The sequence below is a fragment of the Bufo bufo genome, chromosome 4, assembly GCF_905171765.1.
Source record: "Bufo bufo chromosome 4, aBufBuf1.1, whole genome shotgun sequence".
Lineage (NCBI taxonomy): Eukaryota > Metazoa > Chordata > Amphibia > Anura > Bufonidae > Bufo > Bufo bufo.
The window spans coordinates 135,815,059-135,887,147 of NC_053392.1; the positions used below are offsets into that span (position 1 = coordinate 135,815,059).

At 44.1% G+C, this 72,089-nt stretch overlaps 1 protein-coding gene and 1 long non-coding RNA gene across 2 annotated transcripts; one reads left to right on the forward strand and one right to left on the reverse strand.

Annotated features, from left to right (window-relative positions):
- Positions 1-18,950: 18,950 nt before the first annotated feature.
- Positions 18,951-39,389, reverse strand: LOC120997736. Its single transcript, XR_005778215.1, has 4 exons — positions 39,379-39,389; positions 29,527-29,539; positions 29,296-29,301; positions 18,951-19,073 (listed from the first exon to the last, which is right to left on the reverse strand). It is a non-coding gene; the product is annotated as an uncharacterized LOC120997736 (long non-coding RNA).
- Positions 39,390-48,489: 9,100 nt separating this feature from the next.
- On the forward strand, positions 48,490-51,998 carry SCG2 (secretogranin II). The gene is made up of 2 exons (XM_040427991.1): positions 48,490-48,502; positions 50,155-51,998. The coding sequence occupies exon 2, from the start codon at positions 50,160-50,162 to the stop codon at positions 51,996-51,998; it is 1,839 nt and encodes a 612-aa protein (XP_040283925.1). The 5' UTR covers positions 48,490-48,502; positions 50,155-50,159.
- The last annotated feature ends 20,091 nt before the right edge of the window (positions 51,999-72,089 follow it).

The following is a 72,089-nucleotide window of genomic DNA, read 5'->3' on the forward strand; positions in this document are numbered from 1 at the left end:
CAACTAAAACTTAGACTTTTACCTGCAGGTCCAGGGCACTGCCATGGGCACCAGGTTCGCCCCCAGTTACGCCAACCTATTTATGGCGCAGTCGGAACAAGAAACCATCGCGCCAAGACTGGGGACGGACCTGGTGCTATGGCAACGCTATATAGACGACGTTCTGTTCGTATGGCGAGACAGAGAAGAAAAACTACACTCCTTCTTGAAAGAGATAAATTCTAACAAATACAATCTAAAATTTACACCCATCATTAGCACATCCAAAATAGAATTCTTGGATCTACAAATATCCATAGACGAAGATAAACTCATTTGCACAACCTACCAAAAACCAACAGCCAAAAATAGCTTCATACAATTTGACAGTTGCCACTTACCTTCCTGGTTAACATACATACCACAAGGACAGTTCCGGAGAGTAAAAAGAAACTGCACACTGGACACACAATTTGAGGAAGAAGCACAAAAAATGAGAAAACAATTTGTAGACAAGAAATACCCAATCCCACTCATCGACTCATCACTAAACCAAGTTCGACATATGGACAGAAAAGATTTCTTCATTAAAAACAATGAAAAAAAACACAGAAAGACACCTCCTTTAGAATCATTCTTCCCTACAATTCACAATATAAGAGAATCAAACAAATCATCAATAACCACTGGCATCACATAAAACAAGATAAAATCATAGGACCTACTATCCCAACTACCCCACAAATAACATTTACGAAGGCCCTAAACCTAGGCCTAAAAGTAGCCCCATCTATTAAACAGACTTCAAAGAAAAACCCATCCATTCAAGAATGGACAAACATGACGGGCTTCTATAGGTGTGAAAAATGCAACAATTGCAAGGTAACATCATTCCCTAAAAAAACCACACATGTCACATCTAAGAGAAATTCACACAAACAGGAGATCAAAGAATTTTTAACGTGCGGTTCAACCGACGTTATATATGCCCTGGAATGTCCATGTCAGAAGATTTACATAGGCCGTACGAAAAGGACTCTGAAAAAAAGGATATCTGAACATATCTCAAATATAATAAAGGGACTTGAAACACTCACATTATCAAACCGCTTCAAAACTGTGCACAACAAAGACCCCACAGGACTGAAATTCACAGCATTAGAAAGAGTAACAAAAGACTGGAGGGGCGGGAATCACATACATAGAATGTCCAGACTAGAATCTAGAAGGATCTTTGAATTCGACTCAATTGCACCAAACTGGTTAAACGCAGAGATGGAGATCTTTGGCTTCCTCTGAGACGTTACATTCGCCTACCAAGAATACGTACACATTACAGCAATAAGAACGAACACAGTCACCCAAGAATCTCTAATCACACCACAACTAAATTAGGAACAAATAGGCACAATCACTATCTAGTATACAAAAATATAGAAACATAGAAACATAGAATGTGTCGGCAGATAAGAACCATTTGGCCCATCTAGTCTGCCCAATATACTGAATACTATGGATAGCCCCCGGCCCTATCTTATATGAAGGATGGCCTTATGCCTATCCCATGCATGCTTAAACCCCTTCACTGTATTTGCAGCTACCACTTCTGCAGGAAGGCTATTCCATGCATCCACTACTCTCTCAGTAAAGTAATACTTCCTTATATTACTTTTAAACCTTTGCCCCTCTAATTTAAAACGGTGTCCTCTTGTGGTAGTTTTTCTTCTTTTAAATATGCTCTCTTCCTTTACCGAGTTGATTCCCTTTATGTATTTAAAAGTTTCTATCATATCCCCTCTGTCTCTTCTTTCTTCCAAGCTATACATATTAAGGTCCTTTAACCTTTCCTGGTAAGTTTTATCCTGCAATCCATGTACTAGTTTAGTAGCTCTTCTCTGAACTCTCTCTAGAGTATCTATATCCTTCTGGAGATATGGCCTCCAGTACTGCGCACAATACTCCAAGTGAGGTCTCACCAGTGTTCTGTACAGCGGCATAAGCACTTCACTCTTTCTACTGCTTATACCTCTCCCTATACATCCAAGCATTCTGCTGGCATTTCGTGCTGCTCTATTACATTGTCTTCCCACCTTTAATCCCTTTCCTCAGATACTGAGGTCAGGACTGTGTCAAATATTCTATATTCTGACCTTGGGTTTTTACGCCCCAGGTGCATTATCTTGCACTTATCCACATTAAATTTCAGGAACATCAACCCTGTTACATATCTTTGTGTCATCAGCAAAAAGACAAACCTTACCAGCGAGGCCTTTTGCAATATCACTTATGAAGATATTAAACAAAATCGGTCCCAGTACAGATCCCTGTGGAACCCCACTGGTAACATTACCTTGTTTTGAATGTTCTCCATTGACTACAACCCTCTGTTGTCTGTCACTCAGCCACTGCCTAATCCACTCAACAATATGGGAGTCCATGCTCAATGACTGCAGTTTATTGATAAGTCTTCTATGTGGGACAGTGTCAAAAGCCTTACTAAAATCTAGATATGCGATGTCTACTGCACCTCCACCGTCTATTATTTTATTCACCCAGTCAAAAAAGTCTATAAGATTTGTTTGACATGATCTCCCTGAAGTAAACCCATGTTGTTTTTCATCTTGCAATCCATGGGATTTTAGATGTTCCACAATCCTATCCTTTAATAGGGTTTCCATTAATTTGCCTACTATTGATGTCAGACTCACTGGTCTATAGTTGCTCGATTCCTCCCTACTACCTTTCTTGTGAATGGGCACGACATTTGCCAATTTCCAATCTTCCGGGACGACTCCTGTTACTAATGATTGGTTAAATAAATCTGATAACGGTTTTGACAGCTCACCACTAAGCTCTTTTAATAATTTTGGGTGTATCTCATCAGGCCCCTGTGACTTATCTGTCTTCACCTTAGACAGCAAACTTAGAACATCTTCCTCTGTAAAGATACATGCATCAAACGATTTAATAGTCATTCTTTCTAGTGGAGGTCCTTCTCCTTTTTCTTTTGTAAAAACTGAACAGAAGTATTCATTAAGGCAGTCGGCTAGCCCTTTATTCTCTTCTACATACCTTCCGTCCTTTCTTTTTAATTTAGTTATTCCTTGTTTTAATTTCCTTTTTTCATTTATATATCTGAAGAATGTCTTATCCCCTTTTTTCATAGACTGAGCTAGTTTTTCTTCTGCCTGCGCTTTAGAAGTTCTTATAACTTGCTTGGCCTCTCTCTGCCTAATCTTGTAGATTTCCTTATCTTCATTGCTCTGGGTTTTTTTATAATTACAAAATGCTAGCTTTTTATTTTTAATGATTTGGGCCACTTCTGCTGAGTACCACATTGGTCTCCTCCTTTTTTTGCTTTTACTGACAAGTCTAATGCAATTTTCTGTTGCCTTCAATAATGCACCTTTTAAGTAGTCCCATTTCTCCTGGACTCCATGTAATCCGTTCCAGTCTGATAAGGACTCATTTATGACTAATTTCATTTTTGAAAAGTCTGTTTTTCTAAAATCTAAAACTTTTGTTTTTGTGTGGTGGGACTCTTTCACAGTTCTTATATTAAACCACACTGACTGGTGATCACTAGATCCCAAGGTTTCGCCTACAATGACATCATATACCGAATCCCCGTTTGTGAATACCAAATCCAAAATGGCCTCCCTCCGGGTTGGCTCCTCAACCACTTGTTGTAGAGATAACCCCAGTAGGGAATTTAGAATATCTGTACTCCTGGTAGAACTTGCTATTTTGGTTTTCCAGTTTATATCTGGAAGATTGAAATCTCCCATAATGATAACTTCTCCTTTCATTGTCATTTTAGCTATTTCTTCAACTAGTAGATCATCTAGTTCTTTAACTTGACCAGGTGGTCTATATATCACACCTACACGAGTTACTGCATGGTTAGTGTTACGGCCCCTTTGGCATCGAATAAATAACAAGAGGAGAGCTTCTGACGGGTGCAGTAGTTTTATTCTTTTGGAACAAAGGTGCGCAGCAGGGTTGAATATTATTTTCTTTATCTCCTTGAGCACCGTAAACATGAATATCGTAAGCACCATAGCACCATAGCACCGTGAAAACTGTAAATGACATACAACACACTTATTTACAGTTGTCACCAAAAAGGGGGTTACAGGGTTAATTACAGTTGTCTGCACACACATCTAATTACATTGAACATTCAAAGAAACATGGTTACATGCAAAGTGCCTTGGATTATACAGTATAGCGTATTTAAAACCAAACAGCATGAACAGGGTTTATCTCTAGAACATATACACCTTTATAACAATGCACACTTTTCTGCATACCTCGATCCACTTGCCAAGGGGGGTACAAACTTTAAGCTTTGGGAGATTTTCTGCAGACATCTTCCATGAAATCCTATGCAGACAGCTAACATGTGGCATCTGAGATACAGGAAAAGGCTTTCTTTCTAAGACAGGAAGAAGGAGTGGTCTTGTAATCCTGCTGATCAAAACATTCTCCAGGGAACCAAAGGGAGGCAGAAAGGTTCCACCCAGCAGTAAGTGCTGAACAAGATCCACAATGATAAGCGGACAGTTACACTCCCACCAAATTATGTTATGATGAACATAACCTAAAAGTCATACATAATTTACGGAACATAACCTTGGCCGCTATAAAACATGGTACATCATACACAATTTAGCTTATAGGTACCTCTGTAACTGGCTACTGTCTTGTGTGGTGGTATGCTAGTGTATCACTAAAACTGAACTTATTTGCTTTCTATGAGGACTACTAGCTTTTGAATAGGACGTTCAATAATCGAAGGTTTTGATACATAGTCCTTCTTATCTTGCAATCTTCTGTCACCTACTAACACCTTGACTCGACGAACTAGATCATCCTTTTCTATTGTAGTTTCAATTACACGTCCTAGTTGCCACTGGCATCTGGGAGACATATCATCTTTGATTATGACAATGTCATTTACTTTGAGGTTACGTTGAGGTGTGTGCCATTTCTGTCTTGTGGAAACACTCATGAGGTATTCTCTTTTCCACCGACTCCAGAATTGTTCTGCTAAATATTGCACTCTACGCCACCGTTTAGCTGCATATACGTCTTCCTTTACGAATTTCCCAGGTGGAGGTAATGCAACCTTGGATTTCATCAGGATGAGGTGGTTTGGAGTTAGAGGTTCTGGCGCCTTGGGGTCATTGATTCCATCGACAGTTAAAGGACGACTGTTAACGATGGCCATGGCTTCATAAAATAGCGTTCTAAGAGAAGCATCGTCTAGTCTACTTGAACATTGGACTGTTGTAGCATTTAGCACATTACGAATGGTTCTAATTTGACGTTCCCAGACTCCACCTGCATGACTTGCGGAAGGAGCATTGAAGATAAACTCACACTGTTTATCAGCTAGGAAAGTTTCTAGTGCCTTTGTGTCACATTGCTTCAGGGCTTCTTTAAGTTCGTTCTTTGCTCCTGTGAAGTTTGTGCCTTGGTCACAGTGAAGTTGGCAAACGGCTCCTCTTAAACTGATGAAACACCTTAAGGCATTGATGAAGGAATCTGTAGATAAATCTTCAAGCATTTCGATGTGGACTGCACGTGAGGAGAAGCATGTGAAGATTAGACCATACCTCTTGTATTCCTTTCGACCTTGTTTGGTGATAAAGGGACCAAAACAGTCCATACCACAGTATGTAAAGGGAGCTGAAACTTCTATGCGTTCTTCGGGGAGCTCTGACATACGCTGCTCCTCTGTGGGACGTCGGAGCTTTCGACACTGTACACATTTATGTATTAACTTGGCGACTGACTTGCTTCCACCAAGCACCCAAAATCCATTTGCTCTGAGTTCTGTTAGAGTTTGGCTGCGGCCCTGGTGATGAATGGCTGCATGATAGTGGGACAGGATTAACTGGGTAATGTGCCCTTCTTTTGGGAGGATGACTGGGTGCTTTGTTTCTTGACTAAGAGTTGATCTTGACAGCCTTCCACCAACACGAAGAAGTCCTTGAACCAGAATGGGGTCAAGGCAGCTAAGAGGGCTTGAACTTGGGTGACTATCTCCTCTTTGAAGGAGTTTTAGCTCTTGGGGGAAAACTTGCTGTTGAACTAGACCTATCACTACCTCCCTGGCCTCCTTACGTTCCTCCACAGACACAAGATTGCTGCAGTGATACGTCTTCATTTTTATTCTCCTGATTCTTGCAATCACCTTAATGAGCATTGACCAACTGGAGAACCTGCTCAGACGATTTAGAGTATCAGTTTGTTCATTGGCTTGTGATGCAAGGGTTGTAACAGGTTTGACTTCAGGGTCGCCTACAATTAGTTCTGCTGAAGAGCTTGAAGATGCGTGCACTTCAGATCTCCAAAGGAAACTAGGCCCAGATAACCAACTTGAGGTGGAGATATCCGCTACATGTAGACCCCTGGATGCATGGTCGGCTGGGTTTTGTGTCGTATCCACATAATGCCACTGGGTTGGATCTGTAATCTCTCTTATGAGTTGAACACGATTGGCTACAAACACGTGAAACCTTCTTGCTTCGTTATTGATATAGGCTAAGACTACTTGGGAGTCTGTCCAGAAGAACTCTTTGTCAGCTTCTATTTCAAGTTCTGCCTTCAACATGACACTCAACCTTGCTGCAGTGACGGCAGCTGAGAGTTCAAGCCTTGGGATGCTCACAATCTTCGTTGGTGCAACTCTTGCCTTGGCCATTACGAAGCTGCAATGGACTTGATCTCTGCCATTTTTGTACCTAAGGTACGAACAGGCACCATATCCTATGTTGCTGGCATCGGAAAAGTGGTGTAGTTCCACTTTCATTCTGTTACCAAAGTCTGGGGGATGGTAACATCTGGGTATCTTGATTTCCCTTAAAGCTTGCAGACTACTCTTCCAAGCCTCCCACCGTGGACATAAGCTCTCAGGAAGTGCTTCATCCCAACTGATGCCTCTGCGGCAAAGCTCTTGGAGAATGCACTTGCCACTCAGTATGAAGGGGGCTATGAAGCCTAGAGGATCATAAAGGGAGGCTACGACTGACAGGATACCACGACGAGTTGAGGGTTGATGCTTTATGTCAGCACTGAAACTGAAGGTGTCGTTTTCAATTGACCACTGAATGCCAAGTACTTGTCCTTCTGTTGTTGAGTCTGGGCTAAGTTTGACAGGTACACTAGTTGTTGCTCTTTCTGACGGAGCAATACAGGACAGGACGTCCCTTTTATTAGAGTTGAACTTATGCAGTCGTAGGCCGGCATTTTTACATAATCCTTGAGTTTCGAGGATTAGATTCGAAGCTTCGCTGACTGTTGGAACGCTAGTTAGGCCGTCGTCGACATAAAAATTCTTCTCGATGAAGGCTGATGCTGAGGGATGTTCTGACTTGTGTTGTCGTGCAAGATACTTAAGGCCGAAATTGGCACATCCTGGAGAGGAGCTGGCACCGAAAATGTGAACTGCCATTCTGTATTCTTTCGGTTCTGTTTCCAACTGACCGTTCTCCCACCAAAGGAACCTTAAGTAATTGCGCATTTCTGAGGGGATATAGAACTGATGGAACATCTTTTCAATGTCGCATATCACAGCAACTGCTTCCTTCCTGAAGCGACAGAGGACTCCCACTAGAGAGTTTATCAGGTCGGGACCTGTCAGCAAGGTATCGTTTAGGGAGATGCCTTTGAACTTTGCTGAACAATCAAAGACAACTCTTAACTTGTCTGGCTTCTTGGGGTGATAAACCCCGTGATGTGGGATGTACCACACTGTCTCTTCCTCTGATAATGAAGGGGCTGGTTCTGCATCACCTTTTCTGATTGTTTCTTCCATGAATGCAGTGTAGTGTTCATGGTACTGTCTATTTCCCTTTAATCTTTTCTTTAGATGATGAAGTCGAATAAGGGCCAGCCTCTTATTGTTTGGTAGTGCCAGTTGACTGTTGTCTTTGAAGGGTAACGGCATCTCGTTGTGTCCATCTTTCCTTTTCATTATAGTTTCCGAGAGAAACTGCACGAAGCGAACATCATCTTGAGACACGTACTTATCTTCATAATTTCTTTCAATGAAGTCCATTTCTAAAGCCTTTAACACATCAGCGACCGGCGGCATTGGCATTTCTTTCACTGCGACTCTGTGTACGAAGCTCTGGCTACCCTGTCTATCAAGATGTGGATTTGCTGATCCTACAATGCTCCAGCCGAGCATAGTTTTTTGAGCGAAGGGTTCATTTTCGGAGCCGATAACAACCTCCAAGGGAGCCAGTGCTGATGGGCAGTCATAACCGATCAGTAGTCCTACTTCGCAATCTTGAAGTGGCTGTAACTTGTTTGCCAAGTGTTTGAGGTGTGACCACTGGAGTGCAGTCTCCTTAGTGGGGATGTGAGACTTATCTACTGGAATGAAATCTCTTGTATAGGCTTGACGGAGTTGGACTTGAACTTCGGAGTTGAAGCCACGCACTTGCAGACCGTGAGCAATTTGGCTTGAAATAACTGTGTCAACCGCTGTCATTGTGCTGAGCCTTAGCTGTAATGGCTTGGTGCTCACACTTAACTTCGATACCAGGTCTGCCAGAATAAAGGTTGAATCACTCTGTGTGTCAAGTAAGGCATAAGTGAGGATTTCCCTCTGAGGCTCCGTAGTAGCTGACAACAGAACTGGAACAATGCAGGATGTGGCAGACGTATGTCTTGTCAAAGTATGGGACATAACTTTGGGAACGTTGTCGTTTGCCTTATTTCTCATGCCTACTGAATCATCGTTTGATGCCTTGACAGGCTCAGTGTCTCTCTGTATGTGCAAACAGGTTGGATGACGTCGACTGCATATGCTACACGTGTGTCTTCCTTTGCAGTCTTTTGTAGTGTGGCCCTTTCTTAAGCAACCAAAACAGAGATGGTTTTCGTGAATAAAAGCCTTCTTTTCATCGATGGTTTTTACCGCAAAAGTCGGACATTTAGCGACACCGTGTGTTTCGTCTTTGCAGGCTAGGCAAGGTGGTTTCGGTCTTGAAGCTGAGATATTTGGAACGTTGAAGGTAGAGGGCTTCATTTGAGTGCTTGTGTTGAGCGCCTTGGCTCTCTTGGGAATTCTCTCATCTGTAGTCTTGGTACTGAGGAGAAAAGGAGAGGCAATGGGGTTGCATGCAATCTTAGCTTCCCTTTGCAGGAACTCTGTGAAACGAGCAAAGGTTGGGTATTCTTGGGACTTGTCCAGCTCGTCCACGGCGATGCGACTCCATCTGCGCACGATCCATTCAGGCAGTTTCTTGAGAAGCTTGTGGTTTTCTTCACAATCATTTAAAATAGCTAGGCCTTTAACATGAGGAATGGCCTCCACACAACCTTGAAGGAAATCTGCAAACTCTCTTAATGCTACAGGGTCATTTGCTGATATCTTTGGCCATTTAGCCAACCTTTCTCTGAAGGCTCTTTGCACTATGAATGGACCTCCATACCTGTCCTGTAGGATTCCCCAAGCACCTAGATAGGCATCTTCTGAATTTCGGTAGAAGAACCCTTCCACTGCCTTACGAGCTTCACCACCGAGATACCTCTTCAAGTACAGCATTTTTTCGCACACAGGGAGTGGTTTCTGATCAATCAGCGCCATAAAGGATATCTTCCAATCTATGAACTTCAAAGGATCACCTGTGAATACAGTTGGTTCAGGTATAGGGAGACGGTTGGAGATAAGCAGACTTGCAAGTCCTGGGGTTAGACTAACTTCTTCATTTGGTCTTGACACCCCAAGTGGTGTATTTGAAGGTTGAAATGGCACAGCCTTTGGATTCAATGAGTTTCGTGGTTCATTATTTTGGCAGAGGTATTGCACATTGTGGTCTGTCTCCTGTTCGTAAATTTCAAGACTATCATAAGCGTTGTAGGCTTTCACTCTTGCTGCAGCTACCTTGACTTCATTTTCTGCTTGTAGCTGTTGTAGTCTTGTCTTTTCCTCATCCAACTTCAGTTTAATTTCTGCCTCTAGTTTGTTCAGCTTAGCTTGCTCCTCGCGCATCTGTTGCGTCGCCTTTGCCTGTTCTATTTTGGCTGCAAGATCTGCTTCTGCGTCAGCGCGTTTGCTAGATCTGGAAGTAGCTCTTGAGCTTGCGTTGGAGTCTGGTAATGACTCTGAGAGGACAGTATCTGTTTCTGAGTTTCCAAAGACTGACTCATGCTCTTCTTTATTAAGCACCATCCTCACCCTTTCCTTCTCAAGTTGATCGTTAAAGATTTCATCTACATTCTCTAGCCGCTTGCTGATGAGGTTGCAGATTTCAGCCGTTAACGCGGTGCATGCATCCATTTTCTTAACAACGTACGGGGTAGTGGAATTATTTCGGCACATGGACTCATACTGTTGGTGCACTAACGCTTCTTTGGCTTTAATCTCTTTCAATCTTGTATTAAGGTCTTCAGTTGAGCAGAAACCTTTTAACTTTGTCCTACATTCCTTTGCTAGCTCCTTCCAAGAGTTGCACACCTTGTTGAATGCCTTTTCATTTTTCTTAACTGTTTCTTCGTGCATTTCTTTGCCCTTTGCTGTTAGGCTTTGCTCTCTAGAGCTGGATCGTACCTGTTGTGACTCTGTGGGTTTGTCTGTTTCTTCAGCAGGTGACAACATTTTGTTCTAGTGTGCCTTTGCCTTTCAAGTGTGAGTGTGCCTGAAACCTAACTTGAATGAGTGTTGGCTCAAACTTGCTACTAAGGGCTACGACAGATAACAGGTGTTCACACTTGTAACTAAAGATTAGCAAACAATGCATACAGTACTACAAAATGTTTTAAACGAATATACTGCTGACACTTTCTAACCAGACAATTAACCCTTTCTGTAAATAACTGCAGTTTAGTGGATTAGGAACTTGGAAGATAGCGTTGCTTTAAATCTGACACTAGGCCTCTAAACACGAATATAATAACTTGATCACTGGTTTAGCAAAATATTAACTATTTGGCTCGCATAGTAGTTAAGGGCGGCTTCCGGATCACATATAAAGAGCCCGCTATATTTAAAAGTCCACGTGACACGTTTACTTTTTTAGCCAAGTCTCTGTTGCCAAGATGGCGTCCGCACGTGTCTTGCGAGGCGTTGGGAAGCCTTTACTCACAGTTCGATGAAGACAGCGACGCAGGTGGTGATGTCGAGTCTCCACTGCAGCGACGAGTTTTCACTGTTACGGCCCCTTTGGCATCGAATAAATAACAAGAGGAGAGCTTCTGACGGGTGCAGTAGTTTTATTCTTTTGGAACAAAGGTGCGCAGCAGGGTTGAATATTATTTTCTTTATCTCCTTGAGCACCGTAAACATGAATATCGTAAGCACCATAGCACCATAGCACCGTGAAAACTGTAAATGACATACAACACACTTATTTACAGTTGTCACCAAAAAGGGGGTTACAGGGTTAATTACAGTTGTCTGCACACACATCTAATTACATTGAACATTCAAAGAAACATGGTTACATGCAAAGTGCCTTGGATTATACAGTATAGCGTATTTAAAACCAAACAGCATGAACAGGGTTTATCTCTAGAACATATACACCTTTATAACAATGCACACTTTTCTGCATACCTCGATCCACTTGCCAAGGGGGGTACAAACTTTAAGCTTTAGGGATTTTCTGCAGACATCTTCCATGAAATCCTATGCAGACAGCTAACATGTGGCATCTGAGATACAGGAAAAGGCTTTCTTTCTAAGACAGGAAGAAGGAGTGGTCTTGTAATCCTGCTGATCAAAACATTCCCCAGGGAACCAAAGGGAGGCAGAAAGGTTCCACCCAGCAGTAAGTGCTGAACAAGATCCACAATGATAAGCGGACAGTTACAGTTAGCAAACTGCAACGTAACCCAAACTGACTCTATGTTGGCCTCACCAACTTGTATTAGGTTAGATTTAATGCTATCTTTCACATACAGGGCCACTCCTCCTCCTTTCTTGCCTTCTCTGTCTCTTCTGTATAAAGAGTACCCTGGTATGGTTATGTCCCAGTCATTTCTTTCATTAAACCATGTCTCCGTAACAGCCACTAAATCTACATTCTCAGATGCCATTATTGACCCAAGTTCATTGATTTTTTTACCTAAACTGCGAGCATTTGTAGACAGGACTCTGAGCTTATCATTTCTTAACCTCTGTGCTTCTGACCTGTTCTGGCATTGTTTCGGGGGGCAATTGGACTCTTTTATTTTCACTCTTTTGCCCCCCCTTCCTAGTTTAAATACTCTTTCGCAAATTCTTGGAGTTGTTCACTAAGTACATTTGTTCCTTTGAGAGAAAGATGCAAACCATCTTTTTTGTACAGTTCCTTTCTATTCCAAGTAGAGCTATCATGAGAAACAAAGCCAAATCCTTGCTCTTGACACCATTTACCAAGCCATATGTTGAACTCCTTTATGCGCCTCTGCCTATCATTCTGAAAATTATGCACAGGCAGAACTTCAGAAAATGAAATGGTGGATGCAAAATCCTGTACGTCATTACCAAGTGTGATAAAAGATTTTTTCACCTCTGACACTTCATTGCAAGCCAGGTCATTTGTCCCTAGATGGACAAGAACATCCACGTCCCCTTCCTGCTTTGCTTGCTTAACAATATTAATAATACGTCTTCTATCTCTTCTAGCAGTAGCCCCAGGGAGACATCTCACAAAACCATTTTCTTTAAGCTCCACACTTCTTATGATTGAATCACCCAGCAACAGCTGCATCCTTTGAGACTTCACTTTATCTTTTTTGTTGCATACATTAGACATAGGAGTCGATGGTTTCTCACCCTCTGTGCTTGAGTCCATATCCATGTTGTCCTTACATTCTGAGAGTGCTGCAAATGAATTATGGAGAACCACCAGTTTCAAATAAGACTATCACATGATTCCATATCAGCCACTATACATAGTGGAGTTACAGTAATATATCCCCCAATCATCGATGGGTCGTCTACTGCATGGACTAGAATTAACATTGATATTTAGCAAACCCATACAGATATAGGACCAATAGCCTACCCAAGGTATGGCACCTTCCAATACAAAATAACTACAATGCCCAGAACCTTATCCCTTGCACATAGTACCCTATATAACATATCTAGACTCTATAGACAAACTAGCTACCCAATCTGTTGCTATCCCACATGTGGAGCAATATTGGTATCACAGTCACCCCATAGTCCGGAGGTCACTGTCTAATCAACGCTGGGTCTATTGTTCTACGGACCAGTGTTGATATTCAACTGGCCCACCGACATGGGGTCACCAGTGAGTCCGGTTTTTCTCCAGATTGGGATAGCTACAATACTAATCACCATATTCCACACATCCTAACTTAAACAACTCTAGGCCCTACATTACACGGATCAACACATAGTACCCCGTATAATACATCTTGACCCCATAGACAAACACATAGTATACCGTATAATACATCTCGACCCCATAGACAAACTAGCTACCCAATCTATTACAAATCTGCTACTATCCCACATGTGTACCAATATTGGTATCACAGTTGCCCCATAGTCTGTTGGTCACTGTCTAATCAACGCTGGGTCTATTGTTCTACGGACCAGTGTTGATATTCAACTGACCCACCGACATGGGGTCACCAGTGAGTCCGGTTTTTCTCCAAATTGGGATAGCTACAATACCAAGCACCATAACCCACACACCCTAACTTAAACAACACTAGGCTCTACATCACACGGATCAACACCTAAAGAAGCTCACACATATCAACACACATATAAATATAAATATAAGGCCGATTGGAATATTAGCCCAACAACCAGTAAGGAACAACCAAACTCCACAATTAAGACAACACACACGATCTACAACACTCCAAATTTATTATTATTATATATTGTGGCCCACAAACAAAATTAGACATCTATATAGATAATATACACAATGTCCAACAGCCATAATTAACCATATTATGGCCCACTAACAAACTGAGAACTCTATTTTCCCTTGAGGTCTATGCCATACGGACGGAAGTTGACACTGACGATCCATACAAATATAGGATCCCTTCTAAAGCAACAACCATCACTGCCATGTCCCATATAATTTTCATTCTTACAATCTCCTATGTGTGTATATGTATACAAAACATAGATACATATACACACTAATATTGACCAAATCCCCCATCTCCATATACCCTAGGGATATACACTATCTACATCTCCACATATTAGACTGTAAAATTATCCTATATTACCTCTATATTGTCAATAGTGTGGTCCCATTTTAATTCCCACCTCCAGTTCCCATTTTTAACTTCTATCTTCAATCCCAATTGTATTTCTACCCCGATCCCATTTTTCACTGGGATCCATTTTACACTGGGATTCATTCCTGGTGTTATATTGTTACACCTCTACGTTTCACCATGAAACATCTGTTTTAATCAGTCACAGACCAACACACTTTCCAATCAACCCTAATTGATGGGCTGAACTTCAAATTGATTGACCCGTAATGGTCCACCCAATAAATACTAAGCAGACGCCGCAAGTCCTCCACTTACTGATGAAGGGACCAAGTGAAGTCCCGAAACGCGTTTAAGGGATCGGAGGATCATTGCTAATACACCAGCAACTTCATACAATCAAGCACTTAGAAGCAGGAGCGCTCCCCTAACTCTATTGCCTCACTCAAAACGGCCCAGAGGATCCCGATCATAAGACCAATCTAAGGTCACGTGCATGCCACATGTCAGACAACAGACGCGCACGCTTGGATACCACGTGGGACGCCGACAGCCGGAGAGCAGGGCCGCAAGTAACACCTGGCTGAAGCACTGACGGAGAACATCACCGCGTGGTGGGTAAGTGAATTCTGTACCTAAGACAGTACGGGGCGCCGTACCGATGTCCAGAACACCAATTCCCCCAAAGGTTGCCTTTCACACTAATAAGAGCTCTACATGTAATCACATTGCACACTACCATATTGTACATGTTTGTGCAACACCATCTTTTACAGTGCAGCTTTATATACATAAATAAAGGGACATAGACCATCCACCAACTACTGGCAAACGATATCATATTCACAAGAGCCCACCAGAAAAGACCAAATATACGGCTGCTAGCACTAAGACTGCACGGCTTATATAGCCAATTTCTACTATTTCTTCATTTTTTTTTTTTTTATTGGAACTTCTTTTATATTGGAACTTTCTTTCTCTTTTTTATTGGAACTTTCCTGTCCAGTGGTACCTTTTTTAAAAAAAAAATTCAACTCCCAATCACAAATTTTTTCTACTCCCAATCACAATTCTATAGACCATTTCTAAATGGACTAGATTCATTATTTTTCTCACCAAATATCTGGTACCAGCCACCCCTTATCTGGTACACACCACCAGTGTCCAGATTTCCTCACCTACTCACCTATGCTCTAAAAACTATCCCTGCCAATTTTAATTTAGTATTTTATAATAAAACCATTTTATTCAATCCCATTTATGAGTGTGCCTGCTATTTTCCTATTTTAACTGCTCCTTCCTTGACTGGGTGAGTCAAACCAGCAGCTCAGCACCTCTACCATTCTATTGAACAGTTGAGCCGCCTTATTTCTCTCTTTTTTAAAAATTTACAAAATGATGCCAACATAAAGTGGACATATGGGGATTGTTAAGTAATAAATATTTTATGAGGTATCACTTTCTGTTTTAAAAGCAGAGAAATAGAAATTTTGAAAATTGCTAATTTTTCCATTTTTTTTTTGTAAATTTGGGATTTTTTCATAAAAAAGGTGAAATATATTGACTAAAATTTATGACTGTCATGAAGTACAATGTGTCCCAAGAAAACAAACAAGCAACCCATAATTTATTACAGATTTTCTCCTTAATACGGCAACACCCTATATGTGGTGGTAAACTGCTGTGGGGGCACATGGTGGGATCAGAAAGGAAGGAGCACCATATGGCTTTTGCAGCGCAGATTTTGATGGATTGGTTTACGGTTGCCATTGGTTTATATTTTTTGTGTGATTGTCTTATGTAGGGGTTAATTTTTTGAGGGATGAGGTGACATTTTCATTGGTACCATTTTGGGGTATATATGACTTTTTGATCACTCAATATTATGTATTTTGTAAGGTGAGGCGAGGTGACAAAAAATGACTGTTCTGGCATAGTTTTTACAGTGTTCATCTGACAGGGTATATCATGTGATATTTTTGTAGAGCAGGTTGTTACAGAAGCGGCGATACCTAATGTGTCTATTATTTTTATTTTTGTTAAGTTGTGCATAGTAAAAGCATTTTTGAATAGCATCAAATCTTGTTTTTGTGTTGCCATGTTCTGAGAGCCATATTTATTTTTATTTTTCCGGTGATTGTCTTAGGTACGGTCTAATTTTTTGGGGGATGAGATGACGGTTTGATTGGTACCATTTTGGGGTACATACGACTTTTTGATCGCTTGGTATTACACTTTTTGTGAGGCAAGGTGACAAGAAAATGGCTGTTTTGGCACTGTTTTTATTTCAAAATTTTACGGCATTCACCTGAAAGGGTGGATCATGTTATAACTTTAAAGAGCTGGTTGATATGGATGTGGCAATATCTAATATCAATATCTAATATGTCTACTTTTCTTTTTTTTCCATTTTTTTTTAACTTAATTTTGGGAAAAGTACTCTTTTTTTTTTTTTTTTACTTGAAACTTGTAATTTTTTATTATGTAAAACAATTTTTGTAACTTTTTTTACTTTGTTTTTTGTTCCACTATGGGACTTTTGGGGGTCTGATCCTCTCTACAATGCATTACAATACTTCTGTATTGTATTGGCTGTAAGTGTATTACACAATGTAATACACTGACAACCTGCTTGCCTGTGAGATCCAGGGGGCTGTGTCTCACAGGCTTACAGGGAAGCAGGCGCGATGCCTATGGAAGTCATCGGGCTGCCTTCCCAACCATCGTGTCCCCGTCACCACAGCCCGGGGACCCGATGGGGATGGGGACACTGCACAAACATCGCGCGTGCCACGGTCAGCGCTGACCGCGGCACAGCTAGGTTTAATGCACCGGCATCTGTGTTTTCACCGATGCTGGCACATACAGCAGGGGTCCGGCTAATGGGAACAGCTGGCCCCTTGCTGCTGATCAGTAGTTGTACGCTGGGATTAAGTCACAGTCCACAGGGCCGTACAGTTATGGCGCTGGTATCCTACGGGATAATCCATATGGCTGGTGGACTACCATTGCCCTAAAATCCTAAAATGGCTAATGAAATATTAGCTGATACGCTATAAATCAAGTCAAAATATTAAAATAATATTTTTTTACGTCAAATTATGCAAAATAAGAGTTTGATGTAAATGATGTTCCCGCGCAGAGATGCACTCAGAATAACAAAGCCTTTATTAATGATCCACAAAGTCTTCAGAAAGCTGCGAGCAGTCCTGGAATCAGTAATGAGAATGTATTTGATGAGATATATTTACGGGGCCCCAGAGGGAAGACTGTTCACTATGATCCAGGTCAGAATAATATGTACAGAAATTGATCCAGATTTGTCAAATTAAAAAAAACAGCAGGACAGCGGTGGAGCAGCCGATTTATATTAGTTCTCTTCTTACTGATTCTTATATTGTCATTTAGAGGGCCATTTAACGTGAAATTCAATTTGGCAACTGTCATAATAGTTAAAAGGTATGTATGCATCTATAAAGGTGTATCTATTATTAACTTAACATAGTTTGCCACGTTATAGGATCACTATGGGGGGGGGGGGGGGGGGGGGTGGCACTGACTTATTGGGATGTAAGATTACTTCAGCCAGCTGCCCAACCTACCCTACAAATACCCCTTCCCACCAATTAGACTCCAGAACCGAGTATCCCATAAAATTAACCCCTTCCTGCCTTCGTCCCCCCCCCCCCCCCAAGTCAGGATGCACTTCGCTAATGTCTGCTCCTCGCTCCGTTGCGCCAATGACTTATTGGGATGTAAGATTACTTCAGCCAGTTGCCCAACCTACCCCACAAATACCCCCGCCCCCCCCCCCCCCCCCCCCCCCCCCCGGAATTAACACTCTGAAACCGGCTTCTTGGCATAAATGGCCGTAACGGCCCGTTTATTAAAAACCACCACATTCTCCACCAACTTTTAATACTGATAATCATAACAGTGAACACATAACACAAAATAAAGTGCAATAACATTCCAACACTGTATAAGGATCCTATAAGGCAACCCAAGCAAGCTGCGTTCTTCACTCCCCATCTCCACTTGACTTTTCACCTTACCCTCGGCCGCAGTCACCGACCCAAGGGCACCAAACCTTCCAAAACTCTCTCTCAATCTACCCCTGTAGGCCTTTTAGCCCCAACAGGAGCCCCAGCCGTCGGCTTACCGACCTCCTGAGATGCACGCTCCAACATGTCATGCACCTGTTTAAACATTGAATTGCCTTCCTTTAACCTGCCACAAACGAACATAGGTGACACCTCACCCATGGACGTCCTGCCACACCCTCAGGGCTGTTTCCAAGCCTTCTTAGATCACTAAGGCCCACATATCCGTACCCACGTCATTCAAATGCACACCATCGGCCCTCAAGAATTAAGGCGAGGCAGACTCCAATTCCCTATGCCGTAACACAAAGCCACCCTGACGACTAACAAAACGCCCGACTTCCTTGTTCAGCTTCGCCCGCGCCCTGTTAATACAATCCACCGACCTCGCAAATCGCCATGACCTCCGAGCCACCACGTCAGACCAGACTACCAACAGATCCGGAAAATAGCATAACAACCGCAACAGGTCCAGCTTGATATCCCGAATCACATCTTTAGACCGCCGAACACCTAAATCGTTACCCCCCACATGTAAGACCAAAATATTGGGAGGCCTATCCAACAACGCAGAGGCATGGAACTCAGGTAACACCCTACCCCACAAGAGACCGCGCAAACCTATCCACCTCACTTGCAACTCCTCAGGCTGGAACCCCAATTGCCTTCCATTTCTCCGCACGTCGGCTCGCAAGGCACCCCAGTGAACATAGGAATGTCCCAGAATCCACGCCAAGCACGATGAGGACCCTGTAAATAAATAAATTAAAACTATGCCTTAATGTGCAACTAATACAAATAACATGACTCAAACACAGTACAGTAAAAAAAAAAAAAACAATCCTTATAACGTGAGGACGAACATATATCCGAAAACACGCCGATTCCCAACTGCCAATCCGCTTAATAGCCTCATCCCCTAAACCCCACCTGGCCGCCTCAGTCGCTGCGCCTATCCGAAAGGAATGAGACGCAAACTCCCTGGCCAGATAACTGGCCGCAGCTAAACACTCCCTGAACACTGCAACAAACTGGAAACGAGACAAGGCCGTTCCATCCTGGTGCACCAACAAAGACCCCCCAACGTTCAGCCGCATAGACAAAAACTCTTCCACACAACGTACCGGGCAAAGCACTGACACAAAGGGCGCAACAAAATGGCCACTCCTCTACCTTCCTGGTCAGTTTTTGACCTACGCAACACACATCGCACACCTTCATCACTAAAACGTATGTCCTCATGCAACAGACCCCCACCTCGCGCCCAACTGTTGGCTAAAGGCACAAAAAAGGCCAAAGAAAACGCAGCTCGAAACAAACAAACTTCATACCCAGACTTACACACCACACCAACCTCCTCCCACAAGACCTGCAACACCGGAAAATAAACTGGACGACGAGTGTCTGTCCTCACTACACTGCGTCTATAACCCTTTAACGCCTGGCGAACCAAAAAACTTCTGGACACATCAGCCAAACCGCGCATACACAACCAGAACGCCACAGCCGCAACCCTTTTAGAAGCAACAGAGAAAGAAACACCCAAACTATAAGACATCACCACAAAATAAACTAGTAGCAAATGCAAGTCCTCCACTACCACGCCACCCCCAACCTGATCCACTAACTGTTCCCATTGAGACCACACAGACGAATAAGCTGACCACGTACTCCTACTCACGGACCGCCTGATCAGATCTGATGAGACCCCAAGGCCACGCTCCAGAGCCACTGAGGACAAGGCAGACCCGTCGCATCCGCGCTCGGCACCAATCTGCGAAAACGATCCCACTGAAAACGAGAAAGTGAATCCGCAATTGAATTATTAACGCCAGGAACATGCACCGCTACAAAGCACGCATTCAACCTTAAACCTTTAAGAACCAAATGCCTAAGCAAGCGCAACACCGAGGTCGAATTGGCCAACTGACTGTTTACTGCTTGCACCGCTCCCAAATTATCACAACAAAAAATGCACCCATTTATTCCTTAACAAATCGCCCCACAACTCAGTTGCCAACACAATCGGGAACAATTCTAACAACACTAAATTACCCAGAAAAACGGCCACTGCCCATTCCTCTGGCCACGGACCTGCACTCCATTGCCCTTGACAAAACGCAGTATAACCACAAGAACCTGACGCGTCCGTAAACAGCTCTAGGTCTATACTGAAAATCGGTTCCTCCATCCACACTGAACGACCATTAAATTTGTACAAAAAACGGTCCCAAACTACTAAATCCGCCCGCACCTCAGCAGACAGTTGTAAAAAATGAAAAGGCACCTTCACACCCGCTGTAGCCATGGCCAAGTGCCTACAAAACACCTAGCCCATAGGCAAAATCCTGCAAGCAAAATTCAGTTTACCTAAAACCGACTGCACCCTACGTAACTGCACCTTCTTCGCTTTACTCAAGAATGCTACCTTGCCGCGCAAATCCACCACCTTCTCCTCGGGTAACCTGCATTCCATTGCCACACTATCGATTACTATTCCCAAAAACTTAACAGAGGTAGCCGGCCCCTCTGTTTTTTCCGGCGCTAACGGCACCCCAAACCTGGCCGTCACCCGGTCCATAGTGTGCAGTAACACCGAACAGACCCTTGACCCTGCTGGCCCCAAAAACTAAAAATGATCAAGATAGTGCAACACTGAATTCCAACCCTCTTCTCGCTTCACCACCCATTCCAAAAAAGAACTAAACTTTTTGAACAAAGAACACGAAATAGCACAGCCCATCGGCAAACAACAATCCACATAAAATTGCCCAACCCATTTAAAACCCAACAAATGAAAACTATCCGGATGAATGGGCAGTAAACGAAACGCTGCCTCAATATTTGTCTTCGCTAACAGAGTTCCCTGCCCGAAACGGCGCACCCACAGCACCGCCTCATCAAACAACGTGTACGACACAGAACACAACTCGTCGTCAATACCATAGTTTACTGAACCCCCCGCAGGAAATGACAGATTATGAATAAGCCGATATTTGTTTGGCTCCTTCTTTGGGACTAACCGCAACGGTGACACCCACAAACCCTGCAACGGACACTCCGCAAACGGACCAGCAATCCTCCCAGCAGCCACTTCTTTCGCAATATTATCCTCAACCACCTCCGGACGTTGCAACGCGGAAGACAAGTTGCGAGCCGCAACACCTAAACCCTCCGAAACACACGGGATCTTAAAACCATCCCTAAAACCAGATAACAACAACTCTGCTGCCTCCCTATTTGGATAGATCCTTAGAAATGGCTCTGTAGTGTCCCACTAGTTTAAGGTGGGCACTACACAAGGGTCAATTGGGCCATGTTGTTCTCCACCTCCTGTGGAACATGGTTATTGTATTTTATGTCATTTTAATGTATAATTGTCATTTTATTAATGTTATCTCCCGAGTACCAGGCCTATTAGGGGTGTAATTCCTCCTCCTAGACTGTAGAGGGAGCTAGGGAACCCCCTAGTATAAATAGCCAGGTCCAGACCAGGGAGAAAGTGAGTGAAAAGAGGAGTGGATTTGGAGAAGCCAAGTGTGGCACCCTAGCCAGAGGGTAGCTGGGATCCAGCCTCTGATATGCAGCTAGATAGCCCAGGCTTCTAGCTTGCCACCAGGAGAAGAGGATACCTCCTGAGAAACCTGAAGTTCCTAGAAGAGTGCAGAGCCATAATTCCAGCCAAACAGAGAGCTGAAGGGCAGAAGGATATATACTGTATGCAAAGCAAGGAGATATATACCTGAGGAAGTTTCCCTAACCAAGGATAAAGCCAGCAATAGGGCATACGGGCCTTGGGATAAAGACAGACAGGATTCTGAGGAAAAGTGCAGCCTGATCTGTAAGTGTTTAACCCTCTGAGTATCTTGCAAGAACATTGTGCCTGCCATTGGATGTAAAGCCTGCCTGTTACCTTCTTGTACATGTGGAACTGAACAAAGAACTGTAAATAGTTAACTGTTTTAGTAAACAAAAGTTTTGGTTCACTGCAACTTGTGTTCCTCACTTATTACCACAATAAATCGGTGTGCCACCGTTACCGACACTGGCGTCACGAACTTAAAGGGATCTTGCCACCGGCACATTAAACCTACAACACCCAGGGCACCTCATCTACCATCGGCCGGGTCCCTATACATTGAGAGTGCCCCAGAGGACTTCTGTGCCAGCCTCTCCATCACTGCTGTACGCCTGCCCAGGGTCTCCTATGAACTGTGAGTACCAAGAGCAACCCTCATTTTGCCTATTAACCGTGACCTGCCACTCACTCACCCTGCAGGGCTGTGTACTGCAGCTCCATCTCGTCCACCCTCACTGGAGTCACCCCTCTTCTGCCCAGCCTCGTATCCCTTTCCTTTCCCGCGCCTAAAACACAGCGACAAGCTGTGGGCACCTCCGCAACCTGAGCATTCATGCTTGAACCGGCAATCGGCCAAATACCTACAATACCCTTCATTGAATTGCCAACAGCATCCCCTTTTCCCCCCACTATTGGAATCTGCTGCCGAGGAACCCTCGGACGCACCCCGAAAGGGCTGATTACCCCCTTTTGGAGCCGTCATCAGCCGCATCCAAAAGGATAATGTCTTTGTGGTCCCACCGAATGCCGGGCCGGACCGCCTTCCTCTGGCGAAACTGCTCGTCATACCAGAGCCAAGCCACCCCCCCGTACGTCCGGTACGCCTCCCCCACAGCATCCATATAGCAAAAGAGCGCCGAACAGTGTTCGGGCGTCTTTTCGCCAACTACACTTACTAAAATAGCGAAAGCCTGCAGCCAATTAGAAAAAGTGCGCTGTATAAGTCTATACCGCCGCTTCTCCTCCTCCTCTTTTTTGCTCTCCTCAGGCTTCACCCTATCCAAATGAAACTTTTCTAATGGAAGCAACGAAAATATTTCTACATACTCGTCCTTCCAAATCTTCTCCCGGACTTCAGGCTTCAAGTGGGCCCCCAACGGCCCCTCGAAGCAGACGTAAACCTCCCCCTTTGCTGCATCCGCCAACCTAATATCCTCCCCCGCCTTAGCTTTTCCGCCCCCACTCGCCTCCACTTCCCCTGCCGCTCCCCCAGCTGCCGCATCAGGCGCACTCACCACAGAAGCCGTACTAGCTCGCTCCCCAGCCCCCACCGCCGGCGCAGTAGCCCATACTGCCGCTGGAGATGTGACCGCCCCTGACCCCAAACGCGACAATAATGACAACATGCCCGACAACAATTCCTGCGCTAAACCCTCCGACCCAGTCCTGCACAGCTGATCAGATGTGACCCCACCCAACACATGAGCCTGACTCATCGACCTCTCACCAGACTGACCCTGGGGCATCCACCCAGCAGCCGCAGACCGCGCTGACACTCCACTCGGCGTAGCTCCGACCGGTGATGAAGACGTTGTTGGACAGGTGTCTTCTGCGTCCACCACTCGATCGTCCGCTTCCCACTCTTCCTGAATAATTTCCCCTTCTTCCAGCGACTGTTCAGGCAGAAGACCCCTGTCGACGTCCGAAAGACGGGGTCGCGGCTCCGCTGGTTCGCTGTCCGAAAGCCCACCGCCATGTGGTCGCCATCCCCGAATATCCCTGGCCTCTTCCTCGAAATCCCGGGAAACAGACTCCCTGGCCTGACAGCCAAGAGCCGCCCTGTGTCTTCCAGATGCTGCTGGCTCTACCTGCTGCACTGTGGGCGGAGCTAAACCGGCTTCCACAGCCAGCGCTCCTCCCCTTGTCCTCCTGCCTGCAGTACCAGGCCTCACCGCTGGTGTTGCTGTTGCGTTCGTCCTGCTCACTCCATGGCAGGGAGAAGACCGCCGCTGGCCCGCCGATACAGGCCACGGCACCACCCGCTCCGGCCCGGTCACCGTCCTCGCTGGCAGGTCATCACCACTGGTCAGTGAGGCCGCAACCGCCGCCATCCTCCCGGCCGGGCTCCCGCTCGCCGCTACAGGTAAGGCCCGATGCGCCCGCTCCTCCAATGGGACATTCTGCAATGGTATCGCCGCTCGGTGACCCCCCCCCCCCGCCGTGAAGGAGACAGGAAACGGGGGCTAGCCCGTCCCTCCCCTGCAGGTGCTCGACGCTGTGCAGGATTCCTCCCGCTGCAACGGCCGGCCTTAACCCTTTCAGCGCCGACCGACCGCAGCGTAGGGTCCCTGATGGGGCTCCTTAAGCGTCGCCGCACCCGGGGGGTCGCCTCAGGGCTCAGTCTGTCCGGTGGCACAGACCTCCGGGCCCTGCTCCTCACTGTCGGCGCAGCTGGTGGCACAGCCTGCGCCTCCAAAGCCGCCTGAAAATTCCGCTCCAGCCATGCAGAACCATGCTGTTCTGCAGCTGCCCTAACCGCCGCCAGCAACTCCTCTAAGGAAGACATTACCGCAACTACATTACCTATCACTACTCACGCGTATCTAGCAACTCGCAGGTCTACCCCGGACACTACTGCACGTCCCACCCCTGTAACAATTTATATACAGCCCGCAAAAATTAGCTAATACCGCCCCCCCTTCCCACCAATCAGACTCCAGAACCGAGTATCCCATAAAATTAACTCCTTCCTGCGTTCGTACTTTCCCCCAAGTCAGGATGCACTTCGCTAATGTCTGCGCCTCGCTCCGTTGCTCCAATTTTAACAAGGGGCTAAAACTGCATTGACTACCTGTACCACATTGCAATATATTGCATTACAATTCTTTGGGTACTGCATGGTCTTTTGGGCATTAGTGTTGAGCGAATCAAAGTATCCAAAGTGCACTTCGATCCGAATTTCAAGAAAAATTCGATTTGCCATAAAGCGGAATTTATTCGTGCTTTGTAGTAGCAAATCTTCTTTTTTCTGAAATGGCAGTAAAAAAATAAAAAATCCCCTTATCCATTTGATCGCGGAGACGCCATTGCGGCCATCTTGATTGCAGAAACTATGCGAAATCTCACATAGGGTGACATGTGCGTCATTGTGCTGGCCTGGCGTAGTAACATCATCAGTGATGACGTCACCGCGCCCTGTCAGCGAGATGACTTTATCACATCACCACGTGAGATTTCGCGCAGAGTCTTCAATCAATGGTACAGGGAGAACAGTCACATGCTAACATTTCTGTCCTCTCCACGATCAAATAGAGTAGTAGGTATTTTTTTAACCCGATTAGCCGTGTAGCCCTAGCCTTACACTACCTAACTTTACACCCGCTAACTACTGGATAGGATTAGTAAATCTGCCTCATAGTTTTAAACAGTTTGAAAATGTATGAGAAATGACTAGGAGAGGACAGAAATGTTAGCATGTGACTGTTCTCCCTGTACCATTGTGCCCCATATTATCTACATACAAGGGGAGGATTATCAAAACTGGTGTGAAGGAAATCTGGTTTAGTTGCCCATAGCAACCAATCAGATCTTTTCTGTGATTTGCTGTCACACAACACATGTCGCTGTGTTGCCTTAGCCTTAGGCCTCTTTCACACGGGTGTTGCGGGAGACATGCGGGAAAAGATGTGGGTGCCTTGCGGGAAAATGCACGATTTTTTCCCGAGAGTGCAAAGTGTTTTAATGCGTCTTGCATGCGCATGAGAAAAATTGGCATGTTTGGTACCCAGTCCCGAACGCGAACAAGTGGATGAGGTAAGTTTAATTTTTAATTTTTATTTTTTTTAACCCCTCCATCCCTATTTTACTAAGCATTCTATATTACGAATGCTATTATTTTCCCTTATAACCATGTTATAAGGGAAAATAATAATGATCGAGTCCCCATCCCGATCATCTCCTAGCAACCGTGCGTGAAAATCGCACCGCATCCACACTTGCTTGCGGATGCTTGCGATTTTCACACAGCCTCATTCACTTCTATGGGGCCTGCGTAGCATGAAAAACGCACAATATAGAGCATGCTGCGATTTTCACGCAACGCACAAGTGATGTGCACAGCCCCATAGAAATTAATGGGTTCGGCTTCAGTTCGGGTGAAATGCGTTCACCTCACGCATTGCACCCGCGTGGAAATCTCGCCCGTGTGAAAGAGGCCTTAGTGTACCTGCACAAGTCAACTTGCAGAAGATCCACACACATTTCTGTGTGGATTTCTGTGCATTTCCGCACCAAATCTGCACCACAAAATCTATCTATCTATCTGTCTATCTATTTATCTATCTATCTATCTATCTATCTATCTGTCTGTCTGTGTCTGTCTATCTATCTATCTATCTATCTATCTATCTATCTATCTATCTATCTATCCTCTCATATCTATCTATCTATCTATCTATCTAGAAAAGAAAAGAAAAGAAGCAGCACTCAAAAAAAATTAAATGTGGGTGCAAAAAGTCCTCCTTATAAGACCTGTGACCAAGGTCCAGATTGTAGACTTACAGCAAAAACGAAGGCAGCACTCCAAGTTGTGAAAAAAGTGGAAGGTTTATTCACCCAACCAGCAGCAACGTTTCAGCTCTCTCTATGGAGCCTTTGTCCAGCTGAGTAACATGTGCATAATGGCATACATAAATAGTGGCAGTGATTAACATGATTACAAATCAATTCCAATGGTCATAAACATAAATAAGATGAATATAAAAATTTACAGTCATATAAAGAGTATAATTCATCCATACAGCTAGTGTACATATAGTGGCGAATAGGCGCATACATAAAAATTCATAGTGTAATTCATACTGTGTACAATATGCCCCAATCTTACATAATCAGTGATTATTGCAGAAGTGAACAAATATGTGAATAAATTAAAGAAATTACTTAAAAACCTTTGAATGGGTAAGAGGCTGAAGCAACATGGTGGAGACTGCTGGCGTCCGGAAACAGCAGCTGCGCATGCGCCGCGCCGCATATTATCGCGAGACTTGCATCAAAACTGAGTGACGTCGCTGGCCATAACAAAGATGGCCACAATGGAAAAAATGGAGTGAGGGCGCATGCGCCACCAGGCGTTAACGCCCATCCAGCTTCACAGAGTACTAGTTGATAAGATATATACCGCATTTTCAGCAGAGAAGCCGATCCATAGATCGGGGGCCGGCGGTTCAATGCCGGTCACCGTCAGGACATCCGTCATGACAGGGGGGCGTGGTTCTCATACCAACTCCACCCCATCGTCCAGATATATCGGCGCATCCGATCCAAAGCGCTCGTGCCTGTCATGTAGTAGCCGATCCAAATCAGGGATCAGTCATAACAGACTGCAAGAGCGCAAGGATCCAATGCATCGGTAAACTTGCAATAACAAAGATATATGAAAAATTTATAAAAAAAATGAGGATAACAGCAGGATTATCCAACCGTCCGTGTGGTGTGACCCCAGTCCCACTTACAGGGGCTAGAGCCACAGCAGACAGACAGGGAAGGGAACTTAAGAACTGTTGACAGTCAGTGCTGTATTGTGTCTTTTCTAGTGTCTGTTCGATAACTCGTATACCTAACTCATGTTCTATAGAGGTATAGAGGCTTACCACATCGAATGAAGCCAATATTGCCCCCTCTGGTATGGACAGATCTGCAATTTTGGTTAAAAAGTCATTGGTATCTCTGATATGGGAACATGATGCTGTTGCATAAGGACGCAAGATTTTGTCAAGGAAAATAGCTACCTTACAAAACAATGAGTCCACGTCTCGGGCGTGGACTCATTGTTTTGTAAGGTAGCTATTTTCCTTGACAAAATCTTGCGTCCTTATGCAACAGCATCATGTTCCCATATCAGAGATACCAATGACTTTTTAACCAAAATTGCAGATCTGTCCATACCAGAGGGGGCAATATTGGCTTCATTCGATGTGGTAAGCCTCTATACCTCTATAGAACATGAGTTAGGTATACGAGTTATCGAACAGACACTAGAAAAGACACAATACAGCACTGACTGTCAACAGTTCTTAAGTTCCCTTCTCAGGTTCATCCTGACCAGGAATTATTTCCTATTTCAGGATGACTTTTTCCTACAATTGCGTGGTACCGCGATGGGGTCCAACGTGGCGCCGACTTATGCAAATCTTTACATGTCCCATCTTGAGGAGTCTGTCGTCTATGTGTGCCACCACTTCAGCCATGTGCTGGGGTGGTGGCGATACATCGACGACATTTTCCTGATTTGGGTCGGCGCCACGGAGGACCTCATCGCCTTCCACGTTTTCCTTAATACTATTGATCCCAGTGTGAAATTTACACTCTCCCACTCTGAATCCACAATACAATTTTTAGATACCCAGGTTAGCATCCAAAATGACAAGCTAATAACCGACCTATATGTAAAACCAACCGACAAAAACACACTGTTGCGTTACGAAAGCCACCATCCAAAACCCATGCTTAGGTCACTCCCCTTTAGTCAACTCCTTCGTGTGAAGAAAATTGTACAAGATCCAGCACTAGTCGATGTTAGACTAAAAGAGATGGGCCAGAAATTCCAGACACGCGGTTACCCTAAAAAGCTTATTCAAGAACACACCAATAGGGTGAAACCCCTTACTAAAGAGATTATTAAGGCGGGACTAGGTGATCCTAAACGATCACAGCCCCGGATCCCGTTTGTCTCTGAGTATAATACTAATAGTACGACTATTGCGGCAATTATCAGAAAACACTGGCGCATTCTGGCCAGTAACTTTGAACAAATTGAGGAATTTAAGGCCCTACCTCTTTGCTCCTATCGACGCAGTCGCAATTTAGGCGACAGACTGGTTAAATCAGATATTGGCACATCCAGGGAGACATGCGAGTCTTACTTTGGGTCCACCAGGAAGGGTTGCTACCCATGCTATAATTGCATTAACTGCAAGCTGATGCTGAAAGGTGATACATTTCCCCATCCAATTTCAGGACAGAATGTGAAAATCGGACAGTACCTAACATGTGACTCGTCCTATGTTGTTTACTTGCTGATTTGCCCTTGTAACCTTCTATACATTGGGGAGACTACTTGGGACGTCAAAACCCGTCTCAACCAACATCGCTATTCCATTCGGAAACAAAAAATGGACCTCCCAGTGTCAAAACATTTTGCTGATGCCAAACACACACAAAATGACCTAAGATTTAGAATTCTGGAACAAATAACCCCTTCCAGACGTGGGGGTGATCGTGTCAAACTTTTAAAAAAACGTGAACTATACTGGATCTATACTTTGGGCACCCTGAAACCCCAGGGCTTAAATGTGGAGTTCAGGATAGTCTGACTGCTGACTATGCATGTCCTTTCTTTTTCTGATTACGTTTATGGAAAATAACATGTGCTATTTATCTAATTGGTTTTCTCCTTATCTCCTCTGTTTTATACAGGATCTTATTATGACTTCATACTATGAATGGTAGTTGGGGTGAAGACTGGAGGAACTGTGTCGGCGATCCTCATTTATATTCTTGTACTTATCTGCGATGCTGAATGGTGAAGTGATTGTCCCTGTCTGTCTGCTGTGGCTCTAGCCCCTGTAAGTGGGACTGGGGTCACACCACACGGACGGTTGGATAATCCTGCTGTTATCCTCATTTTTTTTATAAATTTTTCATATATCTTTGTTATTGCAAGTTTACCGATGCATTGGATCCTTGCGCTCTTGCAGTCTGTTATGACTGATCCCTGATTTGGATCGGCTACTACATGACAGGCACGAGCGCTTTGGAGCGGATGCGCCGATATATCTGGACGATGGGGTGGAGTTGGTATGAGAACCACGCCCCCCTGTCATGACGGATGTCCTGACGGTGACCGGCATTGAACCGCCGGCCCCCGATCTATGGATCGGCTTCTCTGCTGAAAATGCGGTATATATCTTATCAACTAGTACTCTGTGAAGCTGGATGGGCGTTAACGCCTGGTGGCGCATGCGCCCTCACTCCATTTTTTTCCATTGTGGCCATCTTTGTTATGGCCAGCGACGTCACTCAGTTTTGATGCAAGTCTCGCGATAATATGCGGCGCGGCGCATGCGCAGCTGCTGTTTCCGGACGCCAGCAGTCTCCACCATGTTGCTTCAGCCTCTTACCCATTCAAAGGTTTTTAAGTAATTTCTTTAATTTATTCACATATTTGTTCACTTCTGCAATAATCACTGATTATGTAAGATTGGGGCATATTGTACACAGTATGAATTACACTATGAATTTTTATGTATGCGCCTATTCGCCACTATATGTACACTAGCTGTATGGATGAATTATACTCTTTATATGACTGTAAATTTTTATATTCATCTTATTTATGTTTATGACCATTGGAATTGATTTGTAATCATGTTAATCACTGCCACTATTTATGTATGCCATTATGCACATGTTACTCAGCTGGACAAAGGCTCCATAGAGAGAGCTGAAACGTTGCTGCTGGTTGGGTGAATAAACCTTCCACTTTTTTCACAACTTGGAGTGCTGCCTTCGTTTTTGCTGTATATCTATCTATCTATCTATCTATCCTCTCATATCTATCTATCTATCTATCTATCTATCCTCTCATATCTATCTATCTATCTATCTATCTATCTATCTATCTATCTATCTATCTATCTATCTATCTATCTCATATCTATCTACCTATCAGCTGTCTGTCTATTTTTCATACCCCAAAAATAACAACCCCTGTCAAGTGTATCCTGTGAGCATAGAGGAAGCTGGAGAACCTCTGTACATATTTGCTGTAGCTTCTGACCACACCACTCGCCCTCCTGCAAAGAAATGAGAAGCCCAACTATTATCTGGTGTTCTAATGCATGGGCCATCATTGTGATGTCATAGAATGCTTTGATGTAATTTGCTGGTTTGCATATGCAGCTGCCAAATCAACTGCCTTTTCAACTCTGGAAAACCCCTTTAATTTCCCCCCATATTGAAAATGTCCCCCAAAAGGTGCAATGTGAAAAGAGCCCAAGATCAGCTATTATCTATCTATCTATCTATCTATCTATCTATCTATCTATCTATCTATCTATCTATCTGTCTGTGTCTATCTATCTATCTATCTAATCTATCTATATGTCTGTGTCTATCTATCTATCTATCTATCTATCTATCTATCTCTCTGATGTAGACACCTAAATCATTATTCGTGGTCCAGAATACCACAAGTGTAAATAGGTATTTTCTAAAGCACAGAAGAGTCCACAGTGGGTGTGGAAACGTTACCCCAATGGTTGTTAATTACTTCAGCTGGAAATACACTGACGAGCAAAAGGGTAACAATGTCTTGAACTTTTGACTTTCAGACTCCATATCTCAACATCCACTACAGCTTCGAACGTAAGACTACCATCATTTTGCAGAAAGTCCTCTTGGCTATCTCATACATAAATTGGACTTGCAACTATTTAGCATATGATTAGTTATGCAGATTTTTGTCATGTAACTGCATTGTTACTGTTTTTCTCCTACAATTCTAGATTTTAATTATTTTGTTAGTATTTTGTAACACCACCTTTGGCTTTAAACACTACCTGCAGTAATAATGCAGTTACATGACAAGAATCTGTATAACTAATCAAATGCTAAATAGTTGCAAGTCCAATTTATGTATGAGATAGCCAATATGATTGTCTATAAAATGATGGCAGTCTCATGGAGCCTAGGGGCATTGCTAGGGTCTCAAAAGATCCAGAGCCCAACCCTTAATGAATATGGCCCATTTCTCTAAGTCCCCCCCCCCCCCCTCCTCCCACACACCGTATTTTGCTGTACTTGCTATACAGCAAAACATACCTGTCACATCCAGGGCCTCCAGGTGACGTTTCCCCCCATATAGATCTTCTCTGTCATCATCTTCTCCATTTGGTCCGTATAACTTCTCTCAGCTGCCTCGTCTCTGCAGAGTGTGACACACAGACATCTTACTTTCCTCACTTTTCTATCATCCCCCAACCTCGAGTCCCCACAGTGTTATCCTGTTGCTCGCTGTGCGCCCCAATACCCCCAAATACTATCCTGAAGAAAAAATTGTGCCCCCCATAGTAATAGTGCTCCTCATAGTCCCACCAATAGTAATTCCTTTCTACAGTAGAATGCCCTCATTAGTAATACTGCCCTTAACAGTGATAGTGCTCCCCAAGAGTGCCCCCATTAGTAGAAGAGCCCTCCAGTATTAATAATGCCCTTACAGAGCCCCTAGTAAAAATAAGGCCTCCCTATTGTTCCCCCAGTGGCAATAGATCTCTCTACAGACCCCTCAGTAGTAATAAGGCCGCCAATAGTGCTCTTAGTAGAAATAAGACGGATCTACAAGTCCCTCCTATAGAGCCCCCAGTAGTAATAAGAACGCCTATAGTGTCCCCTGGATATTTAATACCCTACAGTGCCCCCAGTATTTATACTGCCTCCTACTGTTATAATGCTCACCCTAAAGTTCCCCCAGTGTTTATACTGCCACTTACTGTTATAATGCTCACCCTGAAGTGCCCCCAGTATTTATAATGCCTCCTGCAGTGCCCCCTGTAGTTATATTCCTCCTTCCGCCATACAGTCCCATGTAAATAACATCACACCATCTCTCCTGCCCCCTCCAATATACAGTCCCATGTAAATAACATCACCTCCTCCCCAGCTGTCTTCAACATACAGTCCCAAGTAAATAATATCACCCCCTCCGCAGCCGCCTCCAACATGCCATCCCATGTAAATAACATTGCCCCCTCAATATTCAATCCCATGTAAAACACATCGCTCCCTCCCTCAGACCCCTGTAACATTCAGTTCCATGTAAATAATATCACTCCCTCCCACAGCCGCCATTAACATACAGTCCCATGTAAATAACATCACTGCCTCCCCCAGCCCCCTCCTACATACAGTCCAATGTAAATAACATCACTCCCTCCCACAGCCGCCTCCAAAATACAGTCCCATGTAAATAACATCACTCCCTTCCAAAGTTGCCTTCAACATACATTCCCATGTAAATAACATCACCCCGCCCTAGCCCCCTCCAACATTCAGTCTCATGTAAATAACATCACTCCCTCCCACAGCCGCCATCAACATACAGTCCCATGTATATAACATGACCCCTTCCCCAGCCACCTTCAACATACAGTTCCATGTATATAACATGACCCCCTCCCCAGAAACCTCCAACACACAGTTCCATATAAATAACACCCCTCCCTTCAGCCCTAACATAAAGTCCCCGTTAAATAACTACAACTCCCAGCATTGCTTTGCCTCTCCCTTCACTTACCTCTCCTCATGTAGCAGACATCACCACAGATTCTTACCCCTGGACTTCTCATCTTCACTGCCGTCCTCTCCTGCACTGGTCACATGATGGTGACATAAGGAGGTTCTTTTTAACCACTGCCTGTTTTACTGGTCACATGATCTGTGATGTCACCACAGGTCCTTCAGCTCTTCCACTGCATTAGATTCAATTGTATTGCCGTCCTGAGGATGACAATACAGTTGTATCTAGCAGGCAGGCAGGACATTCGGGGCCTGGGACAAAACATCAGGGGCCCAGGCCCCCGAATATTTTAACCTAGCAACGCCCCTGATGGAGCCTGAAAGTCAAAAGTTCATAACATTGTTACCCTTTTGCTTGTCGATGTACATCTGCAAATCAGAAAAGGGTGTGGATGCAAAGTTTGTTCTCTCCTTCAAGTGTTCTGCTATTGGTCAAACTGAAGTGGGAGGAACGCTGTACTCTGAGCAAATGTTCACTCGCCAAATATCAGTCACCACAATCCTCCATAATATCATCCAATGTTTCCTTGACAATGTGGCGTCTTGCCCACAAGCTCATCTTGCAACCGTGAAGACAAAATGGATAGTGCATACAGGAGGGAAGGTGGTCTTTGGTGGTAAAGAAGGTTCTTTACTCACCATTTAAACATTCCCTTCAAGGGTATAACACAACGCCTATTTTTCCAAACACCACCCACACAGTCAATTATCTTTCAGTGTGAATGCAACTGTTTTCCTGACAGACGCTCTATTACATGATCACGCTCAGACATTTTTACAGGATACTCTGTGCTTTCAAAGGGCCATCGCTCGAATGTTAACGAGTCTGCAAATAACAGCTCGTTCATCGTCCGATCGAATCGATTATCTACTTGTGTAAAGGGGCCTTTAGATTTATATAGGCATATATCTGATTGCTTTACTAGTCTGGGAATCTTGACAAAATACAGAAATAATGCACACATTAGTAACTGGCACAACTGCCAACATTTTAAGATAATAATTTCCATTGACACTTTACTGCTGAAGAAAAGTTTCTACAGATGGCTTTATAGCCCACGATGAGATCTACTAATAATTGATGTGTAAATGCCAGCAGTGATCTGTGTTTTCAGTAGCTACTAACTGTTTCTATGACAATAATGTGATGGTTTTTGAACAGGAATGTTGTTTGATGTTGTGAACATAAGAATGAATGGTCTCTTATTATCAAATGCAAATGAAAATGAAAAAAAGAGAGAAAATATATAAACCAGGAAAATTAATAATATACCATATGTACATGCAGCAGTTTGGTCCACTGATGAGGGATGGAATATGTATTGTACTGATGTATTGTGCCATAGTGAATACGGGCACCATATACAATGCTGCCCATAAAAATTCATACCCCTGGCAAATTTGGACTTAAAGTTACTTTTATTCAACCAGCAAGTAATTTTTTGACGGGAAATGACATAGGTGTCTCCCAAAAGATAATACGACGATGTACAAGAGGCATTATTGTGGAAAAAAAAACATTTCTCAGCTTTTATTTACATTTGAGCAAAAAGTGTCCAGTCCAAAATTATTCATACCGTTCTCAATAATCAATAGAAAAGCCTTTCTTGGCTATTACAGAAATCAAACACTTCCTATAATTGCAGACCAGCTTTTTGCAGGTCTCCACAGGTATTTTTGCCCATTCATCTTTAGCAATGAGCTACAAATCTTTCAGGTTGGAGGGTCTTCTTGCCATCACCCTGATCTTTAGCTCCCTCCGCAGATTCTCAATTGGATTCAAGTCTGGACTCTGGCTGGGCCACTCCAAAACCTTAATGTTGTTGTCTGCTAACCATTTCTTCACCACTTTTGCTGTCTGTTTTGGGTCATTGTCATGCTGAAATGTCCACTGGAGCCCAAGAACAAGTTTCTCTGCAGACTGCCTGATGTTGTCGTTGAGAATCCTCATGTATTGCTCTTTTTCATGGTGTCGTTTACTGTGATTAGGTTCCCTGGTCTATTGGCTGAAAAACACCCCTAAAGCATTAGGTTCCCACCACCATGTTTGACAGTGGGGATGGTGTTCTTTGGGTTGAAGGCTTCTCCTTTTTTACGCCAAATGAAGAAAACATCATTGTGACCAGACAATTAAATTTTTGTTTCATCTGACCATAACACAGAAGACCAGAAGTCTTCTTCTTTGTCCAGATGAGCTTTTGCAAAGGCCAAGTGAGCTTTTATGTGCCTTATCTGGAGAAGTGGTTTCCTCCTTGGTCTGCATTGTGCAGTGTCCGTTGGATTGTCTGCCTTGAGACATTGCCACCAGCAGAGCCCAGATTCACCTGGACGGCCTTGGTGGTGATCCTTGGATTCTTTTTCACCTCTCTAACTATCCTCCTGGCCAGCACAGGTGTCACTTTTGGCTTCCGACCACGTCCTCTGAGATTTTCCACAGTGCGGAACATCTTGTATTTTTTGTTCAAAAGTAAATAAAAGCTGAGAATTTTTTTTTCCCCACAATAATTGTATATCGTCTTATTATCTTTTGGGAGACACCTATGTCATTTCCCGTCAAAAAATTACTTGCTGGTTGAATAAAAGTAACTTTAAGTCAACATTTGCCAGGGGTATGAATAATTATGGGCAGCATTGTAGTTACCAGTCCTTTCTGGCCCCCCTCTCATATCATCCTTATCCTCTGTGTCATACCAAATTCCCTCCACCCTGACTAACCCTGACCTTTGCTTAAGGGCTCATGCACACGAACGTATTTTGTTTCCATGTCCGGTCCGTTTTTTTTTTAGGACCGTATGTGGAAGCATTCATTTCAATGATTCCGCAAAAAAATCTGAAGTTACTCCGTGTGCAATCCATTTCCTTATGTCCGTATTTCCGTTCCGCAAAAAAATAGAACATGTCCTATTATTGTCCGCATTATGGACGAGGATAGTACTGTTCTATTAGGGGCCGGCTGTTCTGGAATGCACACGGACGTCATACGTATTTTTTGCGGAGCCCTAAAGGCAATGGACACCTTTGGTGGCAATTTTTTTATTGCATTTTCTGGGAATCGCATCACCACCCATCCCTTGGTTGAACTTGATGGGCTTTTTGTCTTTTTCCAACTATATTATTACTATGTAACTATGTTACTCATTTTAGGCTAAAAATCTTTTCCAATTGATAAGAATATAAGCTTAAATAAGTGTTTATGAGGTCAGCAGATCAGAGACTTCACATGAGCCATCAGATGATGGGACTAAGAAGATACTCTGCAAACCCTTATTTCTCAAAAATGGCTGAAAATCTTTAATAAAGATCACTTTGAAAAGTTATTTTTCGCTCCAAATAAGTCAAATGCAATCATAAAAAATTGCCCCAAAGGTGTACATAGCCTTTAATTGTACAGTAGTATTATTAGTAAATCAGGTACCAGTCTATCAAATAAATAGAGGCCAGAATTTGTACCCTGAGAGCCATATTTATCAACAGGCCTCATGGCTAATAAGAGAAGTGATGTCGATTATATAGTAAATGACGTGCCCTTCTATTGCCTTGACAGTAGCCTTTATACGAGCAGAAATCGGGCGGTGTGTAAAGAATACAAAAAATGGTTCTGCCCATAAATATGCAATATACTGGTGTTTTACGGACATTTGTTAACCCATGTGACATAAACCAGAAATAGCTCTATTAAAGGAGTTCGCTTTTAATATTGATGACCTATCCTCAGTTTAGGGCATCAATATCAGATCCGCGGGGGTCCGACACCCAGCATCCCCACCAATCAGCTGTGTAAAGGGGCGCGCAGTGTGCACGTGCCGTCTCCCATTCTCTTCCTGCTCGCTACTGCTATGTCTATGACAAAGCAGTGGTGAACAGGAAGAGAGAAGGGAGATGGCACATGCACACACCGCATACGTCTCCTCGTACAGCTGGTCGGTGAGGGTTCTGGGTGTTGGACCCCTGCCGATCTGATATTGATGACTTATCCTGAGAATAGGGCATCAATATCAGATCGGCGGGGGTCCGACACCCAGCATCCCCAGCTGTGTAAACGGGCACGCAGTGTGCACGTGCCGTCTCCCATCTCTCTTCCTGCTCGCTACTGCTATGTCTATGACAAAGCAGTGGTGAACAGGAAAAGAGAAGGGAGATGGCACATGCACACACTGCATACCGTCTCCTCGTACAGCTGATTGGTGAGGGTTCCGGGTGTCGGACCCCTGCCGATCTGATATTGATGACCTATCCTGAGGATAGGTCATCAATATTTAAAGCCCAGAGAACCCCTTTAACTAATGGACTAAAGTATAAGGCAGGCCTTACAGTGAGGGCATCTAGAATCATACAGTATTGCTATAGTATATTAGACTTGAGCCAGGGTCAAAACCATAGGGGGTATGATGTATCTGCTATGCCACATGATAAGACACCAGTATTATAAATGATACATGGTTAAAGATTTAGCACTGCAGTCCAGGAACTGCAAGATATGCGTCTGGTTTGAACAGCCTGCAACAACATTTGGAAGAATATGTTTATGTGAAATACAGGTAATTACATCCAAAGTGTAAAATAAGAGTATCATGGCTCAGACATAGACACTAAGGGGTAGATTTATCATAGACCACCATTTTAAGTCTATGTTCTCCTGTGCAATGCCGGAAGATGCGCCTAATTTATGACGAGGCTCAAGAGGAAGGTCCACAAGGATTTTGAGTGACATTTCATAATTGATAATCCACCATATGCATTTGCATCATTATTTGGAAGTTTAAACCTTCACAATAAAATATGATTTTAGTGCACTATACTTATTAGAGTGCCGCAAGTTTTGGGATTATATTGGGTGACTGACAAGTCCTTCATGAGCACCAGCCTTAAACACAAGTGTGCAGACCTCATATCTTCAGCTCAGAGCTCCCGTATGTAGATTTCTGTCTTCATTTATGCCAGAAAACTAGTGTACATGAAGATAAAATGCCGTCATCTCTGGCCCCGCTTCTGCGCTCTTCCACCATGCCCCTTTTTCAGGAAAGTGGTGAAAGCGGTGGAGAAACGCCACTTGCTACACAATTTGTTTCAAGTGGTGTTAAAAGTTGCGTGGGGGGAATGATAAATCCCCCCCTAAATGTATAGTCAGCCATGTTTTTCACGGTGGAAAGCTGCACAATCGAGTTCTTTCCAATTCTAAAGAATTTTTTCCCCATGTTTCTAATATTCCATTTATTACACATGCCCTATGTCACCGTACCTTGCGGGGATAATAATTGGCAGGATCCATAAATATCTTTTTCTACTTCATGCTATTTTGAGAGGAGGAAGCATGACTAGAAAAGCTCTGCTCCCTCCCTTCCCTCTCATTCACAGCAGATGAGTCCTGTTCTCAGGAGAGAGATGAGTCAGATGCCCTTGCTCTTTCTGTCTCCAAATCTCTGCATACGTTCAGACTTTATATTTACTGTGATGACGTAAAACACGGAGCTGTGCAAATGAAAGGTCTGCAGAAGTTGCTGTCTTGGGAGAGGTGTTGATCTTTGCAGTTTGGCAGAAAGGTTTGCCATAGAGTTTATAGGAATGATTAGGTGATTACAATGTATAAAATTTTAGGATGCTCTGATTTCTGTAATTAATTGCAGAAAGTGTATGGGTTGAATGGGTTTCTCATCTTCTTCTGGATCCACAGGATCAAACAATTTTCTATAATTTAACTTCACCTCCTCCCTTCGTCCACATCCTCTCCAATCCTTTGGTGGAACTTTTTTTTTTTTTGCCATACTTACTATGTAACTATGAATGATAGGGGGGATTATCTTGCCCCCACTCGTGTCAGTCCGCAGGATTTTCTGCATGTTCCTGTAGAAATCTCATAGAAAGGATTGATGAAGCTGAGGAATGACTGAAGGCAATGGCTTAGCCAAGCAGGAGGGACTTTACATTATTTGTGTCATGTAGAATATGATCATCACACTGGCTATATAAGGCCAATTATGTCAATGTTGGTTCCATGGAGGAAATGAAGGTGGGTTTCCTCCACTGTCCATATCAGCAGTAGCCGTGTTAATGCAGCTTATATCTTAACAAGAACAGCAACCCCCCTCCTCCATGCCTACAGTACTCTCAGCAGCCTGGATCCCTCCATTTAATATTCTATACACTACAAAAATTCTAAATGGGATGGAATTATAAAAAAAAACACAATTCCGCCACAGTTTTACGGGTTTTGTTTTTACAGCGTTCCCTATGCAGTAAAACTGACCTTTAGCTTTCATTCTTTGAGTCAGTATGATTACAACAATACCACATATGTATAGTTTTTCTTTGGAAAAAAACGAATTTTTACTTTGTATCACCATATTCTGACCCCAAAAACTTTTATTTTTATGTGTATGGAGATCTGTAAGGGCTCATTTTATGCGGCGCGATCTGTACTTTTCATTGATACATTTTGGAGTTTGGGACTTTTTAATCACTTTTTACTCAACTTTTTGTGGGAGGTGACTTTTTTTCCATTCAGCCGTTTGCGTATGGAATAGTTTTTTTAATATTTTAATAGTATGGGCGGTTTCATGCGCGGCGATGCCCATGATCTTTATTATTTTAACTGTTTATGTATTTTTTATTTTGGGGAAGGGGGGGTGACGAATACTGTACCCCAACTGATGTCGGAGGTCAACTACGTCGAGCTCACAAGACACGGTATGGTCACAGGTTACCAAGGCGTGACGTTACACCCTCCTGGAGGAGCGGGTAAGGTCAGTCTTGGTACAGTTTTCACAGACTCCTCCTGTCCACACGGGCACAGAGAGGCAACAAGCTGAGAGAGCCTTTTCACTGCCCCAGTGAAGCAGCGCGTTCTCAGCCCGGGAAGACTGCCACCAGTTTCTTGTTTGATATAAGCCCGGTCCGCTAACTGGATTATATAGGGTAGGAAACCAACCCGCAGTAGCGTATAACTAGGCCGAAACACGGACGCAGGGATTCGTGATCGAGATACAAGACAGCACAATGTTATGAGTCCTTTGCTGTAGTCACATGGAGGGCAGTGATGTCAGCAGGTTGCAGGTCCCTCTAAACACATGGCACGATGTGACCCTCCTTCAGAGAAAAGACTTGCTGGCACAAGCCTTTTAACTTGTAGCCGGCCCCTCCCCTCCCGGCCTCTGGGAGGCGTCCACCCCCCCTCTGCTGAAACACGTTCGCAGGGATTCGTAATCGAGATACAAGACAGCACAAGAATAAATTATATATTTAATTGCCTTAAGGGCTCACTAGACAATACACTATACACACAAGGATATATACAATGGTTTGAGGTTACAAATACAGGTGGTATGGTACAAACAGGATTAAACAGAGCGAAAGTCAGTTTACCAGATGGATGAGTCCTTTTGGGTTGTTATGAGTCCTTTGCTGTAGTCACATGGAGGGCAGTGATGTCAGCAGGTTGCAGGTCCCTCTAAACACATGGCACGATGTGACCCTCCTTCAGAGAAAAGACTTGCTGGCACAAGCCTTTTAACTTGTAGCCGGCCCCTCCCCTCCCGGCCTCTGGGAGGGGTCCACCCCCCCTCTGCTGAAACACGTACGCAGGGATTCGTAATCGAGATACAAGACAGCACAAGAATAAATTATATATTTAATTGCCTTAAGGGCTCACTAGACAATACACTATACACACAAGGATATATACAATGGTTTGAGGTTACAAATACAGGTGGTATGGTACAAACAGGATTAAACAGAGCGAAAGTCAGTTTACCAGATGGATGAGTCCTTTTGGGTTGTTATGAGTCCTTTGCTGTAGTCACATGGAGGGCAGTGATGTCAGCAGGTTGCAGGTCCCTCTAAACACATGGCACGATGTGACCCTCCTTCAGAGAAAAGACTTGCTGGCACAAGCCTTTTAACTTGTAGCCGGCCCCTCCCCTCCCGGCCTCTGGGAGGGGTCCACCCCACCTCTGCTGGGCTGGCAGCACATGAGCCACAAAACCGATTGGGGCTCATGGCTCCAGACCAGAATGTCGCATGAAGGTGGTTCTGGGACCAATGGATCCGCCTGGGTTCCGGCTACCAGTAGAGTCCAAGCATGGTACTGTTATGTGGTTTCTGTGGGGAGATATATATATCTCCCTTCCCTGAGCTCCCACCACCAAACTACGACCACCGGCCTGTTCATCGTGGCCACAGGGACACAAATAAGTATCGGGTTTATGCCTGTGATGGATGGCTGATTCATAATTCCTTATGAAGTACCGTCTCTAATATGTCTGCTAATGGTGACTGAACTGGGCGCTGGCCTAGACCCCCTGCAGAGAGGTCTTTCCTGTTCCATTAGCTGGGTTCCTGGCTGGCTGAATGGAGGTGAGAAATTGTAAACAAAGGTGACCTGCAAGAGGTTCCGGGCTTTGAAGCAGGGCCCTCCTGTGGAGTTCACTACCTCTGTTATCTGGACAGCTGATGGCTGGTGTGGGAACATGGCTGACATAAAATAATAATCCATATTCCTCACACCTCCCCCTTTTAGAGGGCACTAGGGGCAGCACATTCCTGTGTTTCCCCGTGTGCCCATCCGAACCCTCTCTGGTGGCGAAAGGCAAAGTGGTACGGCTGGAGTGCAAGGCTTCCACGTACCAACCTTCTATTCGTTCCTGGCCAATGGAGTCACCCTGACTGAGCATGTCACCAAGGCCACAATTACTGACGTCAGGCGGTACTATAAACGGCCGCGTGAAGTCGGCTGCCGACTCCAATATGTCTGATAATGGTGACTGAACTGGGCACTGGCCTAGACCCCCTGCAGAGAGGTCTTTCCTGTTCCATTAGCTGGGTTCTTGGCTGGCTGAATGGAGGTGAGAAATTGTAAACAAAGATGGCCTGCAAGAAGTTCTCTGTCAGATGGCTGGGCTTTGAAGCAGGGCCCTCCTGTGGAGTTCATTACCTCTGCTATCTGGACAGCTGATGGCTGGTGTGGGAACATGGCTGACATAAAATAATAATCCATATTCCTCACAGGGGGTTTGAAATTTTATATATATATATATATATATTATATATATATATATATATATATATATATATATATATAGATTTAGATTTTAAAAAACTTTTTTTTTTTTTTTACACTTTTTAATAGTTCCCTTAGGGAATTTGAACATTAGCAATGGAGTCGATGAGAATTCCACTGTGTTCCTATGGAGCTCTGCCACAGACAGGCTCTTCATAGGAACTAATGTGCAGCAGCCACGGATCAATCAGCAGGATTGAGGCTGCGCACACACCATCCGACTCCCCGATCCCCGATCCTCTCTTGGGGGAGCCGTTACACTGCTGGGAGAGGGTGCTCCCATTTTTAACCTCACAAATGCCACGGAATACCCCTTTAAGGTTATTGATCGAGTAATTGAAAGATTAGACAAATTGGCTTTTCAAGTGCATTGTCATTGCTGAATTCTGGGGCACCCCTGAATACCACTGCCTTAGGCCTCATGCACACGACCGTTGTGTGCATCCGTGGCCGTTGTGCCGTTTTCCGTTTTTTTTTTTTCGTGGACCCATTGACTTTCAATGGGTCCGTGGAAAAATCGGAAAATGCACCGTTTTGCAGCCGCATCCGTGATCCGTGTTTCCTGTCCGTCAAAAAAATATGACCTGTCCTATTTTTTTGACGGACAACGGTTCACGGACCCATTCAAGTCAACGGGTCCGTGAAAGAACACGGATGCACACAAGATTGGCATCCGCGTCCGTGATCCGTGGCCGTAGGTTACTTTTATACAGACGGATCCGAAGATCCGTCTGCATAAAAGCTTTTTCAGAGATGAGTTTTCACTTTGTGAAAACTCATATCCGACAGTATATTCTAACACAGAGGCGTTCCCATAGTGATGGGGACGCTTCAGGTTAGAATATACTACGAACTGTGTACATGACTGCCCCCTGCTGCCTGGCAGCACCCGATCTCTTACAGGGGGATGTGATCCGCACAATTAACCCCTCAGGTGCTGCACCTGAGGGGTTAATTGTGCATATCATAGCCCCCTATAAGAGATCAGGGGCTGCCAGGCAGCAGGGGGCAGACCCCCCTCCCTCCCCAGTTTTAATTTCATTGGTGGCCAGTGCGCCCCCCCCGGCCCCCCCTCCCTCTATTGTAATATCATTGGTGGCCAGTGTGCAGCCTCCCCCGGCCCCCCCCTCCCTCCCTTTATTGTATTATCACTGGTGGCCAGTGTGCGGCCTTCCCCGGCCCCCCTCCCTCTATTGTAATATCATTGGTGGCCAGTGTGCGGCCCCCCCCTCCCTCTATTGTAATATCATTGGTGGCCAGTGTGCGGCCCCCCCTCCCTCTATTGTAATATCATTGGTGGCCAGTGTGCGGCCCCCCCTCCCTCTATTGTAATATCATTGGTGGCCAGTGTGCGGCCCCCCTCCCTCTATTGTAATATCATTGGTGGCCAGTGTGCGGCCCCCCCTCCCTCTATTGTAATATTATTGGTGGCCAGTGTGCGGCCTCCCCTCTCTCCCCCCCCCCCGATCATTGGTGGCAGCGGAGAGTTCCGATTGAAGTCCCAGTTTAATCTCTGGGGCTCCGATCGGTAACCATGGCAACCAGGACGCTACTGTAGGCCTGGTTGCCATGGTTACTTAGCAATATTACAATATTAGAAGCATCATACTAACCTGCTGCGCTGTCTGTGACAGCGTAGGAGGAGCTCTCGGCCGGTCACAGACAGCGCAGCAGGTAAGTATGACGCTTCGAATATTGTAATATTGCTAAGTAACCATGGCAACCAGGCCTACAGTAGCGTCCTGGTTGCCATGGTTACCGATCGGAGCCCCAGCGATTAAACTGGGACTCCGATCGGAACTCTCCGCTGCCACCAATGATCGGGGGGGGGGGGGGGGGGGAAAGGGAGGCCGCACACTGGCCACCAATGATATTACAATAGAGGGAGGGGGGCCGTGGGGCCGCACACTGGCCACCAGTGATATTACAATAGAGGGAGAGGGGGTCGGGGGGGGGGCCACACTGGCCACCAATGAAATTAAAACTGGGGAGGGAGGGGGGTCTGCCCCCTGCTGCCTGGCAGCCCCTGATCTCTTACAGGGGGCTATGATATGCACAATTAACCCCTCAGGTGCAGCACCTGAAGGGTTTATTTTGCGGATCACAGCCCCCTGTAAGAGATCGGGTGCTGTCAGGCAGCAGGGGGCAGTTATGTACACAGTTCATAGTATATTCTAGCTAGAAGCGTCCCCATCACTATGGGAACGCCTCTGTGTTAGAATATACTGTCGGATATGAGTTTCACGATCTAACTCATATCCGACAGTATATTCTAACATAGAGGCGTTCCCATGGTGATGGGGACGCTTCAAGTTAAAATATACCATCGGATTGGAGAAAACTCCAATCCGATGGTATAATAGGGACTCCTGACTTTACATTGAAAGTCAATGGGGGACGGATCCGTTTGAAATTGCACCATATTGTGTCAACCTCAAACGGATCCGTCCCTATTGACTTGCATTGTAATTCAGGACGGATCCGTTTGGCTCCGCACGGCCAGGCGGACACCAAAACGACTTTTTTTTCATGTCCGTGGATCCTCCAAAAATCAAGGAAGACCCACGGAAGAAAAAACGGTCACGGATCACGGACCAACAGAACCCCGTTTTGCGGACCGTGAAAAAATACGGTCGTGTGCATGAGGCCTTAGGGTGGGGATCCATTTGTTCATACAGAATATTGCTCCTCTGTGAACTTATTGAAGACTGTTGTCGCCACTAGGGGGCTTATCTATATGTGGCTCCCAAGCAGGTCAGCATAGATGTTTCCATCTGTATACGTACCGGCCCCCAGTGATACTAAAGCCAGCAAATGCTTCTAACGGTAAGATTTTGGAGGGACAAGTGAGTGATGCTACTACATAATCTGAGTACAGTAGACTTATCCAGCATATTAGACGTACATGTAAAAGCTATGAAAGGTACACTTTAAATTAGGTTCCCTCCTCTATTCCTGGCTAAAACCAAATTCAGAATTGCTGTGATGGGATAGCAGGGGATAGATGTAGATGAAGGCTTCCCGTACACAATGTGGTTCCGGCTGTACGTGCAGGGCCACACTTGTGCATGCAATTTGAAACATTGCAAGGCCGGCCAATAGAGATGGGAAGAATGCTGGATCCCGCTGCCAGTGCCTCATGGTGTACGGGCAGCCTAAATGTGTCACAATGGGCCAACAAATGAGCAAACGCTCAGGCATCAGCTGATCGGATCTTTTCTGCAAGCATAGAAATGCTTGCTGGTCAGCCACAGATGTCCCTGTGTAAACGAGGCACGTGCTGCGACATAGTGTAAAAGCATGTGGGACAAACAAGCTTAGTAGCGATCATTCATCCCAAATGCACTTTCCATTGTCTTGTGTAAAAGGCCTTTTAAATGGGCGCCAAATTACTTGTTTTTAGGGATGAGCGAACTTGTGTTTTACAAGTTCGAGTTCGGGTTTTATTACAATTCCAATGCGGATTCAGTTACCACGGGCCATAATGGAATTCTATGACGGAATGCATAACGGAATGTCTTTAAGGCCTCTTTCACACTGGCGTGTGCGGCCCGTTGCCGTATTCCGGCCCGCAAAATGCGGGCTGCAATACACGGGCGCCGTTCCGTGGGCATTCCGAATCACGGATGCGGACCCATTCACTTGAATGGGTCTGCAAATGCGGAGATGCGGAAGGGTGCAGTACAGAACCACGGAACGGAACCCTACAGAAGCACTACGGAGTGCTTCCGTGGGCTTTCGTCCCGTACTTCCGTTCTGCAAAAAGATAGAACATGTCCTATCTTTTTGCACAACGGCCGGATCGCGGACCCATTCAAGTGAATGGTTCCGCGATCCGCTGCGGCTGCCCCACGGACTGTGCTCGTGCATTGCGGCCCGCAGCACGACCACGGGCCGCACAAGCCAGTGTGAAAGAGGCCTGAGAGGCATTTCGTCATAATAGAAGTCTATGGGCCGCAGGAGTACTCTCCTTATGTTATGCTGCCCATAGACTTCTATTATAACGGAATACAAAACGGAACGCCTCTTAAAGACATTCCATTATGCATTCTGTCATAGAATTCTGTTATGGCCCTTGATAACGGAATCCATAGCGGAATTGTAATAAAACCTGAACCCCGAACTCGAACTTGTAAAATACAAGTTCGCTCATCCCTTTTTGTTTTATCATCTATCAGTGCTCATTATGTCCCAAAATCGGGGTGTGTAAAAGGACCCTGTGTCTAAAGACAACCATATGTTACAACTCACAGCCGGCCCAAACCGAGTCAAGCACAGAATTTGCAAAGTTGCTCAACAATGTATATAGATCAGTGTGACCGTTCTGCAAAGGATAGAACATGTCCTTTTCTTTTCTGCAAAATGTTGTCCATGGACCCAGTGAAGTCAATGGGTTCATAAAAAAACTGTTGCATCCCGGATGTCACACAGATGTCATCTGCATTTTGCAGATGCACTTTTGGCAGACCTCAAAATGCATATGTCGTGTGCATGAGGCCTTAAATTGTGAAGCACTGTTACAAGGGGAATATTGTATATTGCACTAGACCAGTGATGGCGAACCTATGGCACGGGTGCCAGAGGCGGCACTCAGTGCCCTCTCTGTGGGCACCCACACCCTGGAAGAAGTCCAAGGTGTAACACTATGCCTTAGACTTTTTCTGCCATTCATCAGCGCAGGGCATGCTATGAATGGCACAGACAGCTCACTGAATGCAGGCAGGCTATTATAGATAAATGATAAAGTACATGGAAGATATGTTATATTAGTATTCAGGGTAAATGGCCATGTTGGCACTTCGCGATAAATAAGTGAGATTTGGGTTGCAGTTTGGGCACTCGGTCTCTAAAAGGTTCACCATCACTGCACTAGACGGTATGTATGACATGCTCTTAAAGGGGTTTTCCTATTATTAATGTAAAAAAATGAAAATCAGACACCAGAGATCTCCCCATTCATTGCTCCAATTGTTCTGCTAGATTTATTTTAGGTTGTCATCTCAGGGGGCATGTCCTTTCTGCTGCAGCTCTTTTTCCGTAACTGCCACAGCTTCTAACAGAAGATAAGGCTAGTAGCAGCTGAAGATTTGAACTGAGCATGTGCGGCCACCTCAGTGAGGTGGACAAGAAACAATGAAAAAAGAACAAACAGCAGGTGGCGCTATACTGAATAGTTCCCTGCCTATAATACATTTTTAATAAAATCCAATTACAAAAGTATTCAGATTCAGATGCTGGTTTGAAGAATGTAGAATATGTTTTGTGGGACAACCCCTTTAATGAATCCTGCCTTTTATATCAATACAATATATGGAGCAATATATTCATTTCACAAATTTTGCAGAAAGCGTTCCTTTTGTAGGGATTCAAACCAGCTTGTGCTCCTTCTTTATGGTGATGTGATCATGATGAAAGGGGAACTCTAGCAGTCTGAAATATCAGCATACTCAGCTACTTTTATCGAGCCCTTTACTACACCAGCCGGTAAGTGACCGGTTTCATGTCGTGTATCTTGTACTTATCTTTAGCGTCCTTTGTGACGCCTCCTGACTGAATATAATATCAAGAAGATGGCTCTGAGATCTGCTTAGCATCCAGTTCCCCCCTGCAACAGGTTCATAATACCATGGAACCGCAAGGGGCTACCATCTGGGGTTAATCCGACCGTGCCTGGTCCTTGCGTTTCTTCTGAAGACCCCCCTTACAGCACACATGATGCTGAGATAATACAGGCGCAGATTTAATCAGCTACATGTTTATTTGGCTGACATCTTCTATCGTTCAGATAATGTCAGTAGGCAGAGGGTAAGGAAAGAGTTAACTCTGCTTGCCTCTCACTCCCCAGTGCTCTATGCACACTGGGTGACGTCATATGGATCACCTGACGCGCCCTATTAAGCACTGGGAGCTGTTCTGGTGCTGAAACAAATATCTCCATCCTGAGAGGGAGCAATGATCAGAGAGCAGCCCTCTGCCTGAAGCACACAGGTAGGCAGCAGCTGGGGGGCTAGGGGGGCTGGGGGCACACCGCAGGGGCTTGGGAAACTTCATGCTGCTTTTTATTATTATTATTATTATTATTATTATTTATTTATTTATTTTTATTTTTTCAATAATGCACCAGGACTTTTATAAACGCTCTGTTTCTGTGCCTATGGGTTGGGGTATTATAGCATGGCTACTATAGACTCCTGCATGTAGGCAATCAGTTCTAGGCATTGCTATCCCTCCGCATCCTTCTCCTCCTTAACTAACTTACGGTGTGGGAGGCGTTCGGGCCATTGCCTGTTGCTATGCTGTGCAAGTTACCAAGCAGCAGCTGTAGACAATGGCAATATGCAGGAGCGGTGGAGGAGACGGTGGGGCATGTTACCTTAGTGATCTACTGCGATTTCATCACTATAGTGAGAATAATGCAGAAGGAGCATAGCAATAGCTGCGGTAATAGTCGCAGAATATCCGTGAATCTGTGCTAAGCGTGAATGACGAGCGCCTTTTACTAGTACGTTCTGCTTTTCTATTGGGAGGAATTTGCATTTGCCTTAAATTTATTGTATGCAATACGGTGAAGGTGTATGTAGGATGTCACAACAAGCCACATTTGCATGAACGGCATCCGTATGGGGAAGGAGAATGGGATGATGTGTGAGATAAAGCGATCTATTATGTCATTAGGGAATATAGCCAAATATAACAACTAGCCTGTGTATATATTACTCTAAAGGAAAGCAGACACCAGTAGATGTAAGGTAATTGCACCTTGGGGGTCCACACTCCATCGTTTAGTATCATGCATAAGGCTGTTCATTGATCCATGGCATCTGATTCATCCAGTTGCATTGTATTTGTCTGCGTATTCAGAGTTCTTGTCTAGTGAAACATTGCATTGAAGATTTTGTGACATGGAAGCAAGTTTATCAAAAGGAGTAGGAGCACCCAAAGCTATCCCGGGTGGCATTTGTAGCTTGGTCTGATTTGGAGCAATTAGACATAATCCTAGTCCAGTAAGAGTGGGGGAAGGTGGAGTAACTCGTGCATTCATCATTGTTTCTCCTTTGTGATATAAATGATCCTAGAGCTGGCTTTTACTAGTAAATGAAGATTGAAAAGCCTTAGTGGAGAAAAGCCAAGACTGCACTTACCTTTGCATTTACATATGTATGCACGAAAGGCGTAAGCCAAAGGAAGGCTATGGAGTTTTAATCACGTTTGAGTTAAAGTTACATTTTGATTGTATTGGCACTGGATCGATTACCATTTTTTTGCTGCGTTACATGTAGTTGTGTTGCTTTAAACTTTCACACATAAATCTTAAGCTCAGGCAAAACAAGTTATTTTGAGCAACCTGCAGTCTATAAATACGAGCACATTAACAGCGTTTCTATAAGTAGATTGATATTTCACAAAGATCAGTCACTGGCAAGGATTCATTAATTGTGTAGATGTTTGGAAGCAGTCTGCAGTACAGCACTTTAAATCAACAAGATATATTGGTTCATTCGTCGTTTGCCATTCTAATGGTATTAAAGTGCACCTCTTGACATGATGGAGTTAGGGTGATGATGTATTTGATGTTCTGTGATACACATTATATAATTCATTCCTTGCTGCATATTCATTTCAATTTGTTTTGTAGGAAATATTGATAAACATGGCATCTCCAAGGAACTACTATCTTGCAAGATGCTTATCCCTGTGCTTTTTAATCATCCTAATGTCCTTTGCTGATGCTGCATCATTTCAGTACTACCAAGTGCCACAACAGGAGCAAGATTACAGAATGAAGAGTTTACAAAGGCTGCCAAGCCCAGATATGTTGAAGGCACTAGAGTACATTGAGAACCTCAGGAAGCAAGGAAGCAGAACTGAGATCCTCCCTGACTATACCTCCTACCAAGGGGCACCATTCCTCTCTGAGCAGAAGGAAGGACAACCAATTTCACCAGACAGTGCCAAACCACTCCTAAATGATGATGAGTCTGAGTGGATGAAAGCAATGTTGGAAGCTTTGATGCAAGCAGAAAAAGAGGCAAAAGCGACACCGCAAGACAAAAGCAAATCATACAGTAACTTAATGGACAAAAACTTGCCACCTGAGCTGCTTGAAGATTATGATTCAAACAAATGGTCTGAGAGAAGACCAAAACCTAGCAAATTTTCTCCAAGATTATATGATGACTACTCTCGAGACAACCCGCTGAAAAGGACCAATGAAATTGTAGAAGGCCAATATACTCCACAAAATCTAGCTACATTACAGTCTGTCTTCCAGGAATTGGGGAAACTCAAAGGTCAGGCCAATCATAAAAGAGATAGGTTAGAAGAAGACCAAAAACTTTACAAGGATGATGAGGATGACATGTATAAAGCCAACAACATTGCTTATGAAGATGTAGCAGGAGGTGAAGACTGGAATCCCATTGAGGAGAAAATTGAGAGCCAAACAGAAGAAGAGTTAAAGGAGAGCAAGGAGGAGGTGGAGAAGACAGATGAGATGGATGATGAGATGAAACGTTCTGTATTGTTGGGTTTGCAGGATGAGGAACCTGAAAATGAAAATAAAGATCAAGAGTCTGAAAACCTGCCAAACCTGATGAACTCATATTTGAAGATGTGGTTGAACAGACTTGAAAAGGGTAAACAGAGTACAGATAAGAGATCACTAAAATTCTCAAGCAAAAATCTAGACCCTGAATCTATTTATCAGTTAATTGATCTATCTAGAAACTTACAAATTCCACCTGAGGATCTTATTGACATGCTGCAAGAGGAAGATAGCAGGAAGTTTGCAGGGAAGTTGGAATCTGAAAAAGAGGTTGAAGTACCAGAAGATCTGGATGAGGTGTCAGAAACTATGACTGATAAAACGGATGTGTATAAAAGTAAGCAGGGATTTATAAAGCATCCCACAACCGCTGTGCTGCCTAATGGTCCTGAAGATCTAACAGTAGAAGATATGATGAACCTCATGGGAGCTGAGAAGTTGCCAAAACAAAAATATCCCTTCTTTAATCGATTTAACCAAAACAGTGGCTTACCGAGGTCCTTCCCTATGTTTAGAAAACCTAAAGAACACAAAGTCATCTGGCCAAGCGACTTAGAAAAAAGACAAATAGAATATGAGCCCAGGTCCGACAGGGAGGAAGATTTGGCTGACTACGTAGTTAAGATGCTAGGCAAATATCCAGAGCTTCTGGGCAACAAACAAAATAAAAAAATACCCGCCCTTTACTCACCAGCTGACATTCAGGATCTTGAAAAGCAGTATGAAAAGGCTTTAAGGGGGTATCTGAACATGCAAGGTTACCACGATTTAGAGACTGCAGCCATTGGTAATCGAAGGCTACCCCTTCCTAGGGAAGGTGATGACACACAAAATAAGCAGTATATAGATGAGGACATGCTTATGAAGGTCTTGGAGTACATGAACCAAGAGAAAGCAGAAAAAGGCAGAGATCACAGTGTTAAAAGATCTATGGAGAATATGTAATTTGGGTTACCCAACAGCGTTATTACCTTTTTTTTTTCTTTTTTTCCTTTCTGGCTTTGTGGTTTATGTGGACTAAGGTTTCTCTTCCGTTTCTAGGAATGTTCTCTGAAGACCCCGTGTCAGGATAAACATACATTCTTGCTTTATATTCATCATGATAGTATGACTTTAGGTTTATATCTTTTGGACACTCATTCTTTACTTTTGGAATTGAAGGGATCTTACATGAAATTGAGAACATCTATTAAAAAATATATACAGATCCTTGACTTTTCTGTTGACATTTTATTGGTCTCTATAAATCAAACTTTCTTACCAATGAATCTTGAGTTTCTTGTGCTTGATTTGGAAGACATGTTAGTTCAAAATTGATATTATCATGACTTCCTATATTGTTTTATGTAATGGTCTGTGGAAATGCAGCACGTTTATATGTTAAGCACTGCAGTATTTTGCTTAAAATACAGTGTAAGATGGCAGCCGATCCTGTTCTGCCTATATATCTCAGTACCACCGAATTTCCTCAATCCTTCTAGAAGAGTCTTTCTTAAAGGGGTTGTTGATCTTAGGAAAGGAATGTCTGCTTATTCCCACGTGCTTTGTATTGCACCTAAATTTTTAAGGGAAAGGGATCGCAATGCTAATACTGACACTATTTTTGGAAAAATGAAACTCTTTTATTCCTAATTTTATAAACCCCTGCCTGGTAAAGCAGTGATTAATAAAAGCGAATTGAAACACAAATGGTTCTTTCATATGTCAAACATGAATTGGATCCCAGCAGATGAAGAAATACCAGTTTCATTTCCCTTTACTATTTATATTTTTTTCTTCATATTTTGCCAAAATATTTCTGGAGAGAACACAGACTGATATAGTAAATGATTAGCGCTGGATAGACATGGAAGCTGACATTATGAGACTAGTCTTGTAGTGCGCTTTATACATATAGTCTTACTGTCATAGGCCAGATCACTTAGTGTTGGGCGAGCATGCTCAGCTGAGCACCAGTTCGCCTCGAGCATCGCTATGCTCGAGCAAGTGTATTTAAATATAATTTAGCATCTATTTCTGATGGGATTTGAACTCCTAAACCCCTTGTACATTAGAGGCATGGACCTTATCCACTCAGCTATAAAGCTGAATGCTAAACTGTGTCAGAAAAACCTCATAGTAGTTTCTGATGTAGTGAGTATTCCTATTCAGCAGAAGACTTATTTTATATTTCTGTGCAGGTTAACATGTAGCTCTCTAGTGTAGTGGTTAATGTCCTTGCCTCTAATCTACAAGGTTGGGAGTTTGAATCCTGGCACAAACATTTATTTATATATATTTTTAGCCATAATATATTTACATATTATTATATATTTAGAATATATTTCATATATATATATATATAAAATCATACTTCTGATAAATATGAATGCATATGTGGGAAACTACTACTGATGTTTTTAGCCATAATATATTTACATATATTATATACTCTAAATATATGTAAATATATTATGGCTAAAAACATATACATAACTGTTTCTGCCAGGATTCAAACTCTCAACTTTGCAACTTTGCACATTAGAGGCAAGGACATTAACCACTACACTATAAAGCTACATGTTAACCTGCACAGAAATATAAAATAAGTCTTCTGCTGAATAGGAATAGTCACTACATCAGAAACTACTATGAGGTTTTTCTGACACAGTTCAGCATTTGGCTTTATAGCTGAGTGGATAAGGTCCATGCCTCTAATGTACAACGTTAGGACTTCAAATCCTGGCAGAAAGTTTTCAGAAATTAGATTTAAATACACTGGGGTGTCCCCAAGCACTGACTCCATATATGGATATAGCTAAATATGGAGTCAGAGCAGGGACTACTAAGCCAAACTAAAGTCACGACACCCTCCCCTCTTCAGGGTAGGTGGTGTTTGGGGTTCTCCCATTGACTTCCATTGTGCTTGGGTGCTTGGTAGAATACCCGAGCATCACAAAGTGTTCTACACGAGCACTTTGGTGCTCGCCCAACACTACAGATCACCCTAATAAACCAGATCTTGTATTTTATATTTTTATATTATTTAAAAAATTGAAAAAAACGATTTAACCATATAATAGTACTTCTGAGCGTCTGACCTACTTAGGCCTACTGGAAAATGGGACCGTAATTAAATATAATAACCTAATTTTCCTTAATTAGAGATAATGAAGGAAATTTGGTTTTTGGCTTTTAAGAAACACATCAGCTATACAATTTAACAAGAAGATTAAAAATATAGTAGGCTCAACAACAAAGTGGCATGACACCAACCAAATCAGACACCAACCCCTGTAGGGCACAATCTTGTGTCTAGGATTGTTTTGTATGGAATACATTGTTACCTGCTGCTGTAATGAACTGTTCCACATGGACTCCCATCATCTGGGTTACATATCATCCACCTTGCTTTGAAATTTACCAATGTCACTTCTTCCTAGGGCTGCTCTGTCGTACCCAAGTGTTTGTGGAAAGTCTGCATCCTTAGCTACACAGTCACAGTAATGCATCTGCTTCCAGATGATCTGGATACAATACATTGTATTCTATAGACAACATTGTTCCTTTCACTACCAAAACTCCTGACATTTTGCATTCAGGTTTCTCTAACAGGATTTATTTTTAATCACTAAATTATTTTGTTACTGTTTGTTGTGTATTGTGTTGTACTGTAAAAAATAAAAAAAAATAAAGCATTCTGTATATTTGAAGCATTCATTCTTTGCCAATCATCATCTTCAAAACACTTCTAGTGAAGTTATCTCCGTATAGAATCCTTACAATGTCTTACATACATAAAATGTGGCCGCTTTGTCACCGGAAGATACAAGTTAGGGCTCAGGTTATACGGCGGTATTTCTGGGTCCGTATAGGTGCGGACCCATTCATTTCAATGGAGCCGCAAAAAATGCCGTCAGCGCACTGTGTGTTGTCCGCATCTGTAGTTCCATTCCGCTGCCCTGCAAAAAATATAGAGCATGTCCCGCAATGGGACAAGAATTGTGGACAAGAATAGGCATTTCTACATAGGGCTGGCCCTGTGCATTCTTCAAAATGCGGAACGCACATGGCTGGTATGCATGTTTTGCGGATCCGAAATATGCGGACCGCAAAACACTTACGGTCATTTGAATGTGGTCTTAGGGAGATGGATGTCTCACTAACAGTGTAGAGCAGCCATTCATCACCCCACAATGATCCTGCTCTGACACTGTATGGACACACTTATCATTAAAGGCAGGGTCAGAATGGGGCTCCCTAGGCCCACCAGAGAAAATTATTCTTGGGGCCTACCCCCACTCATGAATAAAGCCTAATAAGTTTTTATTTTTTTTAAAATAGACCCAGGTGTCAATTTATTGTCTCCAAAGGCAGCTCCAATTTTTTTTTTTCTCTGGACCTTTGGGTCCTGCTATGGTATCAGAACCTGGGTCCACCAGAGGATCCTCTGGTACTCTGGTGAGCCAGTCCGACACTGGTTAAAGGGCATCTAATAATACACTATTTTATGGGACAGACCATGTTATGTCCCTTAATATTATATTATATGATACTCAGAAAGCCACTCCTCCCACTGGGCCCTGTCATCTCTTCAGAAGAACTAAGATGGGTTACGTGACAAACTCCTTCCAGCCATTGCAATAGTTCTATTTTCATGTACTTAGCAGATGGTTGCATTAGGCTTCTGGCCCCCAAATTAGCAATTTGGAAATTCTTTTATCAGTGCATTGGTCCCTCAGTTCAGATACCATTATCTAGAGGCAGTTGGTCCTGATGACAGGTGCCCTTTAAGGTGCTCGTCCATTTTTATGAGAAAAGTTGAATAATGCTACCATTATCCAAAGGTTTTTCAACTAACTAAAAAAATTGTTGCTGCAATTAGGCCCTTTTCACACGGGCGAGAATTCCACGCGGGTGCAATGCGTGAGGTGAATGCATTGCACCCGCACTGAATCCGGACCCATTCACTTCAATGGAGCTGTGCAGATTTTCACGCATCACTTGTACGTTGCGTGAAAATCGCAGCATGTTCTATATTCTGCGTTTTTCACGCAACGCAGGCCCCATAGAAATGAATGGAGCTGAGTGAAAATCACAAGCATCTGCAAACAAATGCGGATGCGGTGCGATTTTCATGCACGGTTGCTAGGAGATGATGGGGATGAGCAACCCCGGACCCCATTAAAGTCTATTCACTGTATTATTTTCCCTTATAACATTGTTATAAGGGAAAATAATAGCATTCTTAATACAGAATGCTTAGTAAAATGTGCCATATTAAGAATGCTATTATTTTCCCTTATAACAATGTCATAAGGGAAAATAATAAAATCTACACAACACCGAACCCAAACCCGAATTTAGTGAAGAAGTTCTGGTCTGGGTACCACATTCAGTTGTTTCTCACGTGCTTGCAAAACGCATTGCACTCACGCGGAAAAAACTGAACATCGGAACGCAATCGCAGACAAAACTGACTGCAATTGCGTGCCTACTCGCGTGGGTTTCCTGCAATGCACCCTGAACGCATCCAGCCCTCACCCGCGACGCCCGTGTGAAGGGGGCCTTACAGTACTTCTAATGACGGTATAACATGAGGAGGGCCCTATACTTTTCCTTCCTGTACATTACCAAAACAGAAATCTCAGACTGGCCTCATAGTCAACTTTCAAAGCTACCCATATTAAATATGGTCCTGTTTTAACATGAGCACAGCACAAGTTGGAAGGCCACTCAGAAGAGTGTTCATCTCTTAGGCTCATGCACACAATTGACTGTTTTGCAGTCCACATATTGCACGGATACCGGCCATGTGCATTCAGCATTCTCCTAATAGAACAGTCCTATCCTTATCCATAATGCAGGCAAGAATAGGACATGTTCTATAATTTTGTGGACGGCACGGAACGGACATGCGGATTCAGACAGCACACGGAGTCGTGTCCACATCTTTTACCACCCCATTGAAGTGAATAGGTCAGCAAGTGACCTGGAAAAAAAATGAGACTCAAACCATGGTTGTGTCCATAAGCCCTTATTCTAAAGGACAGCTATTGATATGACTTAAAGAAGACCAGTCACCTATCCTGACGTGTCTGTTTCAGTAACTATTTGCATTCCCCATGTAATAACTATTCTGGAGCATGTTTTCATATTATAATAATAATAATAATAAAATGTATTTATATAGCGCCACAATATTACGCAGCGCTTTACAAGTTCATAGGGTTCATATACAAAACAAAAATAACTGGATAATATGCAACTGAAACACTAGGAGTCAGGGCCCTGCTCGCAAGAGCTTACAGTACAATCTATGAGGAATTGGGGGTGACACATAAGGTAGTTGACTGTGATAAGTAGGATTTGATGTTGTGCCATTTCTTTATTATTCCTACTAGAAGCTCATGAATGAATCGCCAACAGTTTGCCTTAGATCTAACTGGGGGTTACTAGGTGGGTGGGTGTCCCTTCACAGTTTGACACTATCCAATCATTGCTGCCAGCTTTAGACTGTGCAAGGACACACCACCAACTGGTAACACCCAACTGGACCTTCATTGCAAACTGCTAGCTATTCATTCATAACTTTGTAGTAGGAATAATAGATTTATGGCACAGCATAGAAATATAAAAATGATGATCCACAATTTCATGGAGAATGCAAGCAGTTACTAAAACAGACATGTCAGGAGGAGGGGACAAGTCCTCCATAAAGGGTTTCTGTCATCAGAATTAACCCTATTAAACTAGCTGACATTAGAGATGTGCTAATGTCAGCTGAACCTAACTAGCCTATTCCTACTTTTATCTATGCCCCCGTTACGCCAGAAATCTAACTTTTATAATATGCTAATTAGCCTCTAGGAGCATGGGGGGGGGGGGTTGTTCCTGCTCCTAGAGGCTCAGTTCTCCTACCTCTGGACGCGGCCCCCTGGGCACTTGATTGACAGGGCCAGGCAGCCTTGGTCTCCTCCTGCTTGCCCTGTCTGCCATGTATCTTGCGTCCTTCACTCACTGCGAATACTGAACGGGACGGCGCAGGCGCGAGATACATGGCAGTGCTTACATAATAAAGTTAAAATATCCCTGTACTTTCAAACAGCATGTCATAGCGGCACATCAAAGGTTTTGTTTGGAGGTGGTCAGAGTGCTAAGATCTAGTGTTGATCGAGCACCAAAGTGCTCGGGTGCTCGAGTAGAACACTTTGGGATGCTTGGGTGCTCTACAGAGCACCAGAGCACAATGGAAATCAATGGGAGAACCCGAGCATTAAACCAGGCACCCCCTGCTCTGAAGAGGGGAGGGTGTCTGGTTCACAGGAAAAGGTCAGAAACTGATGCAAACACCACTGAAATGGTTCGGGAACAGCATGGGGAGGATGTCTGGATGCATCTTGGACTCCCAGGTCGCTGCTGCAAACGATGTTGTCCAAGTAGTACGGCACTTTTACAGACTGACTAAAGTGCAAGTGCTGCCAAAAATTACAAGGAAGAGGCACTCCGATACAACCTGTATATCACATAAAGGAGGGCCTCATTCACATTGTGGTACAATTGTTCATGTAATGGGACTCCTACACTCATAAAGCCTATGCACTAAGTAAAAGGGCTGCCAAAAATTACAAGGAACCGGCACTCCAATTACACATAAAGGAGGAGATCATACACACCTATGAAAAATTATGATTGATGGCCTGCTGGTGACCCTTTAAAACATAAGGAGCAAGGGCCTGCTGGTGACCCTCTGAAAGATTAGGGGCGAGGACCTTCTGCTGATCTGACCATCTAAAACATTAGGGGTGAGGGTCCGCTGCTGAGCTGACCCTCTAAAACATTAGGGGCGAGTGCCTGCTGCTGATCTGACCATCTAAAACATTATGGGCAAGGGCCTGCTTGTGACCCTCTAAAACATTAGGGGTGAAGGCAGTCTAATAAGCATGTTGATATGATGAGGGGGAGGACAAGAAAAGGAAGATTGAACCATATACCCTATTTTTTGTGGTGGAAGCGGTGCATGGGAATAGTGTATTCAATACACCATAAAAGCCACATTTAAAGTGCCTTTATGTTCAGCTGCTTTCCTCTGGTGGAGTACAGAAGTCAGGGGCAATCCAGGCCTTGTTCATTTTGATGTCAACCTGTCAGCATTTTCAGTTTACAGGCAGATGCGCTTATCAGTTATTATGCCCCCAGCAGCACTAAATACCCGCTCTGACAAAACACTGGTGGCAGGGCAGGCCAGCACCTCCAAGGTGTAGAACGCCAGTTCGTGCCACGAGTCCAGCTTGGACACCCAATAGTTGTAAGGCACAGAGGGATCACTGAGGACGCTGACACGGTCTGCTACGTGCTCCTTCACTATCTTCCAAAACGCTTCCCACCTTGTGAAACTAGGCCGTGCATCAGGGTAAGGGTGCTGGCGGGCTGTCATGAAACTGTCCCAGGCCTTGAAGTGTTGCCCTGCCTCTGTTGGAACTGCTGTATGTTCCCCTCGTCTCCCCTTCTCTGTTGTCCAAGGAACTACGTACTCTGCTGCCAGCATAGTCATCTGGAAATTTTTGGAGCAATTTTTCTACAAGGACCTTCTGGTATTGCACCATTTTGCTAGTCCTCTCCACCACAGGAATGAGAGATGAGAAGTTCTCTTTGTAGTGGGGGTCGAGAAGTGTGAACAACCAGTAATTGGTGTTGGCCAAGATGCGTATAACGCGAGGGTCACGGGAAAGGCAGCCTAACATAAAGTCAGCCATGTGTATCAGAGTCCCAACAGACAAGACTTTGCTGTCCTCATCAGGACAATCTCCTCATCCTCTTCCTCCTCTTCGGCCCATTGATGCTGAACAGATGGAATAAACCTGCTATAGGTAATACACTCTGTAGCGGAGGCAACCTTCTCCTGCTCCTCCTTCTCATCATCCAATTCGCGCTGAGAAGACGAACGGAGGTTGGTCTGGCTATCACCATGTGTACTGTCTTCTTCCATTTCCACCTCTTTCACATGCAAAATGTCCGCCTTCACTGTGAGCAGCGAGCGTTTCAGTAGACACAGAAGCGGGATGGTTACGCTGATAATAGCGGCATCGCCGCTCACTATCTGTGTTAATTCCTCAAAGTTGCATAAAACCTCACAGATGTCAGACATCCATGCCCACTCGTCGCTTGTGAAGAGCGGAAGCTGACTGGAAAGGCGACGACCATGTTGCAGCTGGTATTCCACTATTGCCCTCTGCGGCTCACAAAGCCTGGCCAACATGTGGAGCATGGAGTTCCAGCGCGTGCTCACGTCACACAACAGTCGGAGAGCTGGCAATTACAAGCGCTGCTGCAGCATTGTCAGACCGGGGGCAGCTATAGATGACTTTCGGAAATGGGCACACACGCGGCACACCTTCACCAGTAGCTCAGGCAAATTGGGGTAGGTTTTGAGAAACCGCTGAACCACTAAGTTGAACACGTGGGCTAGGCATGATATGTGTGCAAGCTTGCCGAGCTCCAAAGCCATGTTGTAGAAATATTAATAGTTGTAATCTGATTGCATCAAGCTTTGTGTAAAGAAACAGGTAAATCTCTTTTCCCTCAGCCGCAGTCAGAGCCAGACCCAGGTGTTACCATATTGAATTCTTGCTGAGCAACTCCTCCCGCCCTGCTCAGTCTGTGTCTTTTATTTACTAACAAAAGGTGTAAAAAGAGGCTGGCCCAAGACAATGATTCAGGAAGCGATGACATACAGGAAGTGATGACATAGGAAGACAAGAACATAGCCAGCTCACAAATACATGTATACAATAACCACTGGAGCGAACTTTATCTAGCCTTGCTCAGTGATCAATGCAAGATAAAGTTACTATGACATGCATGTTTATTTACAGGACAACGTCATTATCTCCAGCGGCTGATCAGGCGCACTAGAGACAACAAACGCACGTTCCTTTCATATATTGTTCTCTTAACAAATGCATCCATGCCAAGCCAATAAATCCGCGTCTTCCGCGGGGGCCCTAGCCGGCATCCATACATCAGCCAACAAAACACTGCTCTGCTGAACACATCAGTCTCCCCCGGCCCACAGCCCAGTGCTTAGCACATGGACCATTCGCCGATGGAGACCTCTGCGCCCAGCAGCTGTGACAGGACATACACGGGAAGATATCCACTCCAATGGTTTACCCTGACACTGAGAGACATGATGACAATACACAATATATTAAATACACATCCTAATAAAATTTCCACAACAGTCCCTCCTCTTTGTCATATGCTCCCCAGTGTCCCTCGACGAATCTCGATCTTCTTCTTTTGAAAAAAACTGTCTTGTCTACGAAAAGTCCTGAATCCATAAAACAAAACAGATGATGGAAAACAGAAAGTCAATCTTGACACGTAGCTTCTTTTCTTCGGGAGGTGACTTAGGAGGTGGCGTTTCGCGTTGGTCGCCGGCTGGTTTGGGATCCTCTGCTTCAGGGCGTCTTGTCTGTTCGGGCTTCGGTAACTCGGTCAATTAGACATCAGGAACATCTCACTCCGGCGTATAGAAGGAATGGAAACAAAAACATAAGTACATGTCCTATTTCCTTTTGCCCGGATCCAATGGAAAACCAGTGAGCCCCAAGACCTCCCAAAGCTTTAAAAAGGATTCCAACCCTCACTAGTCATAGCTCCGCCTCTGCCCTGCTCCTGTCAGTATGGGCCTGACCCTTGTCAATGGTGTCTGCTAGCCACGCATAACCGTATACCTTCCTCACAACTGGAGGATCCCACAACTAAGGGCCGCCTAGCTGCCCAGACACCCATACAGGATTAACAAGCGAGGAGCAGGAGCCAGAGCTAATAATAAATCTATAGCTGATATTACCCTCTATCAACAAATGTCTCCTTGTAACAAATAAACAAAAGTGATACTCTGCATTCTTTGACTTAGTTGAGCAGCTTCTTGCAGTGACCGGTGTGGATCCATTTGTCTCGTCCCTCGAACTTCAGAGAGGTTGGCGTCATCAGCAGCACCTGGAATGGCCCAAGATATCTCGTCTCTAGTCCCGTCCTCGGATGTTTCTTTAGCACGACCCAATCATCTGGTTGACTAGAATGAACACTGGTTATTGAGTCTGGGTCTGGGAGGAACTCCCGAACCCGGTGGTGGACATCGGGTGATAACCCGTGGGGCTGCCTAGGGGCATACCTGATGGAATAAAAAGGTTACAGCGGAACATTCAGGCCATGGATCGGCCGTGATTTTTACCTTCTTTGCAAAAATCTGACCCATGTACCGTCAAAGAAAAGGCAGTCGTGATGGTTCTCGACGTAATTCCCTACTAGGCTAGAAATTGATTGACATTTGAGAAGTTAGAAAGTTTGAAGATCGCTGTTTTCTGCACCACTTTCCCCCCTTCTCATCGTCCTTAAAACCAGGACGAAGAGAATCTGGATTAGACATGGTGCATCGTCTCAAGGTTAGATGGAGAGATGAGGGAGGGATGAGAGAGAGAGGGAGAGATAGAGAGAGAGAAAGAGAAAAGGAGAAAGAGAAAAGCGCTTCTCTTGGACTCTGCAGTCTTAGCGGGACGGGAGTACATGACAGTGTTAGTTCGCACTGTCTGGGACTTTTGAATGCCCTGTTGCTGGAGATCGATGGATTCGTGCAGCCACAGTTCTGCTTTCTGGAGGGAACTTCGGCTTTGGAGTCTAGTGGGGAATTTACGGACAAACTTTTTCCCAATCCAGACCTCAAAGGTCGCTTCTTTGGGGATGGTCCACTCTGAACCTACAGTCCCTTGGTGCCAATCTTTGAGGGGCTTAACAACTCCTCCTCCATAGATGGATTTCATGTACTGCTTGGCTGTCCTATAGTCAGAAGTGGTACCCTTCTGTTCCCTAAATTTCCCTAAACCCATGCTCGAGCCTTCTAAAAGTAGATGCGTCCATCCTACAGTTTCCCGCGAACTACGCAAGGAAATGTCCCGCGACCTACCCTAGGACTGCCCTGCGACACACGCTGGACGGCAGCTACTCCCCTTCGTTCGCCTCTGAGTTGCCCTAGGGTTTCTGGCACCGACAGACACGGACTCCGTTCACCCTAGTTAGACCTCAGGAAAAGGAGTTATCAGTGTGAGGAAAAGGGCTCTCGCCGACACACGGCAGCCCTCTGAGTCTCCTAATGAGATATACCAGCCTCGGTTTTGGCTCTGAATAGTGACCTGACCACATGATAGGGCTTCCAATTGACCTGGAGTGGAAAAAGGGGTGCACAGAGAACACACAGTACTCCTGTGGGGACGAGGGGTTACTCACACAGCTATTGGTATGCCCGGGTGATATATATCACCTTGTCTCCTTAAAAAAAAGCTCATCAACTCATTTTCCTTTGCCGATATGATTCTATATAGTCAAGCTGAACAGCACACGGAGCCCTTTTTGCAGTGACTGATCAAAAACCTCTCACTCAGCAGCAACCCTTGAATTCAGACAGTAGTTCCCACACAATATCATGAGACCCCCAGTACTCCTAACCAAATCTACAGAGAAGAGAGAGGGAAAGAAAGAGAAAAAGAAAGAAAAAGAGAAAAGAGTCAAAATATGAAAAAGGAAAAAATTTATAATAGACTAAAAATAAAAATGGGTTGGTAAATAAGGAAAAACTGAAAGAAACTTAACCTAAAAAAAATAAAAATGGATTAGTAAAAGAAGAAAAATGTAAATGTAAATTAATCAAAGAAATAACCAAACAAAAATAGACAAAAATAACTGAAAATGAAACCGAAAAAGATGCCAAAATATGAAAAAGGAAAAAATTAATAATAGACTAAAAATAAAAATTGGCTGGTAAATAAGGAAAAACTGAAAGAAACTTCAATAAAAACCTAAAAAAATTAAAATGGATTAGTAGAAGAAGACCTGTAAACAGGAGAGAAAAACAAACATAGTAAACTTCAGTTACAGACAGTCCTGTTATATACATTGAGATTCAGTAAAAAGTTAATTTTAACTTAAAACTGAGACCCAAATACAAAAACAAAAACCCTCTGGAACACATACAACTGTATAGGACTGAATTAACAAATCAATGTCTTGGAGGGTTCACCTGAAACCGCACAGGAGAATTTCTACCCACCCAGTCATTGAAATGTTAATTTGCCCAGCCCTAAACCAGCTTTAGATTCATTTTACCAGAGAAGCAGGATTTAACATCACAAGGTCCCAAAACCGTTTTTTCCTAGGGGAAGGGATTCTATTCAAATGAGGTTAAAATGGTTTACAAAGACCTTAATGTACCCTTCTTTGGCACACAAAAATTAGAAACTCTACTGAATTCCAAGAACCGATCTCTTTCCTATCTGAGCTTCACATTTTCACATTTTAACCGTTCATATTATGATTTAAAATCCGCTTCATTGATCAAAGACCTTGGCTGTCCCTGGGTTCTCTGCCTTTGCAAAGAAGCATGTCTAAGACCATTACCCCACCTTGCTGAATAAACCATTTTACTTCTAGGTGTGGTTCTGGAGTACTTAACATACCTGTGTCTGTTGCCCTTAGCAACGTCACAATATCGTGCAATGTGCCCGTATTCCCTGCATGCAAAACAACGCCTCCCTGCACAATACCTTGTCTGGGCACATGGTGATTTGACTTGGCGCAAAACATTAACCATCCCAGCATGACTAGATCCCACATTACTATCTGTATTGAGTCTACTTACCACGGACTCATCTGAGGAATCTTCTGGCCTTGTGTTACTTCCAACTCCAGGGTCAGACACATTGTCCATCTCCATCCCTGATTCGGTTCCACTATCTGAACTACAGTCCTCAGACTTCTCCATGCTTACAGCCCATACATTTCCTCTAATCCCAGACACATTACTCTCCAATGGTTGTTTCAATAACTCTGGCAATTCCCTTACAGCACCCTGTGCGTGCGTCAGGCTTTCAGATAAACATTCATTCTCCTTGCGCAGCTCAGTATTACACCTCACAGTACATTCATAATTAGCGCTAGCTTCAGCTGCCTGCTGGACAAGAGTTCTCAATTTAACAATTTCCACTTTTAAATCTTCCACTTCTCCTTCCAAACTCAGTTTCAGCCTACAAGACTCCTGATATTTATCCGCTATCCACCCAGCAGCAAAAATCAGAGCATACTTGCCTTTCCTTTTGCGCCATTTTTTGGTACCGATCAGGTTTGCTACACAATTCTGAGCCTGCAGCCATGGATCAGTAGATCCCTGCATAGCCTGAAGAATGGCCGCCGTGTCCTTCAACTTTGCTACTTCTTTAAAAATACTTTCCATTGCACAAGAAAACAAAACACTGGTACCAAGCACCTCCTTTCTTCACTGTAATACCCGTATTAATTATGCCAAACAAGTGTACTATTCAGTGTAACAGCCACAGATATACAAACATTAAGCAGAATCATCAACTATAGGACGATTTCACCGCTAAACTGCCACTAATGCTCACACAATGATTCCTGTATCAGACTGGTCCCTGCGCTATACCATAACCGAACACTCAACTAATATCCAGCACAAAACTTATCAAAACAAAATCAAACTGTACATAGAAAGATTACAAAAAGACAAGATAACTATTCTGGACAAAACTAACATTTCAGGCAAAAACAATCAAATCGCTTTCCATAGCAGCTTAAAGATGGCCGACATAGCACATGGTCATAAAGATGGCCGACAAGCCACATGGTCATAAAGATGGCCGACAAGCACATGGTCATCACACAAAGGAAATCAAGATAGTGTCTACAAAATCCAGCGATAGAAACAGTTTCTATATTCCCTGTTCCCCACCCCCGAAACCAGAGCAAAACCTCCACTCTGTGGGTGATTTACAGCTTAACAATATAAAAATACTCTCTAAATGCTGTCTCTAATGTTCTACAAACACTAAAACCAATTGCTGCCTCTATAAACCTCTATAAAATCGCCTCTTACAAAATCACAGTAACTTAAAAGTTACAAAAAAACACAATACCCTGTTCTACTCAGCACACACATCACAATCTCTGTACAATCTCTGTACAATCAACACATCGGAAAAGCGCTTACCTTATCCTTACACAAATAGAGCGAAAAATGTTCTTTTAACAAGCAGAAATTTTCTCTGACACAGCAGACAAAACTACAGTTTACTCTGCACTCCCTTTTACCTGCTGTGCAGAGAAAATATCAGTTGAATCCTTCCTAGCTCGCCATACTGTTGTAGAAATATTAATAGTTGTAATCTGCTCACATCAAACTTTGTGTAAAGAAACAGGTAAATCTCTTTTCCCTCAGCCGCAGTCAGAGCCAGACCCAGGTGTTACCATATTGAATTCTTGCTGAGCAACTCCTCCCGCCCTGCTCAGTCTGTGTCTTTTATTTACTAACAAAAGGTGTAAAAAGAGGCTGGCCCAAGACAATGATTCAGGAAGCGATGACATACAGGAAGTGATGACATAGGAAGACAAGAACATAGCCAGCTCACAAATACATGTATACAATAACCACTGGAGCGAACTTTATCTAGCCTTGCTCAGTGATCAATGCAAGATAAAGTTACTATGATATGCATGTTTATTTACAGGACAACGTCATTATCTCCAGCGGCTGATCAGGCGCACTAGAGACAACAAACGCACGTTCCTTTCATATATTGTTCTCTTAACAAATGCATCCACGCCAAGCCAATAAATCTGCGTCTTCCGCAGGGGCCCTAGCCGGCATCCATACATCAGCCAACAAAACACTGCTCTGCTGAACACATCAGTCTCCCCCGGCCCACAGCCCAGTGCTTAGCACATGGACCATTCGCCGACGGAGACCTCTGCGCCCAGCAGCTGTGACAGGACATACACGGGAAGATATCCACTCCAATGGTTTACCCTGACACTGAGAGACATGATGACAATACACAATATATTAAATACACATCCTAATAAAATTTCCACAACAGCCGCCACCAAGTTACGGCCATTATCAGACACAACCATGCCTGGCTGTAGGTTGAGTGGCGAGAGCCACAGCTGAGTCTGGTCCCTTATACTCTGCCACAGCTCTGCGGCGGTGTGCTGTTTGTCACCTAAGCAAATTAGTTTCAGCTCGGCCTGTTGCCGCTTCCCCACTGCAGTGATACACTGCTTCCAGCTACTGACTGATGGCTGACTGGTGCTGCAAGATGAGAATTCAGAGGTGGAAGTGGAGGAGGAGGTGGAGGAGGAGAAGGAGGGGATTGCAGCCACTAATGTAGGTGGTGGCGGAAATCCTGATGGAAGTAGGGCCCACAATCCTTGGCGTCGATAGCACCTGTGCCATCCCAGGGTACGACTTGCTCCCAGCCTCCACAACGTTGACCCAGTGTGTCGTCATGAAAATGTAGCGTCCCTGGCCAAAAGCACTTGTCCATGTGTCAGTCGTTAAGTGGACCTTCCCAATAACTGCGTTGGTCAGGGCACGGGTGATGTTACGGGACACATGCTGGCGTAAGGCGGGGACGGCACACTGGGAAAAATAGTGGTGGCTGGGGACTGAGTAATGAGGGACGGCCGCCGCCATCAGGCTGCGGAAATCCTCAGTGTCCACAAGCCTAAATTGCAACATTTCCAGGGCCAGCAATTTGGAAACGTGCGCATTTAGTGCTATGGCCTGTGGGTGGGTGGCTGGGTATTTGCGCTTTCGTTCAAAGGCCTGTGGTATGGACATCTGTATGCTGCGCTGGGACACAGAAGTGGATGTGCTAGCTGATGGTGCTTGCGAAGCTCCAGGTGCAGGGCGGGAGGCATCTGGGCCTGTGTCTTGGACAGGGGATTGGCCAGCACGCAGCACAGGGGAAGAGGAGGCAGTGGTGTGACCCGCAGACACTGATTGTGGACCCAGGCGTTCGGCCCACCTATTAGGGTGCTTTGATGCCATGTGGCGGATCATGCTAGTGGTGGTGAAGTTGCTAGTGTTCCCACCCCTGTTCATTTTGGTATGGCATATGTTGCAAATAACAATTCTTTTATCGTCCGCACTTTCCTCAAAAAACCGCCAGACTGCGGAACACCTACCCCTTGGCAAGGGAGATTGCTGCAAGAGGGTGCTCCGGGGAACAGTTGCGGGTCTGTTTGGTGTGGCCCACCTTCTCCCTTTTTCCACCCTACTGCCTCTTTCAGCCTGTTGCGGTTCTGCGGATCCCTCCCTTTCTGTACTGATGTCCTCGCTCGGCTTGCCACCTTCCCAGGTTGGGTCAGTGATTTCATCATCCACCACCTCCTCTTCCACTTCCTCACTCTGGTCATCCTCCTGACTTGTTGACCTAACAAGAACCTCACTTATTGACAACTGTGTCTCATCCTCATCATCAACCCCTTGAGACACTAATTGCCGTTGACTTATTAACAACTGTGCCTCATCATCATCATCCACCTTGTGAAACACGAATTTCCGTTCCCCACTGTCATCTTCTTCTGACTGTGGATGCTGAAGAGTTTGGGAATCAGTTCACAAGATCTCCTCGTGTCCCTCTTCAAGCGGGCTTGGCGAGAGGCCCAAATCAAGGAATGGCGCTGAAAAGAGCTCCTCGGAATATCCGAGTGTGGGATCACTTGTTTGCCAAGACTGTCCATGGTGGGAGGAAGGAGGATCAGGGTGATGATTCTGCTGACTAAACTCTTGGCTACTGAGACTAGACTTTGTGGAAGACAGGGTGGTGCTTAACCTACTGGAAGCATTATCTGCTGCAATCCAACCGACCACCTGGCCGCACTGGTGTGACTTCGAGAGTGGTGTCCTGCACCGCACTGCAAACTGGGACATGAAGCTAGGTATCGTGGATGAGTGTGTTTCTTGTGCTCTGGCAGCAGGCACAGTTTCACAGCGCCCAGGGCCACGGCCTCTGCGTAGACCATCAGCAGCACGCCCACTTCCTCGTCCCTTACTGCTCGCCTTGAGCATATTAAATGGTATATATAATTGCAAGTATGTCACACGTACAGTAGAGCAGGTTTTGTAAGTATATGCGCAAATAAATTACACTGAATGTCACAGATATTTAGGATGCGCAAACGTTACACAGGAGATGTAGCGCAGGTAATGTCGCTGTCACCAGCGGCTAAGAAAAAATGACACTGAATGTCACAGATATTTAGGATGCGCAAACGTTATACAGGAGATGTAGTGCAGGTAATGTCGCTGTCACCAGCGGCTAAGAAAAAATTACACTGAATGTCACAGATATTTAGGATGCGCAAATGTTATACAGGAGATGTAGCGCAGGTAATGTCGCTGTCACCAGCGGCGAAAAAATTACACTGAATGTCACAGATATTTAGAATGCGCAAACATTATACAGGAGATGTAGCGCAGGTAAGAAAAAATTACACTGATTGTCACAGATATTTAGGATGCGCAAACATTATACAGGAGATGTAGCCAGTTAATGTCTCTATCACCAGCGGGTAAGAAAAAACTACACTGAATGTCACAGATATTTAGGATGCGCAAACGTTTTACAGGGGATATAGCGCAGGTAATGTCGCTGTCACCAGCAGCGAAAAAATTACACTGAATGTCACAGATATTTAGAATGCGCAAACATTACACAGGAGATGTAGCGCAGGTAATGTCGCTGTCACCAGCGGCTAAGAAAAAATGACACTGAATTTCACAGATATTTAGGATGCGCAAACGTTATACAGGAGATGTAGCGCAGGTAATGTCGCTGTCACCAGCGGCAAAAAAATGACACTGAATGTCACAGAAATGTAGAATGCGTAAACATTTTACAGGAGATGTAGCGAAGGTAATGTCGCTGTCACCAGCGGCTAAGAAAAAATGACACTGAATGTCATAGATATTTAGGATGCACAAACGTTATATAGGAGATGTAGCGCAGGTAATGTCGCTGTCACCAGCGGCTAAGAAAAAATTACACTGAATTTCACAGATATTTAGGATGCGCAAACGTTATGCAGGAGATGTTGCGCAGGTAATGTCGCTGTCACCAGCGGCTAAGAAAAAATGACGCTGAATTTCACAGATATTTAGGATGCGCAAACGTTATACAGGAGATGTAGCGCAGGTTATGTCGCTGTCACCAGCGGCTAAGAAAAAATGACACTGAATTTCACAGATATTTAGGATGCGCAAACGTTATACAGGAGATGTAGCGCAGGTAATGTCGCTGTCACCAGCAGCAAAAAAATTACACTGAATGTCACAGAAATGTAGAATGCGTAAACATTTTACAGAAGATGTAGCGAAGGTAATGTCGCTGTCACCAGCGGCTAGGAAAAAATGACACTGAATGTCATAGATATTTAGGATGCACAAACGTTATATAGGAGATGTAGTGCAGGTAATGTCGCTGTCACCAGCGGCTAAGAAAAAATGACACTGAATTTCACAGATATTTAGGATGCGCAAACGTTATACAGGAGATGTTGCGCAGGTAATGTCGCTGTTAGCAGCAGCGAAAAATTACACTGAATGTCACAGATATTTAGGATGCACAAACGTTATACAGGAGATGTTGCGCAGGTAATGTCGCTGTCACCAGCGGCAAAAAAATTACACTGAATGTCACAGAAATGTAGAATGCGTAAACATTTTACAGGAGATGTAGCGAAGGTAATGTCGCTGTCACCAGCGGCTAAGAAAAAATGACACTGAATGTCATAGATATTTAGGATGCACAAACGTTATATAGGAGATGTAGCGCAGGTAATGTCGCTGTCACCAGCGGCTAAGAAAAAATTACACTGAATTTCACAGATATTTAGGATGCGCAAACGTTATACAGGAGATGTTGCGCAGGTAATGTCGCTGTTAGCAGCAGCGAAAAATTACACTGAATGTCACAGATATTTAGGATGCACAAACGTTATACAGGAGATGGTGCGCAGGTAATGTCGCTGTCACCAGCGGCTAAGAAAAAATTACACTGAATGTCACAGATATTTAGGATGTACTCCGTATGCATTCCGTTTCCGGAATGTACTCCGTATGCATTCCGTTTCCGTATTTCTGTTTTTCCGTTCCGTTGAAAGATAAAACATGTCCTATTATTGCCCGCAAATCACGTTCCATGGCTCCATTCAAGTCAATGGGTCCGCAAAAAAAATGGAACACATACGGAAATGCATCCGTATGTCTTCCGTATCCGTTTTGTTTTTGCGGAACCATCTATTGAAAATGTTATGCCCAGCCCAATTATTTCTATGTAATTACTGTATAATGTATATGCCATATGGAAAAACGGAACGTAAAAACAGAACGGAAGCGGAAACACAATGGAAACAAAAAAACGGAACAACGGATCCGTGAAAAACGGACCGCAAAACACTGAAATAGCCATACGGTAGTGTAAAAGAGGCCTAAGACTGAGCCGAACCACGTGTCATCGGGTGCTATATAGCAACCGATGACGCGTTTCGGCCAGCCAATCACTGTAATGCCAGTAACCAACATGGCTACGGCATTACAGTGAGTGCCAGTACTTCCCTGCACGTTTGTTGGCCAAACACCGTGATGTGCCGAGCATCGCGATGCTCGAGTCAAAATGGTGTTAGGCCCGAGCATGCTCGCCCAACACTACTAAGAACCCCAATGTTTGCTAGAACGAGGAGATGGAGCGTCTCTCCCTTCACTGCTGAAGATGGGCTCATTTGAAAGACTATGGCAGAGATTTATCAAAACTTGTGCAAAGGAAAACTGGCTTAGTTGCCCATAGCAACCAATCAGATTCCACCTTTTATTTTTCAGAGTTCCTTTGGAAACCGAAAGAATCAATTTGATTGGTTGCTATGGGCAACTAAAATAGTTTTCCTTTGCACCTGTTTTAATACATCCCCCCCCCCCCCCCCCCCCCGTGAGTCTGTCTCCAGCAGTGAGGAGAGCACTCTGTGTGAGCACTTCAACTCCCCCGATTTAGCGATTGGTGAGGGGCTCGGCATTCGACCCCCACCAATAAAAAAACTTTGATGTGTTACTATGACATATGAAAGTTTTTTTGTTTTTTTTTAAAGTACATCCTAACCTGAACTCGGAATATTTTTGTTGTATAGTTTAGTAGAAATTTTTGA

What these genes read in the sequence shown, in the direction of transcription:
- SCG2 (XM_040427991.1), top strand. Translation starts at nt 50,160, where the DNA reads ATGGCATCTCCAAGGAACTACTATCTTGCAAGATGCTTATCCCTGTGC.